Source organism: Aegilops tauschii, chromosome 6, assembly GCF_002575655.3.
Source record: "Aegilops tauschii subsp. strangulata cultivar AL8/78 chromosome 6, Aet v6.0, whole genome shotgun sequence".
In the NCBI taxonomy this organism is placed as follows: domain Eukaryota; kingdom Viridiplantae; phylum Streptophyta; class Magnoliopsida; order Poales; family Poaceae; genus Aegilops; species Aegilops tauschii.
Window position 1 is genome coordinate 149,824,357 of NC_053040.3, and position 72,089 is coordinate 149,896,445.

Here is a 72,089-nt window from a genome sequence, read left to right on the forward strand (position 1 = left end):
AGTGAAGTTGAAGATCGTCGTGACAAGAGGATAAAATGTCTGTGATATGATCATAGAGATGAGTATCTGAGTTACGAGTTTGGCACACAATTAAGACATTGTGGAAAGTGTTTCACAATTAATACCGCCTGGAACACCACAGTGTGATGGTGTGTCCGAACATCATAACTGCACCCTATTGGATATGGTGCATGCCATGATGTCTCTTATCGAATTACCACTATCGTTTATGGGTTAGGCATTAGAGATAACCGCATTCACCTTAAAAGGGGCACCACGCAATTCCGTTGAGACGACACCGTTTAGAGAAACCTAAGTTGTCGTTTCTTAAAAGTTTGGGACTGCGATGCTTATGTGAAAAAGTTTCAAGCTGATAAGCTCGAACCCAAAGCGGATAAATGCATCTTCATAGAAAACCCAAAACAGTTGGGTATACCTCCTATTTCAGATCTGGAAGCAAAAGTAATTGCTTCTAGAAACGAGTCCATTCTCGAGGAAAAGTTTCTCTCGAAAAATTGAGTGGGAGGATGGTGGAGACTTGATGAGGTTATTGAACCATAACTTCAACTAGTGTGTAGCAGGGCACAGGAAGTTGTTCCTGTGGCACCTACACCAATTGAAGTGGAAGCTTATGATAGTGATCATGAAACTTCGGATCAAGTCACTACCAAACCTCGTAGGACGACGAGGATGCGTACTGCTTCAGAGTAGTACGTGATCCTGTCTTGGAAGTCATGTTGCTAGACAACAATGAAACTACGAGCTATGGAGAAGCGATGGTGGGCTCATATTCCGACAAATGGTTAGAAGCCATGAAATCCGAGATAGGATCCATGTATCAGAACAAAGCATGGACTTTGGTGAACTTGCCCGATGATCGGCAAGCCATTGAGATAAATAGATCTTTAAGAAGAAGACGAACATGGACGGTAATGTTACCATCTATGAAGCTCGACTTGTGGCAAAGAGTATTTTCACAAGTTCAAGGAGTTGACTACGATGAGATTTTCTCATCCGTAGCGATGCTTAAGTCCGTCGGAATCATGTTAGCATTAGCTGCATTTATGAAATCTGGCAGATGGATGTCAAAACAAGTTTCCTTACCAGTTTTCGTAAGGAAAGGTTGTATGTGATACAATCATAAAGGTTTTGTCGATCCTAAGGATGCTAAAAGGTATGCTAGCTCCAGAGATCCTTCCATGGACTAGAGCAAGCATCTCGGAGTCAGAATATACGCTTTGATGGAGTGATCAAAGCTTTTGGGTTTATACAAAGTTTGTTAGAAACTTGTATTTACAATAAAGTGAGTGGGAGCGCTACAACATTTCTGATAAGTATATGTGAATGACATATTGTTGATCCGAAATGATGTAAAATTTCTGGAAAGCATAAAGGGTTGTTTGAAAGGAGTTTTTCAAAGGAAGACCTGGATAAAGCTGCTTAGATATTGGGCATCAAGATCTATAGAGATAGATCAAGACGCCCGATGATACTTTCAAAGAACGCACACCTTGACATGTTTTTGAAAGAGTTCAAAATAGATCAGCAAAGAAGGAGTTCTTGGCTGTGTTACAAGGTGTGAGTATTGAGTAAGACTCAAGACCTGACCACAGCAGAAGAGAGAGAAAGGACGAAGGTCGTCCCCTATGCTTCAGACGTAGGCTCTATAGTATGCTATGCTGTGTACCGCACATGAAGTGTGCCTTGCCATGAGTTGGTCAAGGGGTACAATAGTGATCCGGGAATGGATCACATGACAACGGTCGAACTTATCCTTAGTATCTAGTGGACTAAGGAATTTTCTCGATTATGGAGGTGAAAAGGAGTTTGTCGTAAAGGGTTACGTCGATGCGAACTTTGACACTAATCCGGATGACTCTGAGTAGTAAACCGGATTCGTATAGTAGAGCAATTATTTATGGCTCCAAATAGCGCGTGGTAGCATCCACAAGATGACATAGATATTCGTAAAGCACACACGGATCTGAAAGGTTCAGACCCGTTGACTAATAACCTCTCTCACAAGCATAACATGATCAAACCAGAACTCATTGAGTGTTAATCACATAGTGATGTGAACTAGATTGTTGACTCTAGTAAACTCTTTAGATGTTGGTCACATGGTGATGTGACCTGTCAGTGTTAATCACATGGTGATGTGAACTAGATTATTGACTCTAGTGTAAGTGGGAGACTGTTGGAAATATGCCCTAGAGGCAATAATAAATAGGTTATTATTATATTTCCTTGTTCATGATAATCGTTTATTATCCATGCTAGAATTGTATTGATAGGAAACTCAGATACATGTGTGGATACATAGACAACACCATGTCCCTAGTAAGCCTCTAGTTGACTAGCTCGTTGATCAATAGATGGTTACGGTTTCCTGACCATGGACATTGGATGTCGTTGATAACGGGATCACATCATTAGGAGAATGATGTGATGGACGAGACCCAATCCTAAGCCTAGCACAAGATCGTGTAGTTCGTTTGCTCAGAGCTTTTCTAATGTCAAGTATCATTTCCTTAGACCATGAGATTGTGCAACTCCCGGATATCGTAGGAATGCTTTGGGTGTACCAAACGTCACAATGTAACTGGGTGACTATAAAGGTGCACTACAGGTATCTCCGAAAGTGTCTGTTGGGTTGGCACGAATCGAGACTGGGATTTGTCACTCCGTGTAAACGGAGAGGTATCTCTGGGCCCACTCGGTAGGACATCATCATAACGTGCACAATGTGACCAAGGAGTTGATCACGGGATGATGTGAGTTACGGAACGAGTAAAGAGACTTGCCGGTAACGAGATTGAACAAGGTATCGGGATACCGATGATCGAATCTCGGGCAAGTAACATACCGATAGACAAAGGGAATTGTATACGGGATTGATTGAATCCTCGACATCGTGGTTCATCCGATGTGATCGTCGAGGAGCATGTGGGAGCCAACATGGGTATCCAGATCCCGCTGTTGGTTATTGACCGGAGAGTCGTCTCGGTCATGTCTGCGTGTCTCCCGAACCCGTAGGGTCTACACACTTAAGGTTCGGTGACGCTAGGGTTATAGAGATATTAGTATGCGGTAACCCGAAAGTTGTTCGGAGTCCCGGATGAGATCCCGGACGTCACGAGGAGTTCTGAAATGGTCCGGAGGTAAAGATTTATATATGGGAAGTCTTATTTTGGTCGCCGGAAAAGTTTCGCACTTTATCGGTATTGTACCGGGAGTGCCGAAAGGGGTCCGGGGGTCCACCAAGGGGGTCCACCAGCCCCGGGGGGCCACATGGGCTGTAGGGGTGTGCGCCTTGGCCTATATGTGCCAAGGGCACCAGCCCCAAGAGGCCCATGCGCCAAGAGATAAGGGAAAGGGAGAGTCCTAAAGGGGGAAGGCACCTCCGAGGTGCCTTGGGGAGGATGGACTCCTCCCTGGCCGCACCCTTCCTTGGAGGAAGGGCCAAGGCTGCGCCCCCCCCCCCTCTCCCTTGGCCCTATATATAGTGGGGGGAGGGAGGGCAGCAATACCTAAGCCCTGGCGCCTCCCTCTCCCTCCCGTGACACATCTCCCTCCTCCCGCAGCGCTTGGCGAAGCCCTGTTGGAATCCCGCTACTTCCACCACCACGCCGTCGTGCTGCTGGATCTCCATCAACCTCTCCTCCCCCCTTGCTGGATCAAGAAGGAGGAGACGTCGCTGCTCCGTATGTGTGTTGAACGCGGAGGTGCCGTCCGTTCGGCGCTAGGATCATCGGTGATTTGGATCACGACGAGTACGACTCCATCAACCCCGTTCTCTTGAACGCTTCCGCTCACGATCTACAATGGTATGTAGATGCACTCCCCTTCCCCTCGTTGCTAGATTACTCCATAGATTGATCTTGGTGATGCGTAGAAAATTTTGAATTTATGCTACGTTCCCCAACAGCCCCCCCCCTTGAGATTGGATCTCTAGGGGCCGGCGCCCCCCCAGGGCCCCTATATAAAGAGGGGGGAGGGAGGTCTGCGCACCCAAGCCCCTGGCGCCTCCCTCTCCCCCCGTAACACCTCTCCCTCTCGCTGAGCTTGGCGAAGCCCTGCCGAGATCCCCGCTGCTTCCACCACCACGCCGTCGTGCTGCTGGATCTCCATCAACTTCTCCTTCCCCCTTGCTGGATCAAGAAGGAGGAGACGTCTCTCCCAACCGTACGTGTGTTGAACGCGGAGGTGCCGTCCGTTCGGCGCTAGGATCATCGGTGATTTGGATCACGACGAGTACGACTCCATCAACCCCGTTCTCTTGAACGCTTCCGCTCGCGATCTACAAGGGTATGTAGATGCACTCCTCTCTCTCGTTGCTAGATGACTCCATAGATTGATCTTGGTGATGCGTAGAAAATTTTAAATTTCTGCTACGATCCCCAACAGATCTTGCGTGTGCGTAGGAATTTTTTTGAAATTACGACGTTCCCTAACAGTGGCATCCGAGCCAGGTTTTATGCGTAGATGTTTATGCACGAGTAGAACACAAGTGAGTTGTGGGCGATACAAGTCATACTCCAACTTGACGAGCCTAGCATATAACAGATATGGCCTCGAAACACCGAGACCAAAAGGTCGAGCACGAATCATATAGTAGATATGACCAACATAGTGATGTTCACCATTGAAACTACTCCATCTCACGTGATGATCGGACATGGTTTAGTTGATATGGATCACGTGATCACTTAGAAGATTAGAGGGATGTCTATCTAAGTGGGAGTTCTTAAGTAATATGATTAATTGAACTTTAATTTATCATGAACTTAGTCCTGGTAGTATTAGCATATCTATGTTGTAGATCAATAGCTCGCGATGTTGCTCCCCGTTTAATTTTATATGTTCCTAGAGAAAACTAAGTTGAAAGATGTTAGTAGCAATGATGCGGATTGGATCCGTGATCTGAGGTTTATCCTCATTGTTGCACAGAAGAATTATGTCCTTGATGCACCGCTAGGTGACAGACCTATTGTAGGAGCAGATGCAGACGTTATGAACGTTTGGCTAGCTCAATATGATGACTACTTGATAGTTTAGTGCACCATGCTTAATGGCTTAGAATCGGGACTTCAAAGACGTTTTGAACGTCATGGACCATATGAGATGTTCCAGGAGTTGAAGTTAATATTTCAAGCAAATACCCGAGTTGAGAGATATGAAGTCTCCAACAAGTTCTATAGCTAAAAGATGGAGGAGAATAGCTCAAGCAGTGAGCATGTGCTCAGATTGTCTGGGTACTACAATCGCTTGAATCAAGTGGGAGTTAATCTTCCAGATAAAATAGTGATTGATAGAATTCTCTAGTCACCATCACCAAGTTAGTAGAACTTTGTGATGAACTATAGTATGCAAGGGATGACGAAAACGATTCCCGAGCTTTTCATGATGATGAAATCGATGAAGGTAGAAATCAAGAAAGAGCATCAAGTGTTGATGATTAACAAGACCACTAGTTTCAAGAGAAAGGGAAAGAAAGGGAACTTCAAAAAGGACGGCAGGCAAGTTGCTGCTCAAGTGAAGAAGCCCAAGTTTGGACCTAAGCCTGAGACTGAGTGCTTCTACTGCAAAAGGACTGGTCACTAGAAGCAGAACTACCCCAAATAATTAGCGGATAAGAAGGATGGCAAAGTGAACAAAAGTACATTTGATATACATGTTATTGATGTGTACTTTACTAGTGTTTATAGCAACCCCTCAGTATTTGATACTGGTTTAGTTGCTAAGAGTAGTAACTTAAAACAGGAGTTGCAAAATGAACAGAGACTAGTTAAGGATGAAGTGACGATGTGTGTTGGAAGTAGTTCCAAGATTGATGTGATCATCATCGCACAATCCATATAACTTTCTGGATTAGTGTTGAACCTAAATAAGTGTTATTTGGTGTTTGTGTTGAGCATGAATATGATTGGATCATGTTTATTGCAAAACGGTTATTCATGTAAGTTAGAGAATAATTGTTGTTCTGTTTACATGAATAAAACCTTCTATGGTCATACACCCAATGAAAATGGTTTGTTGGATCTCGATCGTGGTGATACACATTTTCATAATATTGAAGCCAAAAGATGCAAAGTTAATAATGATAGTGCAACTTATTCGTGGCACTGCCGTTTAGGTCATATTGGTGTAAAGCGCATGAAGAAACTCCATGCTGGTGGACTTTTGGAATCACTTGATTATGAATCACTTGATGCTTGCGAACCATGCCTCATGGGCAAGATGAATAAGACTCCGTTCTCCGGAACAATGGAGCGAGCAATTGACTTATTGGAAATAATACATACTGATGTATGCGGTCCGATGAGTGTTAAGGCTCGCGGCAAGTATCGTTATTTTCTGGCCTTCATAGATGATTTGAGCAGATATGGGTATATCTACTTGATGAAACACAAGTCTGAAACATTTGAAAAGTTCAAAGAATTTCAGAGTGAAGTGGAGAATCATCGTAACAAGAAAATAAAAGTTTCTACGATAAGATCGCAGAGATGAAATATTTGAGTTACGAGTTTGGCCTTCAGTTAAAACAATGTGAAATAGTTTCACTACTCACGCCACCTGGAACACCACAGTGTAATGGTGTGTTCGAACATCGTAACCGTACTTTATTAGATATGGTGCAATCTATGATGTCTCTTACCGATTTACCACTATCGTTTTGGGGTTATGCATTAGAGACAGCTGCATTCACGTTAAATAGGGCACCATCTAAATCCGTTGAGACGACACCTTATGAACTTTGGTTTGGCAAGAAACCAAAAGTTGTCGTTTCTTAAAATTTGGGGTTGCGATGCTTATGTGAAAAAGTTTCATCCTGATAAGCTCAAACCCAAATCGGAGAAATGTGTCTTCATAGGATACCCAAAGGAGACAGTTGGGTACACCTTCTATCACAGATCTGAAGGCAAGATATTCGTTGCTTATAATGGATCCTTTCTAGAGAAGGAGTTTCTCTCGAAAGAAGTGAGTGGGAGGAAAGTAGAACTTGATGAGGTAACTGTACCTGCTCCCTTATTGGAAAGTAGTTCATCACAGAAATTTGTTCCTGTGACTACTACACCAATTAGTGAGGAAGCTAATGATGATGATCATGTAACTTCAAATCAAGTTAGTACCGAACCTCGTAGGTAAACCAGAGTGAGATCCGCACCAGAGTGGTATGGTAATCCTGTTCTGGAGGTCATGTTACTTGACCATGACGAACCTACGAACTATGAGGAAGCGATGATGAGCCCAGATTCCGGGAAATGGCTTGAGGCCATGAAATCTGAGATGAGATCCATGTATGAGAACAAAGTATGGACTTTGATTGACTTGCCCAATGATCGGCGAGCCATTGAGATTAAATGGATCTTCAAGAGGAAGACAGACGCTGATAGTAGTGTTACTATCTACAAAGCTAGAATTGTCGCAAAAGGTTTTCGACAAGTTCAAGGTGTTGACTACGATGAGAGTTTCTCACTCGTATCTATGCTTAAGTCTGTCCGAATCATGTTAGCAATTGCCGCATTTTATGAAATCTGGCAAATGGATAAACAAAACTGCATTCCTTAATGGATTTATTAAAGAAGAGTTGTATATGATGCAACCAGAAGGTTTTGTCAATCCTAAAGGTGCTAACAAAATATGCAAGCTCCAGCGATCCATCTATGGGCTGGTGCAAGCATCTCGGAGTTGGAATATACGCTTTGATAAGTTGATCAAAGCATATAGTTTTATACAGAATTGCGGTGAAGCCTGTATTTACAAGAAAGTGAGTGGGAGCACTACAACATTTCTGATAAGTATATGTGAATGACATATTGTTGATCGGAAATAATGTAGAATTATTCTACAAAGCATAAAGGAGTGTTTGAAAGGAGTTTTTCAAAGAAAGACCTCGGTGAAGCTGCTTACATATTGAGCATCAAGATCTATAGAGATAGATCAAGACGCTTGATAAGTTTTTTCAATAAGTACATACCTTGACAAGATTTTGAAGTAGTTCAAAATGGAATAGTCAAAGAAAGAGTTCTTGCCTGTGTTACAAGGTGTGAAATTGAGTAAGACTCAAAACCCGACCACGGCAGAAGATAGAAAGAGAATGAAAGTCATTCCCTATGCCTCAGCCATAGGTTCTATAAAGTATGCCATGTTGTGTACCAGATCTATTGTATACCCTACACTAATTTTGGCAAGGGAGTACAATAGTGATCTAGGAGTCGATCACTGGACAACGGTCAAAATTATCCTTAGTGGAATAAGGATATGTTTCTCGACTATGGAGGTGACAAAAAGGTTCGTCGTAAAGGGTTACGTCGATGCAAGTTTTGACACTGATCCAGATGACTCTAAGTCTCAATCTGGATACATATTGAAAGTGGGAGCAATTAGCTAGAGTAGCTCCGTGCAGAGCATTGTTGACATAGAAATTAGCAAAATACATACGGATCTGAATGTGGTAGACCCGTTGACTAAACTTCTCTCACAAGCAAAACATGATCACACCTTAGTACTCTTTGGGTGTTAATCACATAGTGATGTGAACTAGATTATTGACTCTAGTAAACCCTTTGGTGTTGGTCACATGACGATGTGATCTATGGGTGTTAATCACATGGTGATGTGAACTATTGGTGTTAAATCACATGGCGATGTGAACTAGATTATTGACTCTAATGCAAGTGGGAGACTGAAGTAAATATGCCCTAGAGGCAATAATAAAGTTATTATTTATTTCCTTATTCTCATGATAAATGTTTATTATTCATGCTAGAATTGTATTAACCGGAAACATAATACTTGTGTGAATACATAGACAAACAGAGTGTCACTAGTATGCCTCTACTTGACTAGCTCGTTGATCAAAGATGGTTATGTTTCCTAGCCATAGACATGAGTTATCATTTGATTAACGGGATCACATCATTAGGAGAATGATGTGATTGACTTGACCCATTCCGTTAGCTTAGCACTCGATCGTTTAGTATGTTGTTGTTGCTTTCTTCATGAATTATACATGTTCCTATGACTATGAGATTATGCAACTCCCGTTTACCGGAGGAACACTTTGTGTGCTACCAAACGTCACAACGTAACTGGGTGATTATAAAGGTGCTCTACAGGTGTCTCCAAAGGTACTTGTTGGGTTGGTGTATTTCGAGATTAGGATTTGTCACTCCGATTGTCGGAGAGGTATCTCTGGGCCCACTCGCTAATGCACATCACTATAAGCCTTGCAAGCATTGCAACTAATGAGTTAGTTGCGGGATGATGTATTACAGAACGAGTAAAGAGACTTGCCGGTAACGAGATTGAACTAGGTATTGAGATACCGACGATCGAATCTCGGGCAAGTAACATACCGATGACAAAGGGAACAACGTATGTTGTTATGCGCTCTGACCGATAAAGATCTTCGTAGAATATGTAGGAGCCAATATGAGCATCCAGGTTCCGCTATTGGTTATTGACCAGAGACGTGTCTCGGTCATGTCTACATAGTTCTCGAACCCGTAGGGTCCGCACACTTAAAGTTCGATGATGGTTATATTATGAGTTTATGTGTTTTGATGTACTGAAGGTAGTTCGGAGTCCCGGATGAGATCGGGGACATGACGTGGAGTCTCGAAATGGTCGAGACATGAAGATTGATATATTGGATGACTATATTCGGACACTGGAATGGTTCCGGGGGTTATCGGATATATACCGGAGTACCGGGGGTTACCGGAACCCCCCCCGGAGGCTGTTGGGCCTCATGGGCCCAATTGGTGGAAGAGGAGAGGCGGCCAAGGGGCAGCCGCGCGCCCCTCCCCCCAAGTCCGAATTGGACAAGGAGGGGGCCCCCCCCCTTCCTTTCCCCCTCTCTCCTTCCCTCTCCTCTCCTAGTCCAACAAGGAAGGGAGGGAGTCCTACTCCCGGTGGGAGTAGGACTCCTCCTGGCGCGCCTCCTCCTGGCCAGCTGCACCTCCCCCCTTGCTCCTTTATATATAGGGGCAGGGGGCACCCTAGACACAACAATTGATCGTTTGATCTTTTAGCCATGTGCGGTGCCCCCCTCCACCATAGTCCACCTCGATAATACTGTAGCGGTGCTTAGGCGAAGCCCTGCGTCGGTAGAACATCATCATCGTCACCACGCCGTCGTGCTGACAAAACTCTCCCTCAACACTCGGCTGGATCAGAGTTCGAGGGACGTCATCGGGCTGAACGTGTGCTGAACTCGGAGGTGCCGTGCGTTCGGTACTTGATCGGTCGGATCATGAAGACGTACGACTACATCAACCGCGTTGTGCTAACGCTTCCGCTTTCGGTCTACGAGGGTACGTGGACAACACTCTCCCCTCTCGTTGCTATGCATCACCATGATCTTGCGTGTGCGTAGGAATTTTTTTGAAATTACTACGTTCCCCAACACAATGTGTGTGAAATAGAGTCCTGGATATATCATATATATAGAGGGGGTGATCCACGAGAAGAGAGTGGAGGTATCATCGACTTGAGGTGTCCATAGAATCGAAGAGAGGGATGATGTGTGTGTGTGCGCGCGCGGTCAATAAAGAGTGCCATCGAATTTGTGTGTGCCCATGTTAAAGATATAGAGTGGCTAGCCTACTAGAACGAGAGAGGGGACAGGTGTGGTTTGTCTCTGTGGCATGGATACCTACCTACAGCGCTCGACTATCGGTGTGTGGTGGGGGGGGAGGGAGGCCTAATTAACTATAGAGGTACAATGGCTGGTATATGTGTGGAGGAGGAGAGAGGCCTACCTCATGTATTAAGGGATATCGATCTACCTCATGTAATAAGGGAGATCGATCGGCATCCATGCATATGTGCAGGAGAGGAATAAGGTTGGGAGAGAGACAGAGCTAGAGTGTTGGAGGGGGTGGTAGTGGAGTTGCTTCTAACAAATGGTGGGATAGGATTGCTAGACAACCGGAGGGCACGCCTGCAATATCAATAAGAGAGGGGATGGATGCCTGTCTGTGCACGTGCGTGTGAGAGACGGGTCAGGAGGCATGCACGAATGATGGGGGGCAATATGGATGTGGTAAGCAGACATAACTACATAGGAAGATCAATTGTCCTTTGTCAGAGAAAGGAGAGACATAACTTGTGAGGTACGTCGATCGATGGGGGAGGGAATAGTTAAAGTCGACCTAGGTATATGTTGGGAGATCGATCGGTATACATGCATGTGTGTGTTAGAAGCAAATGAGGCACGGGGAGAAGGATAGAGAGAGGGGGAGATGCATCTAGGAGGTGGTGCGAGATTCATACTATATCGAGGGGGGAGAAGTGTGCGAGTACGAGGTCGATGAAAAGAGTGGTGGGAGTGAGGCATGGATGGTGATAAGAGAAGAGGGGAAGCTTGTGTTTTGTGCTAGGCACACCTGGCTAGAGAGGCATATCGATCGATGTGTGCCATAAAGAAGGAGCTGGGGGGCCTACACACACCATGGGTGAACGACCTAAAGTGAAAAGACGAATTTGCGCGATGGAGCTAGAGAATGCTGAGGGAGGGTTAGAGGGATGCGGGCGTCTGCATGCACGAGAGAAAGTTAGCGCTAGCTAGCTACAAAGATAAGAGGATTGTGTGGGTGTAAAAGACGAATAGAGATCATACTTCATTATAAAAAGCGAATTCGGATATTTGAAGAATTTATCATAGTATTTTAAACCGACGCATGTGTGAATATATATAACGGTGATACACATGGTGTGGTTATGAACATGTTATACTACATATAATATATTTATCTCTACTCTTATAAAAAAATGGAGTTGTTGATGATGGTGCCATCCTGCAATATAAGCCGTCCGATTTATATCTGACGGATAGGAAGGAAAATATGGCAATTTTGAAAAAAGATACCCACACCCCTCTCCATATTTGCAAATTAGGCCTCCCCTTGATCATGTTGATGTTCTGTGGAACGCATGGGCATCTTGCTAGTACTACGTATAACATATAGAACATTGATCATAATTTGGGTTAATGTGTGGCTTTTGCAGCTCAGGTCTAAATACTTGTCATAATGTAGGGGGCGGGGCACTATACTATGTGTGATAAACACGGTGTACACGTATGGAACATGGTTTAGATTATGAATATATAGTTAGTACATCAAATGTACTATTATTTGGAATCAACATCAATTGTATTCAAAAAATAGAATTCGAGTTCATGTAGTACACATAGTTCATATCTATCTCTATAGTAATCATGTGGTGTGTTATTAAGGTAATACACGAATGATGGTTGAAGTTGGCAACAATCATGATTGTAGATTTGTTATTGAAATAGAGAAACGAATTCAAATTCAGTTCGAATTGCAGCGGTAGTATAGACATTTGGAATGCACTAAAATGTTGGTATGAGTAGGTTACATGCATTATACAGCAAGCGAAAAAATTTAATTGGACATAACATGGATTCATACTACCGAATAGCATTTAATTGCACTAAATTGTTGGTATGAGTAGCTTTAAATAGCATTTTTATAGTAAAACGGGGCAAGACTCTCTTTTTGTGTGGTGTGAATAGTTTTATTTTTTTCGTTTTCTTTTTGGTTGAGGGAAGTGCGAATTGATTTGGTACGTACAAGTACAATATTACACGTTAGGCTTGTCCCTAAAATTCAACCCGTGCCTTGTTATATCCTGAAAATTCAGATATCGTGCTCCCAAAACTGGCGCCTTCACAACCCGCGCCTTGCTATCCCGAAACTACAACGCGCGCGAAAACTCCCTCCAGCTGCCAAATCCCGACACGCGAAATCCCCCTTCTAACCCTGAGCCAAAAGGGCCGCTAGTGCAAATCGGTGCGGGGTACTTTTGTAACACACCCTATATTTTGGACAAGCGCGTCCCTAAGTCATGGTTCACCCCCTCCCATCGTCTCCTTTTTGCCATTCGAAATCCCAGGCCGCCATAACCTCTCCGCTCCAGCCGCAAAACCCCACCCTCCTCCGTCCGCCACCTCACCGCTGCCCAGCCGAAGCCTCTTCCCCGACGACGTCGTCCACCACAACAGCTCGACGTCCCTCATCCACCTCCCCGGATGAGGATCCGTCGTCCATCTCGTCGTCCCGTCGGTTCAGCCGCCCCGTCCTCCACCTCGAAGGAGCTGCTCCGACGATTGCTCGTCTATCGCGGCGGCTCCATCCCCACAGCGCCGCCTTAACCTGCTCCACCGGAACCGCAGCATCCTCACCGACTCCTCGGACGAAGCCGAGGCCTACTCGGCGCCACCAAAGAGGTTGTACACTCATCGCATCGCACCTTCTCCTTAGCTCGACCTCCCGGCGCCGACGGTGCTCCATCCCGCACCCCCTTGGAGCGGCTACCTTGAAGTCGGCGCCACGGGCGACATCTCCACGGCGGCTCTCCCCCAGTGCGAGGCCCCTTCGGCGGCAGCGGCCATACCAGCCGGATCTGCTGCTGCTGCTCCGGCTCTTGCTCGATCGCTCGCTCGCCCAGCTGCTGCTGCTCCGGCTCTCGCTCGCTCGCTCGCGCTGCTGCCGCTGCTCCGGCTCTCGCTCGCGCTGCTGCTGCTACTCTCCCCCTCGCTCGTGCTACTTCTCTGCTTCGATTTAGCTACACTTCAGTCGACTGAATCGACTTTTGGGTCAGTCGATTTTCAGGGGGTGGGGTCTCGCCGGAGTTAAGGAAGAATCACACGCAGCAGGGACGGGGGCTCGCCGGAGAGGTACCCCACTATCTATATTAGGGTTTAGGGTGGGGGCGGGGGGCCTATAGGGCTGGCCGGGGCGGCGGCGGACCGGCGGTGGGGAGTTGTTTCGGGGCGGCGAGGCGGCGCTGGGGCCGGCGGTTCGGCCGGTGGTGGCTGGCGGCTCAGGGGGGTGCAGGTTGAAGATGAACAACAGGCCCTCCCTAAACTACATGTCAAGTGCCTCTCTGCTACCATTGCGTTCAGTTTCGATAGTAACATTCAGATTCCACAGCAAATTTTAGTTTCGACAGTTAAGTTCAGAGTCAACAGTTTTTACCTTATCTGTTGTAGTCAGGTGGTTTTTGGTGATGTAAATTTTACATCTATTTTACATCATCTATTGGAGATGCTATTAGAATCCCACTTGAGATTGACAATGTCTGTCTTGTGCTGCTTCAGACTTGACGTCTTATGGCTCACCGTGGCTGCTCCAACGACAGAACGATCCATCACAACAGAGCAGTGCCCTGGACGTCGTCTATAGATTCCTCAGATCTTCCTCCACACCTCCGATAGCCACCTCTGCCTCAACTGCTTCAGCGACCAACCCAATGATGCTGAGGTCAACACGGCTACGGCAAAGAGGTTGTACACTTGTTGCATCACTTATTACTATACATTCATGTCGATCCATTAGGGCTATTTTGGTTCGACAGAAAAGCCAAGATCATTGGCCAGTGCCAAACCTTCGCGACATGCCAGAGCCTCAAGTATTGCCGGACCAGATATACCCCTGCACCGTATAGATGAAGCGCCCAGAAACATACCAGCTGAGTCCCTGCAAACTGCACTGAAAGCGCCTTCGTTTAGCTGACGCGCCACAGCCCCGTCCACTTTAATCTTCACACACCAGGTGGCGGTGGACTCCATGCCTCAAGCCGATGCTGCCGCTGCTCAGGCACTGCCCATGGAGTAGATGTCTTTGGTTTGCAATCCTTCAACTCTCTCAGATATTTCATGATGAAATTATGGGTCGCTTGGGACTCTGAATATGTGCTCATGCAATGCGTGTCTCTTTGCAAACCAAATCGACCAGAGCGTGACGACTGTCTGAGTGAACTCTTCACTTGATAGCATGTCATGTAGTGCAAACACCCACCTTTTTGCGTCAGGTTCAACAGTACTATTAAGTGTTTCGACCAGATCATGATCTTGGAGAGCCCAGACACATCTCGCGACACTGCAATGGAGCCCAGACACATCTCGCGACACTGAGTACTCCTCTTCGGCGCCCTCTGCGCCGCGTAAGGTAGCGGGCGCTCGAAGGAGCGCGGTACTGGGCCGGCCCAGCAACGATCGCGTCAGATGCACAAAAAACGCTCAAAAATAAAATTGCCAAAGAACATACGTAGCACAAGGGATTCGAGCCCACATGCCATTGATTACAGACTTGGCGCTTCAACCACTGCACCAGGATACCATTGTTGTCTATCACAACAGAGCAGTGCCCTGGACGTCGTCTATAGATTCCTCAGATCTTCCTCCACACCTCCGATAGCCACCTCTGCCTCAACTGCTTCAGCGACCAACCCAATGATGCTGAGGTCAACACGGCTACGGCAAAGAGGTTGTACACTTGTTGCATCACTTATTACTATACATTCATGTCGATCCATTAGGGCTATTTTGGTTCGACAGAAAAGCCAAGATCATTGGCCAGTGCCAAACCTTCGCGACATGCCAGAGCCTCAAGTATTGCCGGACCAGATATACCCCTGCACCGTATAGATGAAGCGCCCAGAAACATACCAGCTGAGTCCCTGCAAACTGCACTGAAAGCGCCTTCGTTTAGCTGACGCGCCACAGCCCCGTCCACTTTAATCTTCACACACCAGGTGGCGGTGGACTCCATGCCTCAAGCCGATGCTGCCGCTGCTCAGGCACTGCCCATGGAGTAGATGTCTTTGGTTTGCAATCCTTCAACTCTCTCACATATTTCATGATGAAATTATGGGTCGCTTGGGACTCTGAATATGTGCTCATGCAATGCGTGTCTCTTTGCAAACCAAATCGACCAGAGCGTGACGACTGTCTGAGTGAACTCTTCACTTGATAGCATGTCATGTAGTGCAAACACCCACCTTTTTGCGTCAGGTTCAACAGTACTATTAAGTGTTTCGACCAGATCATGATCTTGGAGAGCCCAGACACATCTCGCGACACTGCAATGGAGCCCAGACACATCTCGCGACACTGAGTACTCCTCTTCGGCGCCCTCTGCGCCGCGTAAGGTAGCGGGCGCTCGAAGGAGCGCGGTACTGGGCCGGCCCAGCAACGATCGCGTCAGATGCACAAAAAACGCTCAAAAATAAAATTGCCAAAGAACATACGTAGCACAAGGGATTCGAGCCCACATGCCATTGATTACAGACTTGGCGCTTCAACCACTGCACCAGGATACCATTGTTGTCTTTTGTACGAAAACAGATCTATTTTACCCGTGTTTAAGCCCCAGTACAAAATATTTGGAAAAAGGGAACGGAAATTTGAACAAGAAATTCACGATTTTTTAAAAAATTCATCGCTTTTTACAAGAGGTCGCGGATTTCAAAGAAATGTTCACAAATTATCAAAATAAAAATCATCATTTTTTTAAAAAAATTACGGATTCGAAAAAAGTTCACCTGATTTGAAAAAGTTCACGGATTTGAAAAAAGTTAAATCGGTTTTGATAAAAAAAGGTTCAAAAATTGAAAAAAGTTCACCGGATTTTAAAAAAAGTTCACGGATTTGAAAAAAGTTCATCACTGTTGATAAAAAAAAGTTCACGAATTTGAAAAAAGTTCATCGAGTTTGAAAAAAAGTTTATCGAGCTTCAAAACAGTTCATCGAGTTTGAACGAAGTTGAGAAAAAAGTTAATCTAGTTTGAAAAAAGTTCATCGAGATTGAAAAAAAGTTCACCGAGTTTCAAAAAAATTCATCAAGTTTGAAAAAAGTTCATCGAATTTGAGAAAAAGTTCATCGAGTTTCAAAAAAATTCATCGAGTTTGAAAAAAGTTCATCGAATTTGAGAAAAAGTTCACCAAATTTAAAATATAAAGTTCATCGAATTTGAGAAAAAGCTCATCGATTTTGCATTGAACCAGAAAAAAAGAAAAAAGAAAAAGGAATGAAGAAAAATGGAAAATGGAAAAATGAAAAATGAAAAAAGAAAAGCACATGGAAGAAAAGAATGAGAAACATGCATGTAATCACATTGGGCGTGGTGGCGTGGTGGTTAGTGCAGTGTATGACAAAGCAGGAGGTTGGCTGTTCGAATCCCAGTGCGTTCTTTTGTTTTGCTTTGCGTTTTCAGAAATAATAATAGGGTAAAAGGCCGGCCCATATAGCTTCGATGGGAGGAGATCGGGGGGTGTGCGCCCGCTACCAACTGGCCTATATTCGGCGCCGAATAGGATTTGGCCGCGACACTGCCCTGCACTTTCAGGAGGCAATAGAATATTATCCACATAATTAGGTCAAGCCCAACCCCCAAACCCACGGGCCCAGCATAATTAGCTCAAGCCCATCTCCAAACCGAACACACACCCTAACCACCCACGGGCCGTATTAAATCTAAATCGGTCCGACTCTCCCGCAACACGACCCCGGCGCACGCACGAAGATCTCTCTTCGTCTTGCACGGCCTCGAAGGGAAACCTAGATCTATTTCTGCCCCTATATATACTGGCCAGAACGAGAGCAAACGTCAAATCCCAGCCCTGAAACCCTAGCCGCAATCTGCCTCGACTTCTTTCCCAACCTTTATCCATGGTATACTTCCGTTTATCCATCTTCGTATTTTCTTGGTGTATGATAGGGGGATTGCTTGTGATGATTCAGGTCCGAGGATCTTAGCGGATTTCGGTGAGGCGGATTCGTCCGCCGTTGATCGATTCATGTTGTTACACACGCTGAAGCTTTCCCCCCGATTCGGTTGCCGACTCCTTGCCTTCTCTGGTGATTTCTTTTCGTTTATCGAAGTAGGTTGGCTCGTGATGGTTCATCTCAAAATATCGGTGTGGCGGATTCATCCGCCGCTGATCGAATCATGCTCTTACACACGATGGAGGCCTTTTTATTCCGATGTTTCCGTCCTCGCTTTCTCTTTTCTTCTTGGTTTTCCTGAGATGCGACGCGATGATGATTCATATAGGTTTTTCGGCAGTGGTGGCATCTGTCATCGTGAGCTTTCAAACCAAAAACGACTTCTCTTTCCACTGAGCATCGCCCTTTTTACATTGTTCATCCCTCGCACGTTTTCGTTCGTTTCTTGGATTCATCTCTCTCGGTGAAGAGCTCTCGACCATAGGAAGTGCCGTATGACACTGTAAAAAGCGGCTGTTTCTCTGCCGCTGCAAGTGCCCATCCTCTTATCATAACCTCTGTGGTTTGGTCTGGGATGGAAATACCCGTTTGCACCAGCTTGATTCAGCTGTGTGCGTGATTTTAAACGGTTCTCTGAGGGATTTCGGTTATTACTTCTTTCTCTTAACCTAACCTTTTGGTGTTTTTTGTTGGGCCCGATGCCACGTCTCCGGTAGCTGCAGCCTTGACCGGCGATGCTACATTGTGCCGAGAGAGAGTTCTTGGACTTTTCACATTTGATAGGAACCTGTGGCTGCAAATCAGTTGGTACACAGAGCCGTTTTTTGTGATTACATTTTGCGCTTGCATAACCATAATATAGTACTAGTTGCTGTAGGTGTTTTGTAATTGGTGTAAATCAATGGTGATGATGATAAAACTTAGGCTTGTTTCTCAAAACATTCGCAGTTGGTGCCTAAGAGCTTTCGCCCTGCCAGGCTTGAGAGCTAATGCTGCTAATTCCTTCCTTGGATGTCTGAGCCATGTTGATTTCCTATATTTAATCATGTTTTTTGGTGGCTTCTGTAGGATCTTGGTTTTAATCTGGTATATGTTGTAGAGAACAAATAATTTGTTATGTATGTTTACTGAGATAGAGGTGTGCATAGTGCCGCAGAGAGATATGAATGAATGGTAGAACCATGAAATCCCAGCTGGCTGCAGGGTTTTATACACAACGAATGAAATATTTTTACCCTCGTGGATGTTAAGATGAATGAGGGCGGTGAAGATTGATATTTGGTCTCGTTCGTCGTAACTGGCATTTGTTTGCCTTGCCGACCATACTGCTATATCACCACCCATATTCTGAGTCCTCTGAATACATGTTTTCCTTCTTTTTTGTTCTGAACCATATTCATTTTGTTTGATGTTTGGTGGATGTCTTGTTTTTTTTTTCTGTAAAACATATTATGTTGTTTCAATTTTTTTGTCTTCTTACCTATGATGAGTTGCGAACTGTATTGCCTACATTGTTTGATCAAAACTTATGAGAAGCTCATGCAACATCTGAGGATGAATAAGAAGACCAAAAAAAGTGTTGTCTTTTGAAATGAAACATCTTTTTTTTGTTTACTATTTCATTTTGTTCTTATGATGCTGGATGATGTGCATAGTTCAAATGATCTAACTGTGATTACTTGAACAAATAGTCTTTGGCCCGAGCTGCTGGCAATTACAGCATCTACTTTTGCTCTGCTATGTTGATTACGATCATAACTGAATTAACTTATCCAAGCTACCTGACAAAATTGACATAGTATCTGTATTCTGCAGCACCTTCAGTTAGGCCCCCTGACTTTGATCTCCATGTCACCAAGGAAGGCATTGTTACCGAACTTGCCCAATTGATCTGTGCTGCAGGGCGATCTTGGCCTTGCACATCTGGTTGAACACTTTGTTATGAAGGGTTCTTTTAAGAGCTGTAGTTTTTGTTGTAATACGATATATGAATTTTGTCTTTGTTTCATAATGCCTGTTTGGTTGGTTAGTAACATTTGATTTTCCTGCCTTAGTATGGCTTGAACCAGAAATCATGTGACAAGGAGATCCAAACTAGAAATTCTTACACAGTACAAAAAACCTGTTTACCTAAACTATCCGTAGTTTTGATTGTTTTAGCCGACAGGAACAAATTCGTACTTCATGTCATCTGCAATAGCTCCAAATCGATTATCAAGAGCAACTCCAGTGAGGCGACACATTTTGTTTGCCTGTGTTTGTTTGTGTCGGCAAGGACAAAAGTGGAGGCCCAACGCGTCGATCCAAACCCAAATCTCCTTTGCATGGCATCTGTGTTGCGCCTGAAATGTGTCGGCACGGTCCGCGCCGCACGTCTCCTCAATTACCGCTCGTTGTCTAATTTATGACGACCACTGACAGTGGGCCCACTAGTTAGCTAGTGAAAGCGTCTTTTTTTAACCACGGGTGCGGTGGGGGCCGACCTCATCCACTTTCGTCCACATCTGGCCTTCCACCACCCATGCTTCCTCGCCGGCGACAGCAAACCATAGCAAGCAATGGGCCTCTTTGGCAGCAAAAGCACCCCCGGCCCGCTGCCCTACCCTGATGTCATGTTGTCGCACCACTGGCACCTGGATCCGCACCGGATCTCGGTGCCGGTGGTTTTGCGGACCTAGTGGGCGCACGACGAGGAGGTGCGCAGGCGTCAGGCGCAAGTCACGCCGGAGCAGCGGCGGATGCTCGAGTATGCCTGACTCTCCCAACTAGGAGGCTGGTTTGCCCTCGAACACGAGGTGCAACGGCGTGTATGCGTCGACGCGGTCTTGCCGTTGTTTCTGCCGTCGCCCTCGCCGGTAGAGCCGCAGGAAATGGAGGCGGAGGCGGCGTAAGCCGCCCAAGGAGGCCACGCGCTGGAGGCTAGCCGGCTTGAGGAGGACGCGCATTGGGATGGGCTAGAGCAAGCCCTCGCCTTGTCGGCGGCGGGGGACTCCGTCCACTCCCCGCTCTTGGCCCCGCCTCCGCCACTTCTGCAGCCCGTTGAGCCGGAGCCGGAAGCACTCCCCGCCTCCACCCACTTGGCCGAAGGAGGCCTACACGTGGACCGGCCAGCACCGCGAGTGGGTGAGCGTGCCTCCTGTCCACTACGCCGTGACGGTGGCGCAGGAGGCGGCCCACCTTCAGCGCTGGAAGGCGCACTGGCTTGCCCAGGAGGAGGCTAACGTGACGCGAAGGCGTTGCGGCTTGAGGAGGAGGAGGAGGAGCGCGCGTTTGGCCGCAATGCCGACGCCCTAGCAGATGCCGGAGGAGGCTGCCCTGGCAGCGTACCAGACGACGTTCGGGTGGGCTGGCCCTGCTCCTGTCTTTATCGACCTCACCGACGATGGTGACGTCGACGAGGGCAAGTGCAAGGCTGACGACGTCTAGGGCAGCGTGCGGGCACATACTTTTTCTTTATGTTTTAATTAATGTTTAGTTAGGTTTAAATGGACTTTGGCCCATGGTTGACCGACCACTTATGTTTAATTAATGTTTAATTATGTTTATTTCTGCGAGCTGTTTTTTTTTCATGCTGGCACATTTGGGTCCGCCTCCCGTTGGGTGGTCAAGCAGAACCATTTGAGAATACAGACGTGCAGGTCCGCCTGGCCGACCCAAACGGACGAAAAACGGACAAAGCGCGCGCCCGTTAGGGTCGCCCCGTTGGAGTTGCTCTAAGGGCTTCTCTAACGGTGAAAGAATTGCAAGTTAACCGCCTCTCTCCAGAAAAGTCTAGGTTTCCTTTGCCTCACGCCGGCACTGCTGTCGGCCAGCCTCGTCTCCGGTGGGAGGGTTTCGTCTTTATGTTCCTTGTGAGTTTTGTTAGGGTTTGTGCAGGAAGATGAGATGGCGGAGCCTCCATGAATATGGAATAATGTTTTCTCCGCCTAGCCCTTGTCCCGGTGGTGCGTCTAGCATCGTCAGTGGGGCGTTTCACGTGTTTCAAGTTGGATCCTTGCTACTTTTCAACAGCGGCGGTTGCTGTTCTAGTGCGCTGGTCCTATAGGGCCTTAGCATGATGATTTTTTGACTATTTACTGAAACAAGTTTTGCCCGCCTTCGGCAAGGTAGGGGCGGCGGTTGCTGTTTAGTGCGTTGGTCCTATGGGGCCTTAGCACGACGATTTCTTGACTATTTACTAAAACAAGTTTTGCCCGGCTTCGACAAGGTAGGGGCGATGATTGCGGCGTGCCTTCGGCTGCTTCAGTGTTCCTAGTCGGCACTAGATGGTCTACAGATCTGGATGTAAATTTTATTATTTCTGGTGTTTGTTGTACTGTCCTGATTGAGAATGAATAAATTGAAAGTTTTCTCGCAAAAAAAACTCTAAGGATGTAGTTAACGTAGACTCTGTTGGAAGCCATCCAACGTCGATCATTGTTTGTCAGTTCAGACCAATTTTCCTACAAATTGGAACTGAATGTTTTGGAGGTGGTGTTGCGAGAGTTCGGATAAGAAGGCGGGCATGTCCTTTGGCGGCGACAAAAATTCTCACTCTTCTTCCATCGTGTTGCTCTTCACCTAATTTTTGCCCTTGTCTCGCACTCTCTTTTCTCCCGCTGAATTGGAGGAGAGCCCGTCGAGATGGAGGTGCTGGAGGATCATTGGAAGATCAATTCGGCGACGAAGGCCGCAAAGGAGGAAAAGAAAGCAGAACGCCGATGGAGGGCATGTCGGTGGTGTACGTTGTGGTAGCGTGCTAGTCGTGAACAAGGTGAAGGTCACAGACCGGGTTGCGGTGCCCTAATAGTGTCGCCCATTGTACAAACGCCGCCATGGCTGGAGCATTGCAAGGGTCTGTACTTCTACGCCGCCAAGGAGCTTCGTAGGCTGTTTGTGACAACCATCGCTGAGCAGTGCCTTTCATCGTACACGTAAATGCGGTGTTGCTGTTCTTCTTTGATTGTTCTTTGTCGTAGTTTTTCGGCACGGCCGACGGGCGGGGAGTAGACGGGTGCCCGCACACGGTTCACTGTTATGCCTAAAGCGAGGGAGCCAGCGTATGAGGACGCGGACATGAAGATGTTCGACCCAATCTGGCAACTACACCTAAACGTAGCCAGGTTACACCCAATCCTAGCAAGATTGGGTTGCCGAATAGCAGAAGAAGGATGATGATCCGAATGATTTTGTCGGTGATCTGAAGAAGAGGGGTGGAGGAGAAAGCTTCAATGTGCGCGAGGACGAGCTGTTGTGCGATCCATGGTTGGCCACTAGTCTCGGTCCGATTCATGACACGGAGCAAAAGGGCACAACGTTTTGGGCCAACATTCACACATGGTTTCATGAACAAAAGCATTCCGCGCCCTACTCTGACACGATCATCCGCAACCGTGAATCAAAGTCCCTCAACCATTGATTGTACACCATCCAAGAGGCCGTTTTGAAGTATTGGAACCACTTGAAGCATCTCATCGCACGGTGGCCTAGTGGTGTGCAAATCACCGAGCAAATAAGTTCATTTGGCCGAATATGTTTACTTCCGTAGCCGGATATGCATAGTTTTGTCGATCATCGGATATGCATACTTTTGTTGGTCACTTGCCGGATGTGCATAATTTTGTTGATCACTTGCCGAATATGCGTAGTCGTTAACAATGTTTTGTTTTGTAACCTTCTCATGCGTGTACGGTGTTAAGAAGTTGGAGAAGAAAAACTTCACCATCATGCGTTGTTGGTTGAAATTGAATGGGCAACCATTAGATCAATCTAGGGATGACATTTTAATTGCTTAAATTATTATACATACCATTAGATCAATCTAGGGATGATAGTTTAATTGCGATGCATATTTTAGGACGAAATAATGCTAAACATGATTAATGATGGTCAAGAGCCTTTAAATTTTGACTTGGGGATACTAATTCCTCCTTGTTTGAAGCCGGGCAAACATCATGTGCTAAAAAGAAGAATATAGACAAGCCTAGAGCTCCATCATTCACAACTTTAAATATGTGTTGTTGGTTGGGCACAAGCATCGATCCTATACGTCAAACTGAGCAAAACGATGTCAAATATTGGTGAAAGCCATAAACTCTACCATGACCAAAAGCACTATGTGAAGTTGCACCCTATCCATAGAGACCACAATGAGGACTCTCTCCAACATAGATTGTCCACCATCCAAGAGAACGTTAGCAAGTTTGTTGGTTTCTCCAAGAAAAGTGGTTGGCCAGAACAAAAGTGGCGTTGGATTACAAAGTCATGCAACTTTGGTGGCGAGTTTCTACCAACAAACTGAGAAGAAGCCTTTCACTTTGTCCCATTGTTTGTTGAAATTGAATGGAAAAGCAAAGTGGCAAACTGTTGTTAATGAGCTCCACAATGGCACTAAGAAGTTGAATAAAAATGATGGCACTAGCTCCAATCAATTGCTTGCATTGAATGACGACAAAAATGTGGATGGGCGGACATACAAGCCACACTGCCAAAGAGGAACCGACAAATGATGGGAAACAAGTGGAGGAGAGAGAGGCAAGAAAAATGTTCACTGGAACATAAGAGGAGTAGATCCGAAGAACCTTCGGAGATATTCTTAGTTTTGGTCCTTTCATCTCCATTATCATCTCATCCTTCACTATTGTAAGAGGAGTTTCAAGTTGTGAGAACAAGTTGTAACTCTATCCATACTCATTTGGAGATCAAAGCTATTTGAATTATCCATTTCATCTTATTGTGGACCTTCACGGTATTATCGGTATGGTTTTCATTGGTTTAATCTCTGGTGTGATTGGTTTCTCGCTTATGATGTGTGAGTAATTCCTCCTAGGTGTGGGAGATTTCGGTAAGGGGTAAGATTCATTTGTGCTTGGTCTATATGACGTCATTTGTGTTTGTAGTCTTATAATCTGTCTAGTAAGTTGTTATACTGGGGTGAACCCTATGTGTGTTGTCCAATTTAAGGGCCCATGCAACATGATCTCAAGAATTACATAGGTAACACATTATTTTGGAAATCTGCGAGCTCTAACGTGATGCTACTTCTTAAGCTTGCGTAGGTTTTTCCTTGAAGAGGAAAGGGTGATGCAACAAAGTAGGGATAAGTATTTCCCTCAGTTTGAGAACCAAGGTATCAATCCAGAAGGAGGTACAAGCAAGTCTCCAATCTATGCACCTGTACAAACAATCAAACACTTGCACTCAACGCGATAAAGGGGTGTCAATCCCTTCGCGGTCACTTGCAAGGATGAGATCTGATAAAGATATATATGAAAGATTACTAAAACGTAAAACAAAATAAAAACAAATAAATTGCAGCAAGGTATTTTTGGGTTTTTTGGTTTATAGATATGGAAATATATGGTGGAAAATAGACCCGCGGGTCATAGGTTTCACTAGAGGCTTCTCTCTTGAAAGAAAACATACGGTGGGTGAACAAATTACTGTCGAGCAATTGATAGAAAAGCGCAAAGTTATGACGATATCCAAGGCAATGATTATGAATATAGGCATCACGTCCGTGTCAAGTAGACCGAAACGATTCTGCATCTACTACTATTACTCCGCACATCAACCGCTAGCCAGCATGCATCTAGAGTATTAAGTTCATAAGAACGGAGTAACGCCTTAAGTAAGATGACATGATGTAGAGGGATAAACTCAAGCAATATGATGAAAATGCCATCTTTTTACCCTTGATGGCAACAATACAATACGTGCCTCGCTACCCCTACTATTTCACTTGGTGAGGACACCGCAAGATCGAACCCAAAACTAAGCACCTCTCCCATTGCAAGAAGAACCAATCTAGTTGGCCAAACCAAACCGATAATTCGAAGAGAAATACAAAGATATCAAATCATGCATATAAGAATTCAGAGAAGGTTCAAAAAATATTCATACATAATCTGATCATAAATCCACAATTCATCGGATCTCGACAAACACACCGCAGAAGAATATTACATCAGATAGATCTCCAAGAACATTGTATATATTGAAGATCAAAGAGAGAGAATAAGCCATCTAGCTACTAGCTATGGACCCGTAGGTCTGAGGTAAACTACTCACACTTCATCGGAAGGGCAATAGAGTTGATGTAGAAGCCCTCCATGATCGAATCCCCCTCCGGCAGGATGCCGAAAAAGGCCCCTAGATGGGATCTCATGGGTACAGAAGGTTATAGTGGCGAAAAAGTATTTTGGTAGACACTTCTGGTTGTTTGAGAATATTTCTGAATTTATAGGCCAAGAATTAGGGTTGGAGGAGCTCCGAGGGGCTCACAAGCCCTCAGGGCGCCCCCTAGGGTGCGCCCCTAAGGCTTGTGGCCTCCTCGGGACTCCTCTGACTTCATCTCCAAGTCCTACGTGTGTCTTCTGGTCCAAGAAAAATCATCGCAAAAGTTTTATTCCGTTTGGACTCCGTTTGATATTCCTTTTCTGTAAAACTCAAGAACAAGGAAAAACAGAAATTGGCACTAGGCTCTAGGTTAATAGGTTAGTCCCAAAAATAATATAAATATCATATTAATGCATATAAAACATCCAAAACAGACAATATAATAGCATGAAACAATAAAAAATTATAGATATGTTGGAGACGTATCAAGCATCCCCAAGCTTATTTCCTACTCGTCCTCAACTAGGTAAATGATAAAAACAGAATTTTTGATGTGGAATGCTACCTAACATATTTATCCATGTAATTTTCTTTACTGTGGCATGAATATTCAGATCCATAAGATTCAAAACAAAAGTTTAATATTGACATAAAACAATAATACTTCAAGCATACTAATAAAGCAATCGTGTCTTCCCAAAATAACATGGCCAAAGAAATTTATCCTTACAAAATCATATAGTCTGTCTATGCTCCATCTTCATCACATAAAGTATTAAATCATGCACAACCCCGATGACAAGCCAAATAATTGTTTCATACTTTTTATATTCTCAAACTTTTTCAACTTTCACGCAATGCATGAGCGTGAGCCATGGATATAGCACTATATGTGGAATAGAATATGGTGGTTGTGCAGAAGACCAAAAGAAGGAGATAGTCTCACATCAACTAGGCGTATCAATGGGCTATGAAAATGCCCATCAATAGATATCAATGTGAGTGAGTAGGGATTGCCATGCAACGGATGCACTAGAGCTATAAGTGTATGAAAGCTCAAAAAGAAACTAATTGCGTGTGCATCCAACTTGCTTGCTCACGAAGACCTAGGGCAATTTGAGGAAGCTCATCATTGGAATATACAAGCCAAGTTCGATAACGAAAAATTCCCACTAGTATATGAAAGTGACAAAATAGGAGACTCTTCATGAAGATCATGGTGCTACTTTGAAGCACAAGTGTGGTAAAAGGATAGTAGCATTGTCCCTTCTCTCTTTTCTCTCATTTTTTTTTATTTCGGGCTCTTTGGCCTCTCTTTTTTGTTTTGGCTTCTTTTGGCCTCTTTTATTTTTTGTAAAGTCCGGAGGCTCATCCCAACTTGTGAGGGAATCATACTTCCATCATCCTTTCCTCACATGGGACAATGCTCTAATAATGATGATCATCACACTTTTATTTACTTACAACTCAAGAACTACAATGATTCTAGAACAAAATATGAGTATATGAATGCCTCATGCATATGAAAACAATATGGCAATGATGGTGCGTGTCATAATAAACGGAACGGTGGAAGTTGCATGGCAATATATCTCGGAATGGCTATGGAAATGTCATGATAGGTAGGTATGGTGGCTGTTTTTAGGAAGGGTATATGGTGGGTGTAATGCACCGGCGAAAGTTGCCCGGTACTAGAGAGGCTAGCAATGGTGGAAGGGTGAGAGTGCGTATAATCCATGGACTCAACATTAGTCATGAAGAACTCACATACTTATTGCAAAAGTCTATTAGCTATCGAAACAAAGTACTACATGCATGCTCCTAGGGGGATAGATTGGTAGGAAAATATCATCGCTCGTCCCCGACCGCCACTCATAAGGAAGACAATCAATCAATAAATCATGCTCTGACTTCATCACATAACGGTTCACCATACGTGCATGCTACGGGAATCACAAACTTTAACACAAGTATTTCTACCAATCCACAATTACTCACTAGCATTACTCTAATATCACCATCTTTATATCTCAAAACAATATGCAAGTAATCAAACTTCTCATAGTATTCAACGCTCTTATATGAAAGTTTTTATTTTATCCCTCTTGGATGCCCATCATATTAGGACTAAATTAATAACCTAAGCAAATTACCATGCTGTTTAGAGACTCTCAAGATAATATAAGTGAAACATGAGAGTTCAACAATTTCTATAAAATAAAGCCACCGCCGTGCTCTAAAAAGATATAAGTGAAGCACTAGAGCAAATTGCCTAGCTCAAAAGATATAAGTGAAGCACACAGAGTATTATAATAAATCACGATTCATGCGTGTCCCTCTCAAAAGGTGTGTATAGCAAGGATGATTGTGGCAAACTAAAAAGCAAAGACTCATATCATACAAGACGCTCCAAGCAAAACACATATCATGTGGTGAATAAAAATATAGCCTCAAGTAAATTTACCGATGGATTGAAGAGGAGAGGGGATGCCCCGGATGGCATCCCCAAGCTTAGATGCTTGGTTGTCCTTGAATATTACCTTGGGGTGCCTTGGGCATCCCCAAGCTTAGGCTCTTGCCATTCCTTATTCCTTATTCTTTTTACTCCTCGGCCCCTTCGTCACTCTGGTAAGGAATCTTGACGTAGGTGTTTCGACTACTCCTCTTCCCCTTAATTTTTTTTAGGATCACGCAGTTAGTTTTCGTTCATTGCGATGTCAACTCTTTTCATCTGGCGCACTCTTTTGGAGTCATTCGATCCTCATCATCTTTTACGAGATCAATCCTCAGTTCATTCTCAACGATGTTGTTTCCCCGTATGAAGTTGTCTTTCTTTTCCCACCCACCCACCCTTTTTCTTCTTGGAGCCGGAGTCCGTAATCGAGTATCCATCCTACTTGTGCAAAGCCTTTGCATTCTTTCCTCAATTATTTCAACCGGTGCTTTTCTCTCTTCAAGTTATTCGTCGGTTCCCCGTTCCAAGTTGCCTTTGTTTTTCCCGCCCTCCCACCCTTTTTCTTCCCGGAGTCTGAACCTCTATTCGATCATCAATTTCATTCGTGCGGAACCTCTTCAGTCTTTCCTCAATTGTCTCAACCGGTGAATTCTCGTCTAGTTAATCGTTGTTCGTCTCGCTTTTCTTTCCGGTGGATCCAATTCAAGTTTTTTTTGTGGTTGATCATATTCTTTTCCTCGACTCTAGTGCTTCCCCTTGCCCGTTCGCCTCTCGCCAGTTTATCGTCCCGGAGTGTTGAAGACATCTCAGAAGATTCATGGTTGCCTTCAATTATTTCAAGGTTGTCACCTCATTCAAGTCTTTCAGTTGTTCCGGTGCGTCATCTATATCTCAACTGATCCTTTCCAAACGGTGTTCCTTTTCAGTGGGCCCTAACCCACAGGTTTATTCCTAGGACCTTACCTGACTCTTCTATTTTTCCCGGAGTTATTCTCAAATCCTATTCAAAATTTGACGTAAGTATGAATTTCATCAGTCAGATGCTTTTCCAAGATTGATTTCAAATCATTTTCATTGTTGGCTCAACCTCTTCGCTTTCATTCTCCCGAAGTATCTCAACAATTTTGGGTGTTGTTCCTCGTCGTCATTCTCAACATTTGAAGACCGAAGAAGAGTTTTCCTCTAAATCTTGTCTGTTCTCTCGGAGATTTGTGGTGCTAGCTTGATGTTATCCTCTCAAATTGTTTCCAATCGTGCGATTCCATCCTTACCCATCCAGAGTATTTCAGGAATTGTTTTCCGTTTCCATTATACGGAGGTCATCATGTCGGAATATTTATTCGTTCCAAGTTTTCAGCTTCGTTCGTTCCCATATTTGTACCGGTGCTTCGTTCAAGCATGCTTTAATCAGCTCACGATCTCTTCGTTCTCTTGCATCTTGATTCACTCAAGTATCTTCGTGCGTCTGTAATGCTTTCCGGAGAGTCATTCTCTTTTCGTCATCAGCTTCAATTCTCACGGTGGTTCGTTCAAGAATTCCTCTTCCTTTATTATCATATCAGTTCATTCGTTTTTTCCAGCCCTACCGGTGGTTCATGAAGACCTTCCCAAGTTTTGCGCTATATCTCCCCTTAATCTTTTCCAACGCGAATAAGTAGTATGCAAATCCATTGTTTCTCATCAATTTAGTTGGTGGAGGATAAGCATAACATAATTCCTATTCTTCTTTCATCAAGTGGTTTAATCTCTTCTTTTCGGAGTTTGTTCTTCATATCACATTCTCGGTTCTAAGTTGTTCATCTTTTCTTTTCCGGAGTTCCAAGTTTTTCTAGCTTCTCTCGTCGCAAACTTATTCTTTTCATCCTTCAATTCTATCTCACCATCCTTTCGTTACCGGAGTTCTTCATGGTGGTTCGTAAGGATTTAATTCATTCCTCAAGTGTTTATCAAGATTCTTGTTGGAGGAGCTCAAGTATCTTCTCCTCTTGCGTCTCGAAGTGCAATTAATTCTCCATATTCTTTGAAGTGGAGTTTTGCATTTCTTCGTCCTTCTCAGCTATTCAATCATTTTTGTTTGTGGCCGGTTTTTCACCCCATAATTTTGAGATGTTTTCCATAAGCCCACAACAAGCTTATTCTTTTGTTGTTGATTTTCTCAACAACTCCGTTCAATCCTTCCCTCTAAGGATTCTTTCAAATTCATTCGTGGTGGAAGTTGTCATTTTCTTCTCCGTTCTTTTCATTCAACTATTTCAATTCTTCCGGAGGCGTTGTGTTGTCCCTCTCGTCAAGTATCGTTCCATCTTGTCAAGTTCATGTTCTATTCCATTCCATGTTCAACCGGGGTGCTATCCCAATTCCTTCGTTATTATTCCTTTTCTATTTTCTTCTAACCGGAGTGGTTTCAGACCCTATCTTGTTTCTTGAGCTTTTCATTCTCGTCATAAAACACCGTCCTCTCTTCTACCTGAGTGTTCTCAACTTTGTTCATCCTCTCTCTTGCATTCTTATTTCACCTCATCCTCTTTTCTTCGGTCTCGTTCCTAAGATCTCGGGACGAGATCTCTTGTTAGTGGAGGAGAGTTGTAACGCCCCGAGCCCGATGCGCCAGGTGTCTTCCAGTTATTCGCCGTCGTTGCCATGTCATTCGCTTGTGTGTTGCATCTTGCCATGTCATCATGTGCATTGCATCAGCATGTTTTTCAAAACTTGCATCCGTCTGGGTCTCCCAGTTCCTTCCGTTGTCCGTTTCGGCACCCGACACTCTCACATGCACCCGTTGCACCTTCTAGACCTTGTTTCGTGAGCGGGAGAAAAACATTCTCGGAATGGGCCGAGATTTGTCGAATGGCCTTGGTACATCACCGGTAGGCCGCTTGTCAAATTTCGTTCCATTTGGAGGTCGTTTGATACCCCAACGGTTAACCGCGTTAACCGAAACCCCTCCTTCTCTTTGCAGCCCAGCACCCCTCCTCAACAGCCCACTAGCCCATCTAGCCCTCTCCATGCTCTTCGTCATTGGATCACGATCGTGTGGGTGAACCGCACCTCATTTGGCCTCCCCTTAACTTTACTAAACAAGGAATCAATAGAAGAAACACCAATCATTTTAAGATCTTCATCACTTTTGCAAGAATAATCACTAGAAAAAGCTTTTTCTAAAAATTCTCTTTTAGCTCTAAGCATAGCAGTTCTTTTCTTACTTTCATCCATAGAAACATAAAGAGATTTAATTGATTCATCAACTTTAGGCACAAAAATTTTCATCTTGAGATTTTCCACATCATGAGCAATTCTATCAACACTTCTAGACAAATCATCAATCTTGTTCAACTTTTCTTCTATGGAAGTGTTGAAATCTTTTTGTGTGTTGATAAATTCTTTAATATTATTCTCAAGATCAGAGGTGTTCCTATTATTATTGTAAGGTTGATTTCCATAGGAATTACCATAATTATTAGAGGAATTGGTAGGAAAAGGCCTAGGAGTAAAATTTCCTCTATAAGCATTGTTGTTGAAATTATTGCGAGAGACAAAATTCACATCAATGGCATCATTATTTTGCTCAATCAAAGTAGACAAAGGCATATCATTAAAATCAATAGGAGCACTTTTACTAGCAACCAATTTCATAAGAGCATCAACTTTGTTACTCAAAGAAGAAATTTCTTCAACCGAATTAACTTTTTTACTAGTAGGAGCCCTTTCGATATGCCATTGTGAATAATTTGCCATGATATTATCAAGAAATTTGGCGGCTTCACCCAAAGTAAATTCCATAAAAGTTCCACCCGCGGCGGAATCTAAAAGATTACGAGAAACAAAATTCAACCCCGCATAAAAAATTTGTATGATCATGCAAAGATTTAACCCATGAGTTGGGCAATTCCTTAGCATCATTTTCATCCTTTCCCAAGATTGCGCAACATGCTCATGTTCAAGTTGCTTGAAATTCATGATCTGGGTTCTAAGGGAAATAATTTTTGCGGGCGGAAAATACTTAGTGATAAAAGCATCTTTGCACTTGTTCCAAGAATCGATACTATTACAAGGCAAAGAAGAGAACCAAATTTTTGCAGAATCACGCAAAGAGAACGGAAATAATTTCATCTTGACCACATCATTGTCCACATCTTTTTTCTTTTGCATATTGCATAATCCATGAAGGTATTAAGATGGGACGCGGCATCCTCATTAGGAGTACCGGAAAATTGGTCTTTCATAACAAGATTCAGCAAAGCAGTATTAATATCACAAGTCTCCGCACTAGTGGCGGGAGGAGCAAGCGGAGTGCCAATAAAATCATTGTTGTTGGTATTTGAGAAATCACATAATTTGGTGTTCTCTTGAGTCATGATGACCACACAATAAGATTGCACTCAAAAACAGATCTGGCAAGAAAACGGCGAATGAAAAAAGAGAGGCGAATAAAATGACAAATTTTTGTGAAGTGGGGGAGAGGAAAACAAGAGGCAAATGGCAAATAATGTAAATTGCAAGGAGATGAGATTTTTGATTAGGAACCTGGTTATGTTGAAGATCCTCCCCGGCAACGGCGCCATAAATTCTTCCTTGATGGTAGCTGGAACTACGTCGGTATTTCCCCGGAGAGGGAGGGATGATGTAGCACAGCGACGGAAGGTATTTCCCTCAGTTATGAAACCAAGGTATCAAACCAGTAGGAAAACCAAGCAACACAAGGTAAGCAACACCTGCACACAAACAACAACATCTCGCAACCCGACGTGTTAAAGGGGTTGTCAATCCCTTCCGGGGTACGGCGCCTCAAGATAGGCAAGCGGACGTGAGGTAAATTGTAGTAGATTGATAGATCGAACGCCAAATAAAATAAATAAAGATAAAACGCAGCAAGGTATTTTTGTGTTTTTTGGTTTAATAGATCTGAATAAAAATGCAAAGGAAAAGTAGATCGCAAGGCAAATATATGAGAAAGAAGACCCGGGGGCCGTAGGTTTCACTAGTGGCTTCTCTCGACAAAAAATAGCAAACGATGGGTAAACAAATTACTGTTGGGCAATTGATAGAACTTAAAATAATCATGACGATATCCAGGCAATGATCATTACATAGGCATCATGTCCAAGATTAGTAGACCAACTCCTGCCTGCATCTACTACTATTACTCCACACATCGACCGCTATCCAGCATGCATCTAGTGTATTAAGTTCATGGAAAAAATAGAGTAATGCAATAAGAACGATGACATGATGTAGACAAGATCCATTTATCTATATGGCGGTAGATATAGATCTTGTCTTTTTATCCTTAGTAGCAACGATACATACATGTCCGTTCCCTTTCTGTCACTGGGATCAAGCACCGTACGATCGAACCCACTACCGGGCACCTCTTCCCATTGCAAGATAAATAGATCAAGTTGGCCAAACAAAACCCATATCGGAGAAGAAATACGAGGCTATAAGAGATCATGCATATAAGAGATCAAAGAAACTCAAATAACTTTCATGGATATAAAAAGATATAACTGATCATAAACTCGAAGTTCATCAGATCCCAACAAACACACCGCAAAAGAGTTACATCATATGGATCTCCAAGAGACCAATGTATTGATAATTCAGCGAGAGAGAGAAAGCCATCTAGCTACTAACTACGGACCCGAAGGTCTACAAAGAACTACTCACGCATCATCGGGGAGGCACCTCTGGAAGTGGTGAACCCCTCCGTGATGGTGTGTAGATTGGAGCTGGTGGTTCTGGACTTTGCGGCGGCTGGATGAATATTTCATCGACGCTTCTAGGGTTCTGGGATTTTTGGGGTATTTATAGAGCAAAGAGGCGGTCCGAGGGGCACCAGAGGTGGGCACAACCCACCAGGGCGCGCCTGGGCCTCATGGCGCGCCCTGGTGGGTTGTGCCCCCCTCGGGGCACCCCCAGGGTGCAACCAGGGCCCATTGCCTTCCTTCTGGCTCATAAAAATCATGGAGTTTCATGGCATTTGGACTTCGTTTCATATTGATTTCCTGCGATGTAAAAAACATGGAAAAAACAGCAACTGGCTCTTGGCACTATGTCAATAGGTTAGTACAAAAAATGATATAAAATGACTATAAAATGATGATAAAACATCCAAGATTGATAAATAAACAACATGGAACAATCAAAAATTATAGATACGTTGGAGACGTATCAGCATCCCCAAGCTTAAGTCCTACTCGTCCTCGAGTAGGTAAGTGATAAAAACAGAATTTTTGATGTGGAGTGTTGTTCATCAAGTCATATCATATTCTTTTCTGTCTAGCATGGACATTTGGACTTTTATGTGATTCAAAGCAATAGTCTAGTTTTGACATAATAATTTAGATACTCAAGCATATCAACAAGCAACCATGTCTTTCAAAATATCAATGCTAAAACAAGTTATCCCTAGCCCATCATGCTCAAACATTGATCCATTCATGAAACACACTCGAATATTAACTACACCCAGTACTTAAACACGATCATATTGCCTCCTAGTTGGTGATTTTTGTAAGAGAAGATGGAGACTCAAATTAAAAATAAAAATTGCATAAAGTAAAAGAAAGTCCCTTCACAGAGGGAAGTAGGGATTTGTAGAGGTGCCAGAGCTCAAAGCAAAAAATAGAGATAAAAACTTTTTGGGAGGTGTATCCATCCCACCAACGAAAACGACTCAGATCTACGAACACTTTCCATGCTAGATATGCCATAGGCGGTTCCCAAACAGAAAATAAAGTTTATTCCTTTTTCCACCATTCTTCCACTTTCCATGGCTACCCGTATCCACGGGTGCCCTCCATACCAACACTTTCCAAGGAATTTATTATTTGACAACATAAAGTAAATTCATTTTTCCATTTCGGGACTGGGCATCCCTAAAACCTTTGCCTTACTCTCGTGCAATGACAAGTCAATAAACACTCATCGTGAGAATAATACATCTATCATGGAAAATATTAGCCACCAGTTACCATTCCGCGAGCGAATCAAACACACAAAAGAGAAGTATATTTTTAAAATTAGAGACGGCACATGCAAATTTGCTTAGAACGGCAAAAGAATACCGCATGGTAGATATAGTGGACTCATGTGGCAAAACTGGTTTAAAGGATTTTGGATGCACAAGTAGAGGTCATACTTAGTGCAAAATGAAGGCTAGCAAAAAGATTGAGAAGCGACCAACCAAGAAACGAATAATCTCATAAGCAAGCATTAAGCATAATTAACACCAAATAATGCACCACAAGTAGGATATAATTTCATTGCATGATTATTGACTTTTGTGCATCCATAGGGAATCACAAACCTTAACACCAATATTCTTACTAAAGCATAATTACTCATCAACATAACTCACATATCACATCATTATATCTCAAAACTATTACTAAGAATCAAGTTTATTTTGTTCAATGATCTTCATGACATTTTCTTTAGTTTATCCTTCTTGGATATCTATCACTTTGGGACTAATTTTCATGTGGTTCTTTTCATAAGCTCAAACAAATATAAATGAAGACCATGAACATAACAAAATTTCTTTCTCTCAAAATAATTTAAGTGAAGCAAGAGATAATTTCTTCAAAAATAACAAAGCACACCGTGCTCAAAAAGATATAAGTGAAGCACTAGAGCAAGTCCTAGCTCGTAAAAGATTTAAGTGAAGCATAGAGAGCAATTATAACAAGTCATGACATAATTTTCTCTCTCTCAAATAGGTGTGTCCAGCAAGGATTGATGACTTAAAACACAAAATAAAACAAGCAAAGACACATAGCATACAAGACTATCACGCCCAATATGCGACTCTATCCTAAAGGAACTCGAAGGTCCCACCAAGGATAGAAGCGCATATTGGAGACGCTTTTGCAAGGTAGATATCATTACATCGTACCATTACATAATAGTTGGGGATACATACAAAGGCATACAAATGCCACAAGAATACATCAATACATCATACATGAGAACAACATCCGACTACGGATGAAACACAAACAGAAACTCAAACGACATCCACCCTGCTAGCCCAGGCTGCCGACCAGGAACCTATCCCAAGATCAACGAAGAAGAAGAAGAACTCCAAGACAAGGAAATATCGCTCTCACATCATGATCATCGCATTACCTATACCTGCAACTGTTGGTGTAGTAAATTGTGAGCCACGAGGACTCAGCAATCCCATTACCATGGGTATCAAGACTAGCAAAGCTTAAAGGGTATGGAAGGGGTAAGTGGCGAGGTTGCAGCAACGACTAAGCATTGTATGGTGGCTAACTTACGAGTACAAGAGTAAGATGAGAAACTACGCAAACGGTCGCAAACTAGTAATGATCAAGAAGTGATCCGGAACAACTTACGTTCAAACATAACCCAACCGTGTACTCCTCTCGAACTTCCCCGAAAAGAGACAATCACGGTTACGCACGCGGTTGTTGTATTTTAAGAGAGTTTACTTCAAGTCCTCTACAACCAGATATTAACCATCTGCCACATAACCGCGGGCACGGCTTTCGAAAGTTTAGACCCTGCAGGGGTGTCCCAACTTAGCCCATGACAAGCTCACGATCCGCGGGGACAATCCTCCATCGCGGGACCCTCCGACCAGACTCGGAATCCCGATGCACAAGACATTTCAACAATGGTAAAACAAAACCAGCAAGACCTCCTGATGTGCCGACAAATCCCGATAGCAGCCGCACGTATCTCGTTCTCAGGGCACACCGGATGGGCCAGACGTCGGGTTGGCTGAGACCCTGGTTGCCCAGGGGGCGCCGGACATCGCCCGGTTTGGACCAACACCCGGAGGAGCACTGGCCCGGGGGGTTGATTAAAAAAAATCCTCGGGGTCCGGAAAGTCCCTATGCAAGTTTTAGTTGTTATTAGGCAAATGGTAAAACCAATGTTGGGCCTTGCTGGAAGAGTTTTATTCAAAGCGAACTGTCAAGAGGGCCCCATACCCCTCACCATGTTAGGGACGCAAAATCAAGGAACATAACACCGGTATGACAGAAACTAGGGCGGCAAGAGTGGAACAAAACACCAGGCATAAGGCCGAGCCTTCCACCCTTTACCAAGTATATAGATGCGTTAATTAAATAAGAGATATTGTGATATCCCAAGATATCCATGTCCCAACATGGAACAACATGCCACTGCACCTGCAACTAGCAACGCTATAAGAGCGGCTGAGCAAAGCGGTAACATAGCCAAACAATGGTTTGCTAGGAAGGGTTAAAAGGTTAGAGGCTATCATGGCAATTTGGGAGGCTGGATAAACAAGTGGTAGGTAGCGCGACATAGCGATAGCATCGAGACAACTAGCATAGCAAAGATAGTAGTGAGATCCAAGGTGACGGTCATCTTTCCTGGAATCCCGCTAGGAAGAAGATCAAGTCCATGAAGAACATGAAGCCACGTAGACGAACGAATCCTCACAATCGCAACGAAACATGAACTATTGAGGAGCACAACCGGAAAAAGGCAAACAACATGGTAAACTCACAACACATAAACATAACATGATGCTCAACCAAGTATGATGCATGACAAGGCTACATGATGCTACTCATGGCAAGAGATGATGCATACAAGAGCAACACACCAAAGCAAGTTTAAATGAGGCTGGAAACAACATATATCAATTCCGGTAAGTCCTCATATGCAAATTTCAAAATTGGTCCTGATCTGATTACAACACAATGTTGAAGTTATTAAAAAGCAAGTTAATATGCACCAAGATGATCCACACGGTTTTCTAATCAAGTTACATATAAAGTTCGTTTAATTCGGAGCTACGGCCTAGAAGATATGAGCAAAACAAGTTAAACATGGCATTGATGCAAATGCAAGCAAAACAACATCACAATCACTCCAAAACAAGGATGCAATAAGGCAACATGAAATACATGCAAAACCAAGCAATTTTCATATAGGGCATACTTCAAACAGAGCCACGGTTCAACACATACACTCAATACAAGTTTCGAACACGATCTGCCCAAAACAGCAACTAAGCACTTTGTAATCAAGGAAACAACATGCTACAGGAAACATATGGCCACAAACTTGATATGCACTTAAATTATAGACAACATGCTTCAAATATGATTAAGGTTCAGGTTCATAGGCATCAAGATTAATCCAATATGATCAATGCAAAAAGCAACTTTATAACACAGATTATGACTTAGTGAAAACAGAGCATATGCATGAGCAGAGTTTAAACGATGGCATATTGGAGGCAAGAAATAATTAAGCTACATTGCAAGAACATGGCAAGAAAAAGCATGGAAAGATAGTACATATCATGAAGATAAAAACACACCACAAGTTATAACCATATGAGCAACGGGTTCATGGGAATCATCAAGACAAGATGCAAACATGATATAAGCTGATTCTCAGACTTGAGGAAATCTGGGAATGCAAAACAATAACATGATGATGCTGACTTTGGAGGCACATAACAGCAAGCATATCAACTTTAGTACTCTTTAAAAAGACATGGTCATGTAGTATACATGATATATTTCAACTTAGTCCATGAGCACAAATTCATATGATGCATGGAGCAACTACTATGATACTTGAAAAAAGAAACATGCTGTTAACAGGTTGACAGATTTAGTATGATGGCAACTTGAGAGTAAGAAAGAGACAAACTACAGCAAGTTATAGGTCAACCAAGGGAATGGAATAAAAGTACATATAACAAGGAGAAAATAACATCAAGGCATCATAACCATATGGCTCATGGAATAGTGGGAACCATCAAGACAAGTTTGAATGTTGTAACAGTTTCAGCAAGTTAAAACACCAACATCAACATGGCATGTCTGCAAGGTTGGTACAGAGGTCATATGAAGTCCAAAATTATCAAACTTGGCATGCGGACAAATTAATCATGGCATACTTCAAATCATGTAATTGGATAATATCCAAAAGAGGCACATATTAATTAATAACAAGCGCACAAGATGGCATCATGAAGTTAACAGAAAACTGGAACATCATTTTGGCATGTTCATGGCAATGAAAACATATGCTACAAGACATATATGAGGCATCAAAAGGCACGGCATAATAGAGCATAATATGTCGAGTTAACATGGCAACCTAAAGTAACAGCTACAGACTTAGCAAAACTCACCAAGTCTCAGAAAACAACAAACATCATGTGGCACACTTTGCATGCTTGATACACTCACCAAAAGGCACATAAAAATAGGTGGATTGCACCACCATAAAGATGGCATGAATATGCTCCTAAAACATGTAGACATGATGCTCAAAATATGAACACACAAAATGCTATGAAAAAGACAAATCAGCAAGTTATGACAATCTTCAGCAGGTTACATCATTTAGCAGTTTTGCAACGATGATTAGGGCATCAAGATGAACTCAAACAAGCATGCAACAGTACACTAACATGAAGATCATTCAGAGGTGAACAATTTTACATATCATATGCGCAAATCGGACCAACATGCACAAAGTTATGGCTGGTCAAAGATGCACACATAATATGCAAACTCAGGGACTTAGCCGGAAAACTACCTCGCGGGAAACGGGATCGGGTGGTTCGGGACGAGCGGATCCGGGATGGCGGAGGCGCGTTTGGTTGGATGGGTGGGTGGATCTGATCCACCTTTTCTGGATCCGGCCGGAGAGAAGCTCCGGCGAGCTCGGGGCGGTGGCCGGCGACGTCGGCAACCTTCGGCGAGGGCGGCACGGTCGACGGGGAGGCGCGGGGCGACGGGATCCGGCGGGAGTGGACGCCGGCGCGGCGCGTGGCGCGGCCGGACGACGAGGCGAGGCGAAGCGGCGAGGTCGGCGGTGCAGCAGGCAGCAGCAGCGCGGGCTGGCGCGGGTGGCGGCGGTGCAGTGGCGAGGTGCGGGCGGCGCGAGGGCGGCGAGGTGCGCGCGCGGCAGAGGAGGCGGGGTGGCGTGGAGAGGCGGCGAAGGCGGCGGCCGGCGGGTGGAGACGAGGCGGCGAGGTCCCGGCGTGCAGCAGAGTTGGAGGCGGGCGGCGGCGCTGGGCGACGCCGGCGAGGTCCGGTGGCGGCGGCGCAAGGGCGCGGGCGGCGCGGATCCGGGTGGCGGCGTGGCGTCTCGGGCCCGGGCGGGCCGGCCTCGGGCCGCGGCGGCGCGCGGTGGCGGAGGGCCACGTGGCAGGCGGGGAGTGGCTGTGGGCGGCGCGGTGGACGCGTCCGGCGCGGACGGATGTGTCCGGCGGCGGAGGAGGAGAGGGACTAGGGTTTCGCGCGTGATTTTGGGGGAGGGGACTAATTTATAGGTAGAGGGAGCTAGAATGATGAAAAAGGGACTGGAGAAGAGTCAACTTTAGGTAGAAGGTGTTCCAATATTTCGGAGGGTGAAAATCTTGTTGTGAAAATTGATGAAAGTGGGTTTGGAGAGGTCAAAACTTTAGCTAGTGATGTGCCCACTATTTTGGATTATAAAGGCTTTAATTATGATAGTTGCTCTTTGATTGATTGTATTTCTTTGTTGCAATCCATGATAAATTCACCCCATGCTTATGAACAAAACAAAGCTTTTACTAAACATATTGTTGATGCTATGATGAAAGCTTTGGAAGAAAAGTTGGAATTAGAAGTATCAATTCCTATAAAATTGCATGACGAATGGGAACCTACTATCAAAGTCAAGATTAAAAATTATGAGTTTTTTGCTTTGTGTGACTTGGGTGCTAGTGTTTCTACAATTCCGAAATCTTTATGTGATGTGCTTGGTCTTACCAATCTTGAAGAGTGTTCTTTGAATTTACACTTGGCTGATTCTACTATTAAAAAGCCTATGGGAAGAATTAATGATTTTCTTATTCTTACAAATAGGAACTATGTGCCCATAGATTTTATTGTTCTTATATTGATTGCAATCCATCTTGTCCAATTATTCTTGGTAGACCGTTTTTACGCACTATCGGTGCCATGATTGATATGAAAGAAGGCAATATTAAGTTCCAATTTCTTTTGAGGAAAGGTATGGAACACTTTCCTAGAACAAAAAGCAGGCCACCTTATGAATCAATCATGAGGGCATCTTATGGATCTCGAACCAAAGATGACAAAACTTAGATCCTTGCCTTACGCCTAGCTAAGGGCGTAAAGCGCTTGTTGGGAGGCAACCCAATGAATAAAATTTATTTTTGCTTTTTGCTTTATGTTCTTGTGTGTTTACACATTTATGCTACTGGTATGATTGTGCTTTTTATGTTTTAATTAGTTTTTGTGCCAAGTAAAGCCTATAGGATCTTCTTGGGTGATAGTTGTTTGATCTTGCCAAAAAGACAGAAACTTTGCGCTCACGAAAATAATTTTCATAAATCACAGAAAAGAGATTTTGCTTTGATTTTTTTTTCAGAAGATTAATATACAAATTACCCTGGTCATCCTATTTTGGTAGAATTTTTGGAGTTACATAAGTAATCGCAAAAGTCAGATTGCTACAGACTGTTCTGTTTTGACAGATTCTGTTTTCTTTGTGTTGTGTGCTTATTTTGATGGCTCTACGGTTTTCTTTGATGAGTTTTTGTCATAGAAAAGTTGGAATACAGTAGATATAATACGAAAACAAAATATGAATTGGTTTGATAGAGCTCTTATATTAGTGATTTGTTTTTCTTACACTAACGGATCTCACGAAGGTTTTGTTGAGTTTTATGTGATTGAAGTTTTCAAGTTTTGGGTTATCTTACGATGGATGAAGGAAGGATGTAAGAGCCTAAGCTTGGGGATGCCCCGGCATCCCAAGCTATTATCCAAGAATGAGCAACCAACTAAGCTTGGGGATGCCCCCCGAGTGGCATCCCCGCTTTCTTCCAACAACTATCGGTATTTTACTCGAGGCTATATTTTTATTCGTCACATGATATGTGTTTTGCTTGGAGCGTCTTGTATGATATGTGTCTTTGCTTGTTTTATTTTGTGTTTTAAGTCATCAACCCTTGCTGGACACACCTATTTGAGAGAGCCAAAATTATATCATGACTTGTTAGATTTTCTCTCTATGCTTCACTTAAATCTTTTATGAGCTAGGACTTTCTCTAGTGCTTCACTTATATCTTTTTGAGCACGGTGTGCTTGGTTATTTTTGAAGAAATGCTCTCTTGCTTCACTTAGACTTGTTTGAGAGTTAGTAAAAGTTTGAAGAAATTCTCTCTTGCTTCACTTAAATTATTTTGAGAGCAAGGACAATGTTATGCTGATGATCTTCACTTATATTTGTTCGAGCTTATGAAAAGCAACACATGAAAATTAGTGCCAAAGTGATAGATATCCAAGAAGGATAAAGAAAAATAAAATGTCATGAAGATCATTGGAGAAAATAAACTTGATTCTTAGTAATAGTTTTGAGATATGATGATGTGATATGTGAGTTATGTTGATGAGTAATTGTGCTCTAGTAAGAATATTGGTGTTAAGGTTTGTGATTCCCTATGCATGCACGAAACTAAATAATCATGCAATGAAAATTATATCCTACTTGTGGCGCATTATTCGGTGTTAATTATGCTTAATGCTTGCTTACGAGATTATTCGTTTCTTGGTTGGTCGCTGCTCAATCTTTTTGCTAACCTTCATTTTGCACCAAGTATGACCTCTACTTGTGCATCCAAAATCCTTTAAACCAGTTTTGCCACATGAGTCCACTATATCTACCTATATGCGGAATTGTTTTGCCGTTCTAAGCAAATTTGCATGTGCCATCTCTAATTTTCAAAATAAACTTCTCTTTTGTGTGTTTATTTCGCTCGCGGAACGGTAACGGGTGGATAATATTTTCCATGCTATATGTGTTATTCTCAAGATGAGTGTTTATTCACTTGTCATTGCACAAGAGTAAGGCAAAGGTTTTAGGGATGCGTAGTCCCGAAATGCAAAAAATATTTACTTTATGTTGTCAAATAATAAATTCCTTGGAAAGTGTTGGTATGGAGGGCACCCGTGGATACGGCTAGCCATGGAAAGTGGAAGAATGGTGGAAAAAGGAATAAACTTTATTTTCTGTTTGGGAACCGCCTATGGCATATCTAGCATGGAAAGTATTCGTAGCTCTGAGTCATTTTCGTTGGTGGGATGGATACACCTCCCAAAATGTTTTTATCTCTTTTTTTTTGCTTTGAGCTCTGGCACCTCTACAAATCCCTACTTCCCTCTGTGAAGGGCCTTTCTTTTACTTTATGGAATTTTTATTTTTACTTTGTGTCTCCATCTTCTCTCATAAAAAGCACCAACTAGGAGGCAATATGATCGTGCTCAAGTATTGGGTGTAGTTAATATTCGAGTGTGTTTCATGAATGGATCAATGTTTGAGCATGATGGGCTAGGGATAACTTATTTTAGCATTGATATTTTGAAAGAAATGGTTTCTTGTTGATATGCTTGAGTATCTAAATTATTGTGTCAAAACTAGACTATTGCTTTGAATCACATAAAAGTCCAAATGTCCATGCTATAAAGAAAAGAATATGATATGACTTGATGAACAACACTCCACATCAAAAATTCTGTTTTTATCACTTACCTACTCGAGGACGAGTAGGAGTTAAGCTTGGGGATGCTGATACGTCTCCAACGTATCTATAATTTTTTATTGTTCCATGCTGTTTTATTATCAATCTTGGATGTTTTATAATCATTTTATATCATTTTTTGGTACTAACCTATTGACATAGTGCCAAGTGCCACTTGCTGTTTTTTCCATGTTTTTTACATCACAAGAAATCAATACCAAACGGAGTCCAAATGCCATGAAACTCCACGATGATTTTTTATGTGCCAGAAGGAAGCAGATGGGCCCTGGTTGCACCCGAGGGAGTCCCGAGGAGGGGACAACCCACCAGGGCACGCCAGGAGGCCCTGGCGCGCCCTGGTGGGTTGTGCCCACCTCGGGTGCCCCCCGGACCGCCTCTTTGCTCTATAAATACCCCAATATTCCAGAAACCCTAGAAGCGTCAACGAAATATTCATCCAGCTGCCACAGAGTCCAGAACCACCAGATCCAATCTAGACACCATCTCGGATGGGGTTAACCACCTCCATTGGTGCCTCTCCGATGAAGCGTGAGTAGTTCTTTGTAGACCTTCGGGTCCGTAGTTAGTAGCTAGATGGCTCTCTCTCTCTCTGAATTCTCAATACAATGGTATCTTGGAGATCCATATGATGTAACTCTTTTGCGGTGTGTTTGTTGGGATCCGATGAACTTCGAGTTTATGATCAGTTATATCTTTTTATATCCATGAAAGTTATTTGAGTTTCTTTGATCTCTTATATGCATGATCTCTTATAGCCTCGTATTTCTTCTCCGATATTTGGGTTTTGTTTGGCCAACTTGATCTATTTATCTTGCAATGGGAAGAGGTGCCCGGTAGTGGGTTTGATCTTACGGTGCTTGATCCCAGTGACAGAAGGGGAACCGACACGTATGTATCATTGCTACTAAGGATAAAAGACGAGATCTATATCTACCGCCATATAGATAAAGGGATCTTGCCTACATCATGTCATCGTTCTTATTGCATTACTCCGTTTTTCCATGAACTTAATACACTAGATGCATGATGGATAGCGGTCGATGTGTGGAGTAATAGTAGTAGATGCAGGCAGGAGTTGGTCTACTAATCTTGGACGTGATACCTATGTAATGATCATTGCCTGGATATCGTCATGATTATTTGAAGTTCTATCAATTGCCCAACAGTAATTTGTTTACCCACCGTTTGCTATTTTTTCTCGAGAGAAGCCACTAGTGAAACCTACGGCCCCCGGGTCTTCTTTCTCATATATTTGCCTTGCGATCTACTTTTCCTTTGCATTTTTATTCAGCTCTATTAAACCAAAAAACACAAAAATACCTTGCTGCATTTTATCTTTATTTATTTTATTTGGCGTTCGATCTATCAATCTACTACATATTACCTCGCGTCCGCTTGCCTATCTTGAGGCGCCGTACCCCCGAAGGGATTGACAACCCCTTTAACACGTCGGGTTGCGAGGTGTTGTTGTTTGTGTAGGTGCTGCTTATGTTGTGTTGCTTGGTTATCTTACTGGTTCGAGACCTTGGTTTCATAACTGAGGGAAATACCTACCGTCGCTGTGCTACATCATCCCTCCCTCTCCGGGGAAATACCGACGTACTTCCAGCTACCATCATTACCCTCATGCTTTGAAGTTGCGTATATTTACTTTCTCTCTGAGAGGAAAAGCAAAAGAATGGCTTCTAGCTCTATCTAGAGGCAATATAACTTCCTGGGTTGATCGTTGCAGCATATTTTTATTCAAGTTTTGCCCACCTGCAAAAAATATGCAGCTTCGTTCTCAGATATATGTTTCAAGTAGGAAGAACGTGAGCCACTAGTGCTTGCGTGGGATGGAGTGAAATAAGCCATAAGGAACTGTCCTAACCATTGAATGGAGGAGTGGTTAATCCTTCTTATGTTTTATAATGGTTTAAATCATGTTGAGGAACGTTGCTTGGAGAACAAAAAAATTCTACGCACACGCAATATCTATCCATGGAGATGCATAGCTACGAGAGGGGGAGAGCATCTTGATACCCTTGAAGATCGCTAATCGGAAGCGTTTATTAACGCGGTTGATGTAGTCGTACACCTTCATGATCTGTCCCGATCAAGTATCGAACGTACGACACCTCTGCGTTCAGCACACATTCAGCTCGATGACGTCCTCACCTTCTTGATCCAGCAATAGGGGCGAAGTAGTAGATGAGTTCCGGCAGCACGATGATACGTCTCCAACGTATCTATAGTTTTTGATTGTTCCATGCTATAGTATAATCTGTTTTGGACATTATTGGGCTTTATCGTACACTTTTATATTATTTTTGGGACTAACCTATTAACCGGAGGCCCAGCCCAGAATTGCTATTTTTTGCCTATTTCAGAGTTTCGCAGAAAAAGAATATCAAACGGAGTCCAAACGGAATGAAACCTTCAGGAACATGATTTTTGGAACGAACGTGATCCAGAGGACTTGGACCCTACGTCAAGACATCAACCAGGAGGGCACGAGGTAGGGGGGCGCGCCTACCCCCCCAGGTGCGCCCTCCACCCTCGTGGGCCCCCTGTTGCTCCACCGACCTACTCCTTCCTCCTATATATACCTACGTACCCCCAAACTACCAGATACGGAGCCAAAAACCTAATTCCACCGCCGCAATCTTCTGTACCCGTGAGATCCCATCTTGGGGCCTGTTCCGGAGCTCCGCCGGAGGGGGCATCGATCACGGAGGGCTTCTACATCAACACCATAGCCTCTCCGATGATGTGTGAGTAGTTTACCTCAGACCTTCGGGTCCATAGTTATTAGCTAGATGGCTTCTTCTCTCTTATTGGATCTCAATACAATGTTCTCCCCCTCTCTCGTGGAGATCTATTCGATGTAATCTTCTTTTGCGGTGTGTTTGTTGAGACCGATGAATTGTGGGTTTATGATCAAGTTTATCTATGAACAATATTTGAATCTTCTCTGAATTCTTTTATGTATGATTGGTTATCTTTGCAAGTCTCTTCAAATTATCAGTTTGGTTTGGCCTACTAGATTGTTCTTTCTTGCAATGGGAGAAGTGCTTAGCTTTGGGTTCAATCTTGCGGTGTCCTTTCCCAGTGACAGTAGGGGCAGCAAGGCACGCATTGTATTGTTGCCATCGAGGATAACAAGATGGGGTTTATATCATATTGCATGAGTTTATCCCTCTACATCATGTCATCTTGCTTAAAGCGTTAATCTGTTCTTATGAACTTAATACTCTAGATGCATGCTGGATAGCGGTCGATGTGTGGAGTAACAGTAGTAGATGCAGGCAGGAGTCGGTCTACTTGTCTCGGACGTGATGCCTATATACATGATCATACCTAGATATTCTCATAACTATGCTCAATTCTGTCAATTGCTCAACAGTAATTTGTTCACCCACCGTAATACTTATGCTCTTGAGAGAAGCCACTAGTGAAACCTATGGCCCCCGGGTCTATTTTCCATCATATTAATCTCCCATCAACAAGCTATTTCCGTTGCCTTTTATTTTGCTTCTATTTTACTTTGCATCTTTATCATAAAAATACCAAAAAATATTATCTTATCATATCTATCAGATCTCACTCTCGTAAGTGACCGTGAAGGGATTGACAACCCCTTATCGCGTTGGTTGCAAGGATTTATTTGTTTGTGTAGGTGCGAGGGACTCGTGCGTGGCCTCCTACTGGATTGATACCTTGGTTCTCAAAACTGAGGGAAATACTTACGCTACTTTGCTGCATCACCCTTTCCTCTTCAAGGGAATACCAACGCAGTGCTCAAGAGGTAGCAAGAAGGATTTCTGGCGCCGTTGCCGGGGAGTCTACGCAAAAGTCAACATACCAAGTACCCATCACAAACCCTTATCTCCCGCATTACATTATTTGCCATTTGCCTCTCGTTTTCCTCTCCCCCACTTCACCCTTGCCGTTTTATTCGCCCTCTCTTTTCCGTTCGACTCTTTCTCGCTTGCTTGTCGTTATGGCTAGCTCCGTCTTTATCCCTTCATCTCCCGACTTTGAAGTCCTCCACTTTAAGCAAAGACAAGGGGAAAATTTAAAAGATGCTTGGTTTAGGATGCTCGAGTCTTATCGTAATTACAATATAGACGGAGATTTTAAAATTTTGCTTCGCAATTTTTATGTTGGGCTAACCTTGCCCCATAGACAACTCCTCGATTTTTCCGCCAAAGGTAGTTTTATCGATATTGATCCTGGCTTCACTTATGAAATTATAGAGGGGATAGTGAGAGTACTCCCCCTACAAAAAGTATCATCCCTTACCCAAGAAGAGACTCAAATTCTAGAGAAATTATGTGAGTTACAAAAAATTGTTGAACCTCTTAAAAGTATTGGTGGGAATATCAACCGCATGAATAATCTGATTACACTTTGCAATAAGCGGCTGGATGCTTTAGATCAAAGGATCACCGAGCATAACTCCATTAAGAAATTGCCTACCAAAGATGGCAATACCTAGATCTATCCTTGCTTTTATGCCTAGCTAGGGGCATTAAACGATAGCGCTTGTTGGGAGGCAACCCAATTTTATTTTTAGTTTTTTTTGCTTTTTGCTTCTGTTTAGGAATAAATATTTGATCTAGCCTCTGGTTATATGTGTTTTTATGTTTTAATTAGTGTTTGTGCCAAGTTTAACCTATAGGATCTTCTTGGATGATAGTTATTTGATCTTGCTGTAAATTCCAGAAACTTTCTGTTCACGAAAATAATTATTAATAATCACCAGAACGTGATAAAATATTGATTCCAATTGCTGCTGATCAATAAACAAATTGTATAGGTCTTCCTATTTTGGCTGAATTTTTGGAGTTCCAGAAGTTTGCGTTAGTTACAGATTACTACAGGCTGTTTTGTTTTTGACAGATTCTGTTTTTCGTGTGTTGTTTGCTTATTTTGATGAATCTATGGCTAGTAAAATAGTTTATAAACCATAGAGAAGTTGGAATACAGTAGGTTTAACACCAATATAAATAAAGAATGAGTTCATTACAGTACCTTGCAGTGGTCTTTTGTTTTCTTTCGCTAACGGAGCTTACGAGATTTTCTGCTGAGTTTTCTGTTGTGAAGTTTTCAAGTTTTGGGTGAAAGATTTGATGGATTATGGAACAAGGAGTGGCAAGAGCCTAAGCTTGGGAATGCCCATGGCACCCCAAGATAATCTAAGGACACCTAAAAGCCAAAGCTTGGGGATGCCCCGGAAGGCATCCCCTCTTTCGTCTACTTCCATCGGTAACTTTACTTGGAGCTATATTTTTATTCACCACATGATATGTGTTTTGCTTGGAGCGTCTTGTATTATTTGAGTCTTTGTTAGTTTACCACAATCATCCTTGCTGTACACACCTTTTGAGAGAGTCACACTTGATTCGGAATTTATTAGAATACTCTATGTGCTTCACTTATATTTTTTGAGCTATATAGTTTTTGCTCTAGTGCTTCACTTATATCTTTTAGAGCACGGTGGTGGATTTGTTTTATAGAAACTGTTGATCTCTCATGCTTCACTTATATTATTTTGAGAGTCTTAAAAAAAGCATGGCAATTTGCTTCAATTAATATCATGAGAAATTTTATGCTTGATAATTGTTTTGAGATATAAAGGTAGTAATATCATAGTTGTGCTAGTTGAGTAATTGTGGAATTGAAAAATACATGTGTTGGAGTTTGTGATTCCCGTAGCATGCACGTATGGTGAACCGTTATGTAACGAAGTCGGAGCATGAAGTATTTGTTGATTGTCTTCCTTCGTGTGGCGGTCGGGATCGCGCGATGGTTAACTCCTACCAACCCTTCCCCTAGGAGCATGCGTAGTAGTACTTTGCTTCGAGGGCTAATAAATTTTTGCAATAAGTATATGAGTTCTTTATGACTAATGTGAGTCCATGGATTATACGCACACTTACCTTTCCACAATTTTCTAGCCTCTTTGGTACCGCGCATTGCCCTTTCTCACCTTGAGAGTTGGTGCAAACTTCGCCGGTGCATCCAAACCCCGTGATATGATGCGCTCTATCACACATAAACCTCCTTATATCTTCCTCAAAACAGCCACCATACCTACCTATCATGGCATTTCCATAGCCATTCTGAGATATATTGCCATGCAATTGTCCACCGTTTCATTTATCATGACACGCTCCATTATTGTCATATTGCTTTGCATGATCATGTAGTTGACATTGTATTTTGGCAAAGCCACCGTTCATAATTCTTTCATACATGTCGTTCTTGATTCATTGCATATCCCGGTACACCGCCGGAGGCATTCATATAGAGTCATATTTTGTTCTAAGAATTGAGTTGTAATTCATGAGTTGTAAGTAAATAAAAGTGTGATGATCATCATTATTAGACCATTGTCCCAAGTGAGGAAAGGATGATGGAGACTATGTGTAACACCCTGAGAATCATGCTACAGTAACCCCCTGTGATTAAGCTAATCATATTGCTAAACAGGGCTAGATCACATTTGAACCACACCCTTGTCAAACTCCTAGTTCAAACTTCAATTAAATTTAAAAGTGGAAAATAAAAGTTTTCAAAAATTCAAACAAAAATGTTCAGTGGGTTCTAAATAATACACTGGTAATTATGGTGGAGAAATCACATTTTTATAAAATGTCTAAATACTTTTAAATGAAATAAAACAAAAAAGGAAATAAACAAATAAGAGAAAACAGAAAACAAAACAGTCAAAAGAAAAAAAGAGCAGGCCTCCCCCCCACTGGACCCGCGGCCCAAACCCCCCCCCCCCCGGCCCAAGCTGGGCCGCCACCCGCGCCCCGGCCCAGCCCACCTTCCCCGCGTCCCCTTCCTGTTCCCCCGACCGGGTCGGAACAGGGGAGCGTCGCCGCCGAACCCCCTCGCCGGCGGTGAACCCCGCGAGAGGATAAGGGCGCCAGCGGCCCCCCGCTCCCTCGGGCCTCTCTCCCACTCGCCCCCGCTCTCCCTCGGCCTCTGCGCCTTCTCCCCCGCCAGATCCCCCTCCCTCTCCCCTCCGTTCCCCTCTGCCCGAGCGCGCTCGCCGCCGTTCACCGTAGTTCCCGCGGCCACCGTGCCCAGATCGCCCCGACGACGTGCCCGAACGACTCCCCGCCGTCGACTACGCCGACTGCGCCATCGGGAACGAGCCGAGCGCCACTACATCGACCTCCCCGAGCTCGTCTTCCCCGCACGGCCGCCGTCGATCGTCGCCGACTCCGGCTACCCCGCGCCCTCCCCGAGCTCGCTGCCACTCCCTACGGCTCCGCTGTGAGCTCCTCTACCTCCTCCCCCTCTCCGCTAGCTCGCCCGCGCTCCCTAGCTTCTTCCCCGCGCGCGCCCGAACGCCACGCCGCGGAGCTCGCCGCCGGCGTGTCTCCGGTGACCAAATGGTCATGGGCGTTGGCCCGCTAGCCCGACCGCACCATGCCGCACCCGCCTAGCTAGCTAGTTCGGCCGTTCGCGCGCTCTAGCGTAGCTTCCGTCGGGCACCCGTAGCTCCTCGCCGCCGGCGAGCCCGTAGCGGTCGACCCCGTCCGTTCCAGCCCCTCCGACCACCGCTGTTGGACGCGCGACGTCGAGCCGCGTCGAACGCGCCCAGCCCCGCCCCCGCAAACCCATAGTGGGTGAAACCCGCGCCCCTCCCGCGCGCGCCGCCGTGCGTTTTGGTCGCCGGCGATACTCCGGCGCCGGCCGCCGACGTGGCACACCTGGGGCCACCCCTGGGTCACTGCCAGTGGCCCCCACGGGCCCAGTTGACTGGGTTGACCCAGTCAACTGCTGACTGGGCAGGCCCAGTCACTGACATGCGGGCCCCGCCGCAAAAATTAAAAAGAAAAGAAAAAGAAAATGTTTTATAAATAAAAATAACTAGTTTAATTAATCTCTCACTGACAGGTGGGCCCAGTAGTTAATTAGCTAAAAAACTAATTAGTTAATCCTCTGTTAACCCACTGTCTATGACAGGTGGGTCCCCCTTGTCAGTTTGACCAGTCAACCCGGACTGTTAACCGCTGACGTCACTCCTACGTCATGCTGACGTCATATCCCTTTTTCTGTTAATTAAATAATTCCAGAAATTCAAATAAAACTTTGAAAATTCATATCTTTTAAACCGTAACTCGGATGAAAATGTTTTCTAAATGAAAGTTGCTCAGAACGACGAGACGAATCCGAATACGCAGTCCGTTCGTCCACCACACCTCCCTAACCTATCGAACTAGCAACTTTCCCCCTCCGGTCCGTCTGTCCGAAAACGTGAAACATCGGGAATACCTCCCGGATGTTCCCCCCCTTCACCGGTACCACCTACTGTCGCGTTAGGGCACCCCTAGCACCGCTCATTGTCATGTCACGCATCGTCATGCTTATGTTTGCATTGTATTTACTGTTTCTTCCCCCTCTTCTCTCCGGTAGACTACGAGACCGACACTGCTGCTGCCCAGTTTGACTACGGAGTCGACGACCCCTCCTACTTGCCAGAGCAACCAGGCAAGCCCCCCCCCCATTGATCACCAGATATCACCTACTCTCCTCTATACTGCTTGCATTAGAGTAGTGTAGCATGTTACTGCTTTCGATATCCTATTCTGATGCATAGCCTATCCTTGCTACTACTGTTGATACCTTTACCTGCAATCCTACATGCTTAGTATAGGATGCTAGATTTCCATCAGTGGCCCTACATTCTTGTCCGTCTGCTGTGCTACACTATCGGGTCGTGATCACCTGGGCGGTGATCACAGGCATATACTTATATACTATATACATGACACATGTGATGACTAAAGTCGGGTCGGCTCGTAGGAGTACCCGCAAGTGGATCTTTGTGGCGGAGCGACAGGGCAGGTTGAGACCGCCTAGGTAAGAGGTGGGCCTGGCCCTGGTCGGCGTTCGCGGATACTTAACACGCTTAACGAGATCTTGGTATTTGATCTGAGTCTGGCCATTTGGTCTATACGCACTAACCATCTACGTGGGAGTAGTTATGGGTATCCCGACGTCGTGGTATCAGCCGAAGCTCTTTTGACGTCAACGACTGAGTGGCGCGCGCCGTGTTGGACCGCTTTGACGTAACCACCGTGATCGTGTGGGTTGCTAGGTATGCTCGCGGCCGCGTTCGCAACGTGCAGGTGTGCATAGGGCGATGGGCCCAGACCCCTGCGCGCATAGGTTTAGACCGGCGTGCTGACCGCTCTGTTGTGCTTAGGTGGGGCTGCGACGCGTTGATCTTACGAGGCCGGGCATGACCCAGAAAAGTGTGTCCGGCCAATTGGGATCGAGCGTGTTGGGTTATGTGGTGCACCCCTGCAGGGAAGTTTATCTATTCGAATAGCCGTGTCCCTCGGTAAAAGGACGACCCGGAGTTGTACCTTGAGCTTATGACAACTAGAACTGGATACTGAATAAAATACACCCTTCCAAGTGCCAGATACAACCCGGTGATCGCTCTCTAACAGGGTGACGAGGAGGGGATCGCCGGGTAGGATTATGCTATGCGATGCTACTTGGAGGACTTCAATCTACTCTCTTCTACATGCTGCAAGATGGAGATGTCCAGAAGCTTAGTCTTCGACAGGACTAGCTATCCCCCTCTTATTCCGGCATTCTGCAGTTCAGTCCACTGATATGCCTCTTTACACATATACCCATGCATATGTAGTGTAGCTCCTTGCTTGCGAGTACTTTGGATGAGTACTCACGGTTGCTTTTCTCCCTCTTTTCCCCTTTCTATACCGGATTGTCGCAATCAGATGTCGGAGTTCAGGAGCCAGACGCCACCGTCGACGACGACTCCCACGGCACTGGAGGTGCCTACTACTACGTGCAGGCCGCTGACGACGACCAGGAGTAGTTAGGAGGTCCCAGGCAGGAGGCCTTGCCTTTTCGATCGTTGCTACTTTTGTGCTAGCCTTCTTAAGGCAAACTTGTTTAACTTATGTCTGTACTCAGATATTGTTGCTTCCGCTGACTCGTCTGTAATCGAGCACTTGTATTCGAGCCCTCGAGGCCCCTGGCTTGTATTATGATGCTTGTATGACTTAATTATGTTGTAGAGTTGTGTTGTGATATCTTCCCGTGAGTCCCTGACCTTGATCGTACACATTTGCGTGCATGATTAGTGTACGGTCAAATCGGGGGCGTCACAAGTTGGTATCAGAGCCGACTGCCTGTAGGAACCCCCCTTCCACACTCCTTGGCCGAAGTCGAGTCTAGTCATTGCAAAACTTTTACTAACATGGCTGTGCGGCATACGGGCCCACGTCGCCATTGGGTGGTACTAGGATCTTTTACTCCTCGACCTTTACTCTGGGACTCTGAAATCTCTTCTACTCGGGTTAAACGAATTTACTAACTCTAACACTAGGATCCCGTGACCGCGTTCACCCCAAAGATGGATAAGCCTTAGTTGTTTCTTAGAATAGTATTTTGACCAATTCACACACTGTCATTTGACTCCTTTGAAACGCCTTTGCTTTCAGATGGAACCCACGAGGCAGGTTGTTCGCCACACGATGGCCATTGGTGCCTCGGGATCACCTGCGGTGCTAGCTGAGATGATGACCTATCTGGGTTATCGTTGGCACCCTGAGTACACCGTCTACGAGGAGTATCAGGACTTTAACCAGGAGCAGTACCGTGCCATCGTCCACCTCTACCCTCGGGAGTATGACTCCACTACTGTGCTGCACACCGCACATGGAGTTGGTGTGACCATCGATATGGCTGTCCACGATGCTGCCTATGCTGCTCTGACACGTCTTCGTGGAGAGTATCAGGAGTTGGACACCTCCCCTTTCAGGCACATTGCTATCGCATCTGATGTTGGTGCGGAGGGATACTATACTGCTGCCTACTCCACTGTCACCCGAGAGCCCTTCTACCATCAGCACCTGGTTCTGCATGCTGATGGGCTGGATCGAGCTAACCGAGCTCTTCGCCACGAGATGTACACCACCCGTCAGCACCTTTACCGTGCTCTGACGCTGCTGCACCCCTTTGTCCGGTCTGGACAGGTACTGCGTACTGCGATCTACCCAGCCAGGACCGTGATGCCCCACGGTGTTGGTTGGCCAGAGGTGGGAGGCTACTCTCCCGCACTTGGACCTTTTCTGCCACCTGAGCACCGGGCTCTACACTTGAGTATCCGCGGCCCCCAGTCTGCTGACGTGGAGGACTATCCGTTGCCTCACTACCAGCTGTCGGGCTACGATTACCTCCACAGTACCTCTTGGGACTGATGTAGGCTTGATGGTAGTATTAGTTTCAGTCGTCGCGAGCCTGTGTGCCGCCTATGATGTTTTAGTCCATGTACTGAACTCTATGTACTGAACTCTATGCATGACCCCTTTTGTAAGTTATGCCGACTACTATGTAGTAGTTATCGTGCTCCTTTCATTATGCATGTTTCATCATGAATGATTCTTGTCATTGCCAATTTTCTCAATGCTGAACTACCCCTGTTATATATTAGCAGGATGGTTAGACCAGGTGGTCGTGGTCGTGGTGGCGATGCCCCACCACCACCTGAGTACATGGCTGGTATGATCCAACAGTTCGAACTGAACCGCCAATTCATGGAAAATATGATGGCTCAGTTTCCTCGCCCCAATATGAACCAGCAGCCAGCCCAAGTGACTCTTCAAGATTTCATACGCCTCAACCCAACCATCTACCGCAGCTCAACTCAGCCTCTGGATGCTGATGACTGGCTCCGTGACATCACCTATGAGATGGAGTCTGCTGATGTAGCCCCTGCCAGCTATGTCACCTTTGCTTCCTTCTTCTTGAAGGGACCCGCAGCTCAAAGGTGGGACAGCCACAGGCGTACTCTGCCAGCTGGAACAATCATCACCTGGCCAGACTTCCAAGCAGCTTTCCGTGCCCGCTTCATTCCTCAAGGAGTCATGGACCGGAAGAAGCGTGAGTTCCGCAACCTCACCCAAGGCAACAAAACTGTCGAAGCTTATCAGCGGGAGTTTCTGGACTTGTCCCGCTATGCTGAAGAAGACATTGCAACTGATGCACGTAGACAGGAGAAGTTCCGTGATGGCCTTCAAGCTGACATCAAGCTCGCACTTCTAGTGCATGACTTTGCTGATTTCGCCACCTTGGTGAACAAGGCCATCAATGTCGAGACTGGTCTGCAGGAATACCAGAGCTCTCAGAGGCGCAACCGTGACACGGGCTCATCTTCGGGCTCGCCCTCCCAGAAGCGTAAGATATGGATCCCAAACAGCATGTATCGTCCAAATGCACCTGCTCCCAGGAAATCTTATGCTGCACCGCGTCTGCCTCCTCCACCATCTAAGCAGTCAAAGCTACCAGCTCCCCCACCTGGGGCTCCTGTTCCCACTCCCGATAATGGTCTGTGCTTCAAGTGTGGTCAACCGGGTCACTTTGCCTGGAACTGCTATCAGAACCAGAATCAACTGGCCCTTCCAGCAGCTGGCCGTGGTAACAACCAGCCCCGCAACAACAATGCTAAGTCTTATGGTCGTGCTCATGCCAACCACGTTGATCTCAGCGAAGCTCAAGACCAGCCTGCTACTGTGATGGGTACACTCCTCGTAAATTCAGTACCAGCATCTGTTTTATTTGATACAGGAGCATCCCATTCATTCATATCAGCAGAATTTGCATTCCTGCATGGCATTCATTACGAAGAGATAAACACTCCGCTAGTGGTACACACCCCTGCGGGCCAATGTCAAACCTCTATGGTTAGTCGCGATGTTACTGTTGAAATTGAAGGACTGGAATTTCTTGTCTCTCCCATCGTACTGAAGTCCTGTAGCATTGATCTCATTCTGGGAATGAATTGGTTAAAAGCGCATACTGCTTCAATCGTTTGCACCACTAAGACCGTCCATCTGCTACACCCTTCAGATGAGATAGTTACTTACCAAGCCCATCTGGTGCAAAATGCCGAGGCAAGGCTCTATGCATTGAATGCATTGAACGCTGCACCACTCGAGGGCATTGAAAACATTCCCGTCGTGCGTGAATTCCTCGACGTCTTCCCTGAAGAACTTCCAGGGATTCCCCCTGCTAGAGCTGTCGAATTCATCATCGACTTGAAACCAGGCACCACTCCTATAGCCAAGCGACCCTACAAAATGCCGCCGCATGAACTCCTTGAGCTTAAGGAGGAAATCGACAAGTCTCTTCGCAAAGGATTCATTCGCCCAAGTTGCTCTCCTTGGGGAGCACCTTCTCTCTTTGTCAAGAAGAAGGATGGGACAAACCGGTTAGTTCAAGACTACCGTCCTATAAACCAAGCTACCATTCAGAATAAATACCCTCTTCCTCGGATAAATGATCTGTATGATCAACTGGCGGGTTCGTCAGTGTTCTCTAAGCTCGACTTGAGGTTGGGCTACCACCAGATCCGTGTTCGCGAAGAGGATATCCCAAAGACCGCCTTCGTGACTCGCTATGGTTCATATGAGTACACCGTCATGTCTTTCGGTTTAACCAATGCTCCAGCCACCTTCTCTCGTCTGATGAACTACATATTCATGGATTACCTCGACAAGTTCGTCGTGGTTTATCTGGATGATATCCTGATATTTTCCAAGAACGAAGAAGAACATGCTGAACATCTTCGACTTGTGCTGGAAAAACTACGAGAACATCAACTATATGCCAAGTTCTCTAAATGTGAATTCTGGCTACCGGAAGTAACCTATCTGGGGCATGTCATCTCTAAGGATGGTATTGCCGTCAACCCCGAGCGAGTTCAGGCTATTCTTGATTGGACTCCTCCCAAGAACGTTAAGCAAGTCAGAAGTTTTCTCGGTCTCGCCAGCTATTGCCGTCGATTCGTCGAGAACTTCTCTAAGATCGCCAGGCCTCTGACTAACCTGTTGCATAAGGGTGTCAAGTTCCAATGGACAGACAAATGTCAGGAAAGTTAGGCACTCAAAGACAAGTTGACTTCTGCCCCAGTTCTAGCTCCACCTGATACTAAGGACTTCGTCATTTACTGCGACGCTTCCCGTCAAGGGTTAGGCTGTGTCCTAATGCAAGACCGCAAAGTGATTGCTTATGCCTCTCGACAATTGCGCCCTCACGAAGAGAACTACCCAGTTCACGACCTCGAACTTGCTGCTGTCATTCATGCGCTGAAGCAGTGGCGACATTACCTTCTCGGTAATCGTTGCGAGATCTTCACCGACCACCAAAGTCTGAAGTATCTGTTTACTCAACCAGATCTGAACCTCCGTCAGCAGAGATGGATGGAGCTTGTTGCAGACTTTGACTTGGGTATTTCCTATACGCCAGGCAAGGCTAATGTAATGGCTGATGCCTTGAGCCGCAAGTCTTACTGCAACCACCTCCAGGTTCATAAAGTTTAGCCCTCGCTTGTTGAAGAATTCAGGAAGCTGAACCTCCATATTGTTCCTCCGGGTGCACTCGCTCCCCCTCCTAAACAATTTGGCAAGGTGAACCTCCATGTTGTTACCCAGGGTTCCCTCAATACCCTAGTTGCTAAACCAGATCTCGAGGACAGCATCAAAAGGCTACAGAAGTATGACTCTGAAGCCTACAAGATTAAGCGCTACCTCGCAGGAGGAAAGCCCTCATTCTTCACCATTTCTGAAGATGGCACCCTATACTTCAAGGGCCGCCTAGTGGTGCCATGTACAGAGAAAAACCTGGATATGACACAGGAAGTTATGAAAGAAGCTCATGATACGCCTCTAAGTATCCATCCGGGTAGTACAAAGATGTACCAAGACATCCGTCAAAGATTCTGGTGGACTAATATGAAGCAAGACATTGCTCGTTATGTTGCTGAGTGTGACGTTTGCCGTCGTATCAAAGCAGAACATCAAAGGCCTGCTGGAACTCTGCAACCTATCTCTATTCCTGAATGGAAATGGGACCATGTTGAGATGGACTTCGTCACTGGATTTCCCAAATCGCAGAAAGGTAATGATGCTATTCTTGTCGTCATTGACCGGCTTTCCAAAGTTGCACATTTTCTGGCGGTCAAAGAAACGATCACTGCTAGCCAGTTGGCAACGCTCTATATGTCCAGGATTGTTTCACTCCACGGTATTCCATTGGTTATCAGCTCAGACCGTGGCAGCTTATTCACTTCAAGATTCTGGGCAAGTTTCCAAGAAGCAATGGGAACTCATCTGTCATTCAGTACTGCGTTTCATCCTCAATCGCAAGGACAAGTTGAACGCGTCAATCAAGTTCTCGAAGACATGCTTCGAGCTTGCGTTATTTCCTTCGGCAAGAAATGGGAGGAATCTCTCCCGTATGCTGAGTTCTCTTATAATAATAGCTATCAAGCTAGTCTGAAGATGGCCCCCTTCGAAGTGTTATATGGACGAAAGTGCGGAACCCCCCTGAACTGGTCAGAAACTGGGGAACGTCCACTCATCGGACCGGATATTATCCAAGATGCCGAAGAACAAGTCCGCATTATTCGCGAGAATCTCAAGACTGCTCAGTCACGTCAGAAGAGTCAGTATGACCGTCATCATAAAGACATGGTCTATCAACCTGGCGAAAAGGCTTATCTTCGAGTCACACCTATGAAGGGTGCTCACCGCTTCGGGATCAAGGGCAAACTAGCTCCTCGCTATATTGGCCCATTCACTATTCTCGAAAGGCGTGGAAAAGTGGCATACCAACTGGAACTACCGCCGAACCTTTCTCAGGTTCACGATGTGTTCCATGTGTCACAGCTCCGCCGTTGCTTCAAGGATCCAATCCGAGCTGTGGATCACGAAGTGCTCGAATTGCAGCAAGACCTCTCCTATAAGGAGCATCCGGTCCGCATTCTCGACCAAGCTGAACGCCGCACACGTCAGAAGGCGATCAAGTTTCTCAAAGTCCAGTGGTCGCACCATTCTGAAGATGAGGCCACTTGGGAACGAGAGGATCGTCTGCGCGAAGAATACCCCGCACTGTTTCCTTCTACCTCCTAAATCTCAGGACGAGATTTCTTGTAGTGGAGGAGATTTGTAACACCCTGAGAATAATGCTACAGTAACCCCCTGTGATTAAGCTAATCATATTGCTAAACAGGGCTAGATCACATTTGAACCACACCCTTGTCAAACTCCTAGTTCAAACTTCAATTAAATTTAAAAGTGGAAAATAAAAGTTTTCAAAAATTCAAACAAAAATGTTCAGTGGGTTCTAAATAATACACTGGTAATTATGGTGGAGAAATCACATTTTTATAAAATGTCTAAATACTTTTAAATGAAATAAAACAAAAAAGGAAATAAACAAATAAGAGAAAACAGAAAACAAAACAGTCAAAAGAAAAAAAGAGCAGGCCTCCCCCCCCACTGGACCCGCGGCCCAAACCCCCCCCCCCCGGCCCAAGCTGGGCCGCCACCCGCGCCCCAGCCCAGCCCACCTTCCCCCGCGTGCCCTTCCTGTTCCCCCGACCGGGTCGGAACAGGGGAGCGTCGCCGCCGAACCCCCTCGCCGGCGGTGAACCCCGCGAGAGGATAAGGGCGCCAGCGCCCCCCCGCTCCCTCGGGCCTCTCTCCCACTCGCCCCCGCTCTCCCTCGGCCTCTGCGCCTTCTCCCCCGCCAGATCCCCCTCCCTCTCCCCTCCGTTCCCCTCTGCCCGAGCGCGCTCGCCGCCGTTCACCGTAGTTCCCGCGGCCACCGTGCCCAGATCGCCCCGACGACGTGCCCGAACGACTCCCCGCCGTCGACTACGCCGACTGCGCCATCGGGAACGAGCCGAGCGCCACTACATCGACCTCCCCGAGCTCGTCTTCCCCGCACGGCCGCCGTCGATCGTCGCCGACTCCGGCTACCCCGCGCCCTCCCCGAGCTCGCTGCCACTCCCTACGGCTCCGCTGTGAGCTCCTCTACCTCCTCCCCCTCTCCGCTAGCTCGCCCGCGCTCCCTAGCTTCTTCCCCGCGCGCGCCCGAACGCCACGCCGCGGAGCTCGCCGCCGGCGTGTCTCCGGTGACCAAATGGTCACGGGCGTTGGCCCGCTAGCCCGACCGCACCATGCCGCACCCGCCTAGCTAGCTAGTTCGGCCGTTCGCGCGCTCTAGCGTAGCTTCCGTCGGGCACCCGTAGCTCCTCGCCGCCGGCGAGCCCGTAGCGGTCGACCCCGTCCGTTCCAGCCCCTCCGACCACCGCCGTTGGACGCGCGACGTCGAGCCGCGTCGAACGCGCCCAGCCCCGCCCCCGCAAACCCACAGTGGGTGAAACCCGCGCCCCTCCCGCGCGCGCCGCCGTGCGTTTTGGTCGCCGGCGATACTCCGGCGCCGGCCGCCGACGTGGCACACCTGGGGCCACCCCTGGGTCACTGCCAGTGGCCCCCACGGGCCCAGTTGACTGGGTTGACCCAGTCAACTGCTGACTGGGCAGGCCCAGTCACTGACATGCGGGCCCCGCCGCAAAAATTAAAAAGAAAAGAAAAAGAAAATGTTTTATAAATAAAAATAACTAGTTTAATTAATCTCTCACTGACAGGTGGGCCCAGTAGTTAATTAGCTAAAAAACTAATTAGTTAATCCTCTGTTAACCCACTGTCTATGACAGGTGGGTCCCCCTTGTCAGTTTGACCAGTCAACCCGGACTGTTAACCGCTGACGTCACTCCTACGTCATGCTGACGTCATATCCCTTTTTCTGTTAATTAAATAATTCCAGAAATTCAAATAAAACTTTGAAAATTCATATCTTTTAAACCGTAACTCGGATGAAAATGTTTTCTAAATGAAAGTTGCTCAGAACGACGAGACGAATCCGAATACGCAGTCCGTTCGTCCACCACACCTCCCTAACCTATCGAACTAGCAACTTTCCCCCTCCGGTCCGTCTGTCCGAAAACGTGAAACATCGGGAATACCTCCCGGATGTTCCCCCCCTTCACCGGTACCACCTACTGTCGCGTTAGGGCACCCCTAGCACCGCTCATTGTCATGTCACGCATCGTCATGCTTATGTTTGCATTGTATTTACCGTTTCTTCCCCCTCTTCTCTCCGGTAGACTACGAGACCGACACTGCTGCTGCCCAGTTTGACTACGGAGTCGACGACCCCTCCTACTTGCCAGAGCAACCAGGCAAGCCCCCCCCTTGATCACCAGATATCGCCTACTCTCCTCTATACTGCTTGCATTAGAGTAGTGTAGCATGTTACTGCTTTCGATATCCTATTCTGATGCATAGCCTATCCTTGCTACTACTGTTGATACCTTTACCTGCAATCCTACATGCTTAGTATAGGATGCTAGATTTCCATCAGTGGCCCTACATTCTTGTCCGTCTGCTGTGCTACACTATCGGGCCGTGATCACCTGGGCGGTGATCACGGGCATATACTTATATACTATATACATGACACATGTGATGACTAAAGTCGGGTCGGCTCGTAGGAGTACCCGCAAGTGGATCTTTGTGGCGGAGCGACAGGGCAGGTTGAGACCGCCTAGGTAAGAGGTGGGCCTGGCCCTGGTCGGCGTTCGCGGATACTTAACACGCTTAACGAGATCTTGGTATTTGATCTGAGTCTGGCCATTTGGTCTATACGCACTAACCATCTACGTGGGAGTAGTTATGGGTATCCCGACGTCGTGGTATCAGCCGAAGCTCTTTTGACGTCAACGACTGAGTGGCGCGCGCCGTGTTGGACCGCTTTGACGTAACCACCGTGATCGTGTGGGTTGCTAGGTATGCTCGCGGCCGCGTTCGCAACGTGCAGGTGTGCATAGGGCGATGGGCCCAGACCCCTGCGCGCATAGGTTTAGACCGGCGTGCTGACCGCTCTGTTGTGCTTAGGTGGGGCTGCGACGCGTTGATCTTACGAGGCCGGGCATGACCCAGAAAAGTGTGTCCGGCCAATTGGGATCGAGCGTGTTGGGTTATGTGGTGCACCCCTGCAGGGAAGTTTATCTATTCGAATAGCCGTGTCCCTCGGTAAAAGGACGACCCGGAGTTGTACCTTGAGCTTATGACAACTAGAACTGGATACTGAATAAAATACACCCTTCCAAGTGCCAGATACAACCCGGTGATCGCTCTCTAACAGGGTGACGAGGAGGGGATCGCCGGGTAGGATTATGCTATGCGATGCTACTTGGAGGACTTCAATCTACTCTCTTCTACATGCTGCAAGATGGAGATGTCCAGAAGCTTAGTCTTCGACAGGACTAGCTATCCCCCTCTTATTCCGGCATTCTGCAGTTCAGTCCACTGATATGCCTCTTTACACATATACCCATGCATATGTAGTGTAGCTCCTTGCTTGCGAGTACTTTGGATGAGTACTCACGGTTGCTTTTCTCCCTCTTTTCCCCTTTCTATACCGGATTGTCGCAATCAGATGTCGGAGTTCAGGAGCCAGACGCCACCGTCGACGACGACTCCCACGGCACTGGAGGTGCCTACTACTACGTGCAGGCCGCTGACGACGACCAGGAGTAGTTAGGAGGTCCCAGGCAGGAGGCCTTGCCTTTTCGATCGTTGCTACTTTTGTGCTAGCCTTCTTAAGGCAAACTTGTTTAACTTATGTCTGTACTCAGATATTGTTGCTTCCGCTGACTCGTCTGTGATCGAGCACTTGTATTTGAGCCCTCGAGGCCCCTGGCTTGTATTATGATGCTTGTATGACTTAATTATGTTGTAGAGTTGTGTTGTGATATCTTCCCGTGAGTCCCTGACCTTGATCGTACACATTTGCGTGCATGATTAGTGTACGGTCAAATCGGGGGCGTCACACTATGATTCCCCCACAAGTCGGGATGAGACTCCGGACTAAATTAAAAAAAGAAGAGGCCATAAAAAAGGCCAAAAAAATGATGAGAGAAAAAGAGAGAAGGGACAATGTTACTATCCTTTTACCACACTTGTGCTTCAAAGTAGCACCGTGATCTTCATAATAGAGAGTCTCTCATTTTGTCACTTTCATATACTAGTGGGAAATTTCATTATAGAACTTGGCTTGTATATTCCAATGATGGGCTTCCTCAAATGCCCGAGGTCTTCGTGAGCAAGCAAGTTGGATGCACACCCACTTAGTTTCTTTTTGAGCTTTCATACACTTATAGCTCTAGTGCATCCGTTGCATGGCAATCCCTACTCCTCGCATTAACATCAACTGATGGGCATCTCCATAGCCCGTTGATTAGCCTCGTTGATGTGAGACTTTCTCCTTTTTTGTCTTCCCACATAACCCCTACCATTATACCTTATTCCACCATAGTGTTATATCCATGGTTTGCGCTCATGTATTGCGTAAGAGTTGAAAAGGCTGAAGCGCGTTAAAAGTATGAACCAAATGCTTGGCCAAAACCGGGGTCGTACATGATATGAATATTTTGTGTGGGGAAGATGGAGCATAGCCAGACTATATGATTTTGTAGGGATAACTTGCTTTGGCTATGTTATTTTGATAAGACATAATTGCTTAGTTAGTATGCTTGAAGTATTATTGTTTTTATGTCAACATTAAACTTTTATCTTCAATCATATAGAATCTGAACATTCATGCCACAATAAGAAGAATTATATTGAAATTATGCTAAGTAGCATTCCACATCAAAAATTCTGTTTTTATCATTTACCTACTCGAGGACGAGCAGGAATTAAGCTTGGGGATGCTTGATACGTCTCCAAAGTATCTATAATTTTTTATTGTTCCATGCTATATTACATTCTGTTTTGGACATTATTGGGCTTTATCATACACTTTTATATTATTTTTGGGACTAACCTATTAACCGGAGGCTCAGCCCAGAATTGCTGTTTTTTGCCTATTTCGAGTTTCGCAGAAAAAGAATATCAAACGGAGTCCAAACGGAATGAAACCTTCGGGAACGTGATTTTCGGAACGAACGTGATCCAGAGGACTTGGACCCTACGTCAAGACATCAACCAGGAGGGCACGAGGTAGGGGGCGTGCCTACCCCCCCAGGCGCGCCCTCCACCCTCGTGGGCCCCCTGTTGCTCCACCGATGTACTCCTTCCTCCTATATATACCTACGTACCCCCAAACTACCAGATACGGAGCCAAAAACCTAATTCCACCGCCGCAACCTTCTGTACCCGTGAGATCCCATCTTGGGGCCTGTTTCGAAGCTCCGCCGGAGGGGGCATCGATCACGGAGGGCTTCTACATCAACACCATAGCCTCTCCGATGATGTGTGAGTAGTTTACCTCAGACCTTCGAGTCCATAGTTATTAGCTAGATGGATTCTTCTCTCTTTTTGGATCTCAATACAATGTTCTCCCCCTCTCTCGTGGAGATCTATTCGATGTAATCTTCTTTTGCGGTGTGTTTGTTGAGACCGATGAATTGTGGGTTTATGATCAAGTTTATCTATGAACAATATTTGAATCTTCTCTGAATTCTTTTATGTATGATTGGTTATCTTTGCAAGTCTCTTCGAATTATCAGTTTGGTTTGGCCTACTAGATTGATCTTTCTTGCAATGGGAGAAGTGCTTAGCTTTGGGTTCAATCTTGCGGTGTCCTTTCCCAGTGACAGTAGGGGCAGCAAGGCACGTATTGTATTGTTGCCATCGAGGATAACAAGATGGGGTTTATATCATATGGCATGAGTTTATCCCTCTACATCATGTCATCTTGCTTAAAGCGTTACTCTGTTCTTATGAACTTAATACTCTAGATGCATGTTGGATAGCGGTCGATGTGTGGAGTAACAGTAGTAGATGCAGGCAGGAGTCGGTCTAATTGTCTCGGACGTGATGCCTATATACATGATCATACCTAGATATTCTCATAACTATGCTCAATTCTGTCAATTTCTCAACAGTAATTTGTTCACCCACCGTAATACTTATGCTCTTGAGAGAAGCCACTAGTGAAACCTATGGCCCCGGGGTCTATTTTCCATCATATTAATCTCCCATCAACAAGCTATTTCCGTTGCATTTTATTTTGCTTCTATTTTACTTTGCATCTTTATCATAAAAATACCAAAAAATATTATCTTATCATATCTATCAGATCTCACTCTCGTAAGTGACCGTGAAGGGATTGACAACCCCTTATCGCGTTGGTTGCGAGGATTTATTTGTTTGTGTAGGTGCGAGGGACTCGTGCGTGGCCTCCTACTGGATTGATACCTTGGTTCTCAAAACTGAGGGAAATACTTACGCTACTTTGCTGCATCACCCTTTCCTCTTCAAGGTAAAACCAACGCAGTGCTCAAGAGGTAGCACACGACAGCGTGGTGATGGTGGTGGTGAAGAACTATCTCCACAGGGCTTCACCATGCACAACGGAAACTATGACGGAGGATAAACTAGAGGGGCGAGGTTGCCGGCACACGGCTTGGTGAATCTCGATGTGTTTCGGGTGCTAGCCCTGCCCCTCTATTTATATGTTGAGCCCTGGGGTCGTTTCTTGGAGAAAGAGCCTCCTCGAAGTCGGTTTAGCCCACAAGGCAAGAGTCCTTCTTGGACTCCAGGACCAGACGCCAGGGTCCTTGGCGTCTGGCCCCAGACGCCAGGGTCCCTGGCGTCTGGCCCATTTGGCCTCCACAAAACTGCCATTTGCACCTTCCTAATGCCCCGTGGGCTTTACCCCTTGGCCCAAATAGAGTGTTCTCGTACCCAAACATTTGGGGAAACACCGAAACCCCTTCTGGTGAATTCCGGAACCCTTCTAGAGACAAAACACTATTATCCCATATATCAATTTTTACCTCTGGACTATTCTGGAGCTCCTCGTCATGTCCGTGATCTCATCCAGGACTCCGAACAACATTCGGTCACCAACATACATAACTCATATAATACTATATCGTCAACGAACGTTAAGCGTGCAGACCCTAGGGGTTCGAGAATGATGTAGACATGACCAAGACGCTTCTCCAGTCAATAGCCAATAGCGGGACCTGGATACCCATATTGGTTCCTACGTATTCTACGAAGATCTTTATCGGTCGAACCTTTATGACAACATACGTAGTTCCTTTTGTCCGTCGGTATGTTACTTTCCCGAGATTCGATCGTTGGTATCTCCATACCTAGTTCAATCTTGTTACTGGCAAGTCTCTTTACTCTTTCCGTAATGCATCATCCTGTAACTAACTCCTTAGTCACTTTGCTTGCAAGCTTCTTCTGATGCTGTATTACCGAGAGGGCCCAGAAATACCTCTCCGTCACACAGAGTGACAAGTCCCAGTCTTGATCCATGCCAACCCAACAGACACCTTCAGAGATACCTATAGAGCACCTTTATGATCACCCAGTTACGTTGTGACGTTTGATGGCACACAAGGCATTCCTCCGGAGTCCGGGAGTTGCATGATCTCATGGTCGAAGAAACATGTATTTGACATTAAGAAAGCAGTAGAAATAAACTGTACGATCATATGCTATGCTAAAGGTTGGGTCTTGTCCATCACATCATTCTCCTAATGATGTGATCCCATTATCAAATGACAACTCATGTCTATGGTTAGGAAACCTTAACCATCTCTGATCAACGAGCTAGTCTAGTAGAGGCTCACTAGGGACACGGTATTTGTTTATGTATCCACACATGTATTTAAGTTTCCGGTCAAAACAATTCTAGCATGAATAATAAACCTTTATCATGAATAAGCAAATATAATAATAACAACTTTATTATTGCCTCTAGGGCATATTTCCATCAGTCTCCCACTTGCACTAGAGTCAATAATCTAGATTACATTGTAATGAATCTAACACCCATTGAGTCTTGGTGCTAATCATGTTTTGCTCGTGGAAGAGGCTTAGTCAACGGGTCTGCTACATTCAGATCCGTATGTACTTTACAAATTTCTATGTCTCCATCCTCGACATATTCGTGAATGGAGTTGAAGCGTCGTTTGATGTGTTTGGTTCTCTTGTGAAATCTGGGATCCTTGGCTATGGCAATTGCTCCAGTGTTGTCACAAAAGATTGTCATTGGACTCGATGCACTGGGTATTACCCCTAGATTGGATATGAACTCCATCATCCAGACTCCTTCATGCGCTGCTTCCGAAGCAGCTATGTACTCCGCTCCACACGTAGATCGCGCCATGCCACTCTACTTAGAACTGCACCAACTGACAGCTCCACCATTTAATATAAACATGTATCCGGTTTGTGACTTAGAGTCATCCGGATCTATTTCGAAGCTAGCACCGACGTAACCCTTAACGATGAGCTCTTCGTCACCTCCATAAACGAGAAACATATCCTTGGTCCTTTTCAGGTACTTCAGGATATTCTTGACCGTTGTCCAGTTATCCACTCCTGGATTACTTTGGTACCTCTCTGCCATACTTATGGCAAGGCACACATCAGGTCTGGTACACATCATGTCATACATTATAGAACCTATGGCGGAGGCATAGGGAATGACTTTCATTCTCTATATATCTTCTGCCGTGGTCGGGCTTTGAGTCTTACTCAATTTCAAACCTTGCAAAACAGGAAAGAACCCCTTCTTGGACTGGTCCATTTTGAACTTCTTCAAAATCTTATCAAGGTATGTGCTTCGTGAAAGTCCTATTAAGCGTCTTGATCTAGCCCTATAGATCTTGATGCCCAATATATAAGTAGCTTCACCAAGGTCTTTCATTGAAAACTTCTTATTCAAGTATCCTTTTATGCTATCCAGAAATTCTATATCATTTCCAATCAGCAATATGTCATCCACATATAATATTAGAAATGCTACAGAGCTCCCACTCACTTTCTTGTAAATACAGGCTTCACCATAAATCTGTATAAACCAAATTCTTTGATCACCTCATCAAAGCGTTTATTCCAACTCCGAGATGCTTGCACCAGTCCATAGATGGATCGCTGGAGCTTGCACACTTTGTTAGCACCTTTAGGATCGACAAAGCCTTCCGGTTGCATCATATACAACTCTTCCTTAAGAAACCTATTAAGGAATGCAGTTTTGACGTCCATTTGCCAAATTTCATAATCATAAAATGCGGCAATTGCTAACATGATTCGGACAGACTTAAGCATCGCTACGGGTGAGAAATTATCATTGTAGTCAACCTGTTGAACTTGTCGAAAACCTTTTGCAACAGGTCGAGCTTTGTAGACAGTGATATTACCGTCAGCGTCCATCTTCCTCTTAAAGATCCATTTATTCTCAATGGCGTGCCAATCATCGGGAAAGTCCACCAAAGTCCATACTTTGTTCTCATACATGAATCCTATCTCAGATTTCATGGCCTCAAGCTATTTGTCAGAATCTGGACTTGTCATAGCTTCTTCATAGTTCATAGGTTCGCCGTTGTCCAACAACATGACTTCCAGGATAGGATTACCGTACCACTCTGGTGCGGAACGTGTTCTGGTCGACCTATGAGGTCCAGTAGTAACTTGATCTGAAGTTTCATGATCATCATTATTTTCTTCCTCTCTGGTTGGTGTAGGCATCACGGGAACGGTTTTCTTTGATGTACTACTTTCCAATTCGAGAGCAGGTACAACTACCTCATCAACTTCTACTTTCCTCCCACTCACTTCTTTCGAGAGAAACTCCTTCTCTAGAAAAGACCCATTCTTAGCAACAAAGATTTTGACTTCGGATCTGTGGTAGAAGGTATACCCAATAGTTTCTTTCGGGTATCCTATGAAGACGCACTTCTCCGCTTTGGGTTCGAGCTTATTAGGTGATAACCCACAAGTATAGGGGATCGCAATAGTTTTCGAGGGTAGAGTATTCAACCCAAATTTATTGATTCGACACAAGGGGAGCCAAAGAATATTCTCAAGTATTAGCAGCTGAGTTGTCAATTCAACCACACTTGAAAGACTTAATATCAGCAGCAAAATATTTAGTAGCAAAGTAGTATGGAAGTAACGGTAATGGTGCCAAAAGTAACAGTAGCAGTTTTGTAGCAATCGTAATAGTAGCAACGGAAAAGTAACGAAGCAAAGATCAATATGAAACGAGCTTGTAGGCAATGGATCAATGATGGATAATTATGTCGGATGGCATTCATCATGCAACGGTTATAACCTAGGGTGACACAGAACTAGCTCCAATTCATCAATATAATGTAGGCATGTATTCCGAGTATAGTCATATGTGCTTATGTAAAAGAACTTACATGACATCTTTTGTCCTACCCTCCTGTGGCAGTGGGGTCCTATTGGAAACTAAGGGATATTAAGGCCTCCTTTTAATAGAGTACCGGACCAAAGCATTAGCACTTAGTGAATACATGAACTCCTCAAACTATGGTCATCACCAGGAAGTGTCCTACTATTGTCACTCCGGGGTTGCCGGATCATAACACATAGTAGGTGACTATTGACTTGCAAGATAGGATCAAGAACACAAATATATTCATGAAGACATAATAGGTTCAGATCTGAAATCATGGCACTTGGGCCCTAGTGACAACATTAAGCATAGCAAAGTCATAGCAACATCAATCTTAGAACACAGTAGATACTAGGGATCAAACCCTAACAAAACTAACTCGATTACATGGTAAATCCCATCCAACCCATCACGGTCCAGCAAGCCTACGATGGGATTACTCATGCACTGCGGTGAGCATCATGAAATTGGTGATGGAGGATGGTTGATGATGATGATGGCGACGGATTCCCCTCTCCGGAGCCCCGAACGGACTCCAGATCTACCCTCCCGAGGAAGATCAGGGCTTGGCGACGGCTTTGTATCGTAAAATGCGACGAATCCATCTCTCTATTTTTTCTCCCCGAACGTGAATATATGGAGTTGGAGTTGAGGTCGGTGGAGGTCCAGGGGGCCCACAAGGACAGAGGGCGCGACCCAGGGGGGTGGGCGCGCCCTCCACCCTTGTGGCCAGGGTGTGTGCCCCCTTCGGTTGATTCTTTCACCAATATTTTTTATTAATTCCAAAAATGATCTCCGTGAATTTTCAGGTCATTCGGAGAACTTTTATTTCCGCACAAAAATAACACCATGGCAATTCTGCTGAAAACAGCGTCAGTCCGGGTTAGTTCCATTCAGATCATGCAAATTAGAGTCCAAAACAAGGGAAAAAGAATTTGGAAAAGTAGATACGATGGAGATGTTAGGTTGAAGCCTTTTGACATAAGCGTCGCATCCCCAAACTTTAAGAAACGACAGCTTAGGTTTCTTGCCAAACCATTGTTAATACGGTGTCGTCTCAACGGATTTAGATGGTGTCATATTTAACGTGAATGCGGCTGTCTCTAATGCATAACCCCAAAATGATAATGGAAAATCGGTAAGAGACATCATAGAACGCACCATATATCTAATAAAGTACGGTTACGACGTTCGGACACACCATTACGCTGTGGTGTTCCAGGTGGCGTGAGTTGTGAAACTATTCCACATTGTTTTAAATGAAGGCCAAACTCTTAACTCAAATATCCGCCTCCGCGATCTGATCGTAGAAACTTTATTTTCTTGTCACGATGATTCTCCACTTCATTCTAAAATTCTTTGAACTTTTCAAATGTTTCATCAAGTAGGTATACCCGTACCTACTCAAATCATCTGTGAAGGTTATAAAATAACGATACCGCCGCGTGCTTCAACACTCATCGGACCGCATACATCGGTATGTATTATTTCCAATAAGTCATTAGCTCGCTCCATGGTTCCGAAGAACGGAATTTTAGTCATTTTTCCCATTAGGCATGGTTCGCAAGATTCATAATCAAGTGATTCCAAAAGTCCATCTGTATGGAGTTTCTTCATGCGCTTTATACCAATATGACATAAACGGCAGTGCCACAAGTATGTTGCACTATCATTATCCACTTTGCATCTTTTGGCATCAATATTATGAATATGTGTATCACTACAATCGAGATTCAACAAGAATAGACCATTCACTAAGGGTGCATGGCCATAAAAGATGTTACTTATATAAATAGAACAACCATTATTCTCTGACTTAAATGAATAACCGTTTCACATTAAACAAGATCCAGATATAATGTTCATGCTCAATGCTGGCACCAAATAACAATTATTGAGGTCTAAAACTAATCCTGAAGATGTAGAGGTAGCGTGTCGACAACGATCACATCAACCTTGGAACCATTCCCGACGTGCATAGTCACCTCGTCCTTAGCCAGTCTTTCTTTATTCCGCAACTCCTGTTTCGATTTACAAATATGAGCAACCGAACCAGTATCAAATAACTAGGTGCTACTACGAGCAATAGTAAGGAACACATCAACAACATGTATATCAAATATACCTTTGTTCACTTTGCCATCCTTCTTATCCGCCAAATATTTGGGGCAATTTCGCTTCCAGTGACCATTACCCTTGTAGTAGAAGCACTCAGTCTCATGCTTTGGTCCAGCTTTGGGCTTCTTCACAGAAGCGGCAACTTCCTTGCCGTCCTTTTTGGAGTTCCCTTTCTTTCCCTTGCCCTTTTTCTTGAAACTGGTGGTTTTATTAACCATCAACACTTGATGCACTTTCTTGATTTCTA

General features: G+C 44.9%; 1 long non-coding RNA gene and 7 other non-coding genes across 8 annotated transcripts; all 8 read left to right on the forward strand.

Annotated features, from left to right (window-relative positions):
- The first annotated feature begins 17,153 nt into the window (after positions 1-17,153).
- Positions 17,154-19,681, forward strand: LOC120966317 (uncharacterized). The gene is made up of 2 exons (XR_005759769.2): positions 17,154-17,492; positions 19,362-19,681. It is a non-coding gene; the product is annotated as an uncharacterized lncRNA (long non-coding RNA).
- Positions 17,544-17,641, forward strand: LOC120967661 (small nucleolar RNA R11/Z151). Its single transcript, XR_005761387.1, has one exon. It is a non-coding gene; the product is annotated as a small nucleolar RNA R11/Z151 (small nucleolar RNA).
- Positions 17,853-17,947, forward strand: LOC120967662 (small nucleolar RNA Z152/R70/R12). The gene has a single exon (XR_005761388.1). It is a non-coding gene; the product is annotated as a small nucleolar RNA Z152/R70/R12 (small nucleolar RNA).
- On the forward strand, positions 18,004-18,188 carry LOC120967654 (small nucleolar RNA Z112). The gene has a single exon (XR_005761379.1). It is a non-coding gene; the product is annotated as a small nucleolar RNA Z112 (small nucleolar RNA).
- LOC120967685 (small nucleolar RNA snoR2/U65) lies at positions 18,239-18,384 on the forward strand. The gene has a single exon (XR_005761411.1). It is a non-coding gene; the product is annotated as a small nucleolar RNA snoR2/U65 (small nucleolar RNA).
- On the forward strand, positions 18,449-18,569 carry LOC120967516 (small nucleolar RNA SNORD14). Its single transcript, XR_005761267.1, has one exon. It is a non-coding gene; the product is annotated as a small nucleolar RNA SNORD14 (small nucleolar RNA).
- LOC120967645 (small nucleolar RNA Z43) lies at positions 18,806-18,901 on the forward strand. Its single transcript, XR_005761370.1, has one exon. It is a non-coding gene; the product is annotated as a small nucleolar RNA Z43 (small nucleolar RNA).
- Positions 19,021-19,104, forward strand: LOC120967578 (small nucleolar RNA SNORD34). Its single transcript, XR_005761313.1, has one exon. It is a non-coding gene; the product is annotated as a small nucleolar RNA SNORD34 (small nucleolar RNA).
- Positions 19,682-72,089: the final 52,408 nt, after the last annotated feature.